The sequence below is a fragment of the Salmo salar genome, chromosome ssa16, assembly GCF_905237065.1.
Source record: "Salmo salar chromosome ssa16, Ssal_v3.1, whole genome shotgun sequence".
NCBI lineage: Eukaryota > Metazoa > Chordata > Actinopteri > Salmoniformes > Salmonidae > Salmo > Salmo salar.
The window spans coordinates 77802966-77875054 of NC_059457.1; the positions used below are offsets into that span (position 1 = coordinate 77802966).

The 72089-nt window shown below is 43.1% G+C and overlaps 4 protein-coding genes and 1 long non-coding RNA gene across 5 annotated transcripts in view; all 5 read left to right on the forward strand.

The window, feature by feature from the left end:
* The first annotated feature begins 4041 nt into the window (after positions 1-4041).
* Positions 4042-18338, forward strand: LOC106592482 (adhesion G-protein coupled receptor G7). Its single transcript, XM_045697972.1, has 16 exons — positions 4042-4188; positions 5242-5952; positions 7450-7554; positions 7669-7778; positions 8255-8398; positions 8517-8602; positions 8725-8849; positions 9245-9358; positions 9633-9802; positions 10772-10924; positions 13797-13909; positions 14167-14498; positions 14765-14846; positions 16867-17025; positions 17330-17489; positions 17735-18338. The coding sequence occupies exons 1-16, from the start codon at positions 4152-4154 to the stop codon at positions 17912-17914; spliced, it is 2781 nt and encodes a 926-aa protein (XP_045553928.1). The 5' UTR covers positions 4042-4151; the 3' UTR covers positions 17915-18338.
* A 3269-nt stretch (positions 18339-21607) lies between these two features.
* On the forward strand, positions 21608-28683 carry LOC106592483 (uncharacterized). The gene is made up of 3 exons (XR_001325650.2): positions 21608-21647; positions 23407-23537; positions 27569-28683. It is a non-coding gene; the product is annotated as an uncharacterized lncRNA (long non-coding RNA).
* Positions 28684-33138: 4455 nt separating this feature from the next.
* LOC106574768 (adhesion G-protein coupled receptor G7) lies at positions 33139-47985 on the forward strand. The gene is made up of 14 exons (XM_045697973.1): positions 33139-33420; positions 33967-34064; positions 34551-34694; positions 34813-34898; positions 35036-35169; positions 35388-35501; positions 36204-36373; positions 36841-36993; positions 40563-40675; positions 41059-41390; positions 45288-45369; positions 46037-46195; positions 46487-46646; positions 46889-47985. Exons 1-14 carry the CDS (start codon positions 33264-33266, stop codon positions 47144-47146), a joined length of 2160 nt encoding a protein of 719 aa, XP_045553929.1. The 5' UTR covers positions 33139-33263; the 3' UTR covers positions 47147-47985.
* A 1351-nt stretch (positions 47986-49336) lies between these two features.
* On the forward strand, positions 49337-52724 carry LOC106574662 (protein jagunal homolog 1-B-like). The gene is made up of 2 exons (XM_014150657.2): positions 49337-49631; positions 52145-52724. Exons 1-2 carry the CDS (start codon positions 49337-49339, stop codon positions 52576-52578), a joined length of 729 nt encoding a protein of 242 aa, XP_014006132.2. The 3' UTR covers positions 52579-52724.
* A 17485-nt stretch (positions 52725-70209) lies between these two features.
* The window catches only part of LOC106574663 (adhesion G-protein coupled receptor G7-like), an 8281-nt gene continuing 6401 nt past the window's right edge, over positions 70210-72089 (forward strand). The window contains exons 1-6 of the mRNA XM_045697974.1: positions 70210-70410; positions 70506-70607; positions 70724-70833; positions 71476-71619; positions 71738-71823; positions 71934-72067. Coding sequence (XP_045553930.1) covers positions 70774-70833; positions 71476-71619; positions 71738-71823; positions 71934-72067 — 424 coding nt within the window. The 5' untranslated portion in view covers positions 70210-70410; positions 70506-70607; positions 70724-70773. The remainder of the gene's footprint in view (positions 70411-70505; positions 70608-70723; positions 70834-71475; positions 71620-71737; positions 71824-71933; positions 72068-72089) is intronic.

Below are 72089 nucleotides of genomic sequence, written 5' to 3' on the forward strand. Positions count from 1 at the left end.
ACTCCTTCAAGACTGTTGGAAAATCATTCCAGGTGAAGCTAGTTGAGAGAATGCCAAGAGTGTGCAAAGCTGTCATCCAGGCAATGGGTGGCTATTTGAAGAATCTCAAATCTCAAATATATTTTGATTTGTTTAACACTTTTTTTGGTTATTACATGATTCCATATGTGTTATTTCATAGTTTTGATGTCTTCAGTATTATAAAAAATAAAGAAAAACCCTTGAATTAGTACTGTATACATACAGTTGAAGTCGGAAGTTTACATGCACTTAGGTTGGAGTCATTAAAACTCGTTTTTCAACCACTCCACAAATTACTTGTTAACAAACTATAGTTTTGGCAAGTTGGTTAGGACATCTACTTTGTGCATGACACAAGTAATGTTTCCAACAAATTGATTGCAGACAGATTATTTCACTTATAATTCACTGTATCACAATTCCAGTGGGTCAGAAGTTTACATACACTAAGTTGAATGTGCCTTTAAACAGCTTTGGCTAATAGATAGGCTAATTGACATCATTTAACCTTTTAAAACTATGCTATAATTAGTACAAACAATTTTACTATTCCTTTCTTACAGATAAAGGGGCCGGCTATATGGTTAGTCCTGACATCCATCCGTTTCCAATTCACCATCGTCAAGACAGGCTCTCTTGCTCGCTAGATATCCCGCACATTCCACGTTCCATAAGTTTTCATTCCATGGCTAGTTCAAACGTCTTGCACTTAGGCTGGCACACAACCGGTTGTGTCTTAGGGATAGAAGAGCCCAGTGGCGTAATTGTTCACGATTTTGGAAAAGATTGTCCAGCTTTTTCATCATGGTTAGGAATATATGATAATCATCCCCACTTAAAGCTAAAGACAGGCACATCCTTGCAGGCTTTGGAAAATACATATGAACTAACTGATTTTGTAGCATTTGAACTATATCTGACATGTTACTCTGGTCTTTGTTTAAGTCAATAAACATGTGTGTAAAGTGTACACTTTTGTTTCACAGTAGATTTCTTTAAGACCACCAAGAAACACCTGATTTAGCCCACTGCATTAATTATTAAGTGGGGTAGAAAATGAATCTGTTTAAGTCATAAGTAAAGGGCCCAACTTTAAGAGTAAAATTACCCTTTCAAAAAGAGGATGGCATGATTGACTGTGACAGCCACCCCCTGGAGAGCAGCTCTCCTTTGGAGTGTAAGGGGTATAAACGTTTTTTTTTAAAACCCCCAACCTAGAAAAATCACCTGTTGTTTGGGTGTCGTTAAGTATATATGCCCTCCTATTGTTGAATTGTTTAGATAAAAAAACATTGTTTCAAACACCCCTGCAGAGACGCGCACACGCACACACACACCAAAAAACATTGTTTTGAAACACAATTGCACACACACACACACACACACACACACACACACACACGCACACGCACGCACACGCACACACACGCACACACACGCACACCCCAGGATAGATCAACTGCAAACACATGCTTTAACATATACAGATGCACTATCTTGTTAAATAAACACTAACTCTAAAGCATGACAGCTTCAAAGGAATAGATGCACTATATGCATAAATTAACTCTCACTCTAAGGCGTGAGAACGGACGACAGGATGTCCTGACAGGATGCCCATATATGGGCACTCTCTAGAGCACGTGATAACTTCCCGCCAGGATGTCCTGACAGGATGCCCATATATGGGCATACACACGTGACCCATGACATAGGGTCATAAATCACACGTTTGACGTGTGCCGCCTACTGTATTCTCTCTCATGTTCATCTGTACAAACAATAGTATGCAAGTATAAACACCATGGGACCATGCAGCCGTCAGGGCGTGGCAGGGGTGTGTTTGGTATGTGTTGTTGGGATTTTGGGGATAGTTGTATGGTTCTTATGTTTATATTTCTACGTTCCCTTCTAGGTGTTGTATTTCTAAGTTTTGGCCTGATATGGCTCTCAATCAGGGACAGCTGTACATCGTTGTCACTGATTGGGAGTCATACTTAGGTAGCCCTTTTTTCCACTGTGTTTGTGGGAAGTTGTTTTTGCACTGCTGTGTGTAGCCTGCAAGACTGTTTGGCTGTCGGGCGTTTTTTCTTGTTTTGTGGTCTCTAAAGTCAAAGATGAGCACTCAACCCGCTGCGCCTTGGTCTACTCAATACGACGGCCGTTACAATATCCACAGTAAAACGAGTCCTATAATCAACATAACCTGAAAAGCTGCTCAGCAAGGAAGAAGTCACTGCTCCAAAACCGCCATAAAAAAGCCAGACTACGGTTTTCAACTGCACATGGGGACAAAGATTGTACTTTTTGGAGAAATGTCCTCTGGTCTGATGAAACAAAAATAGACCTGTTTGGCCATAATGCCCATCGTTATGTTTGGAGGAAAAAGGGGGAGGCTTGCAAGCCGAAGAACACCATCCCAACCGTGAAGCACGGGGGTCATGTTGTGGGGGTGCTTTGCTTCAGGAGGGTCTGGTGCACTTCACAAAATAGATGGCATCGTATGGCAGGAAAATTATGTGGATATATTGAAGCAACATCTCAAGACATCAGTCAGGAAGTTAAAGCTTGGTCGCAAATGGGTCTTCCAAATGGACAATGACCCCCAACTATACTTCCAAAGTTGTGGCAAAATGGCTTAAGGACAACAAAGTCAAGGTATTGGAGTGGCCATCACAAAGCCCTGACCTCAATCCTATAGAAAATTTGTGGGCAGAACTGAAAAAGCGTGTGCGAGCAAGGAGGCCTACAAACCTGACTCAGTTACACCAGCTCTGTCAGGGGGAAGGGGCCAAAATTCACCCAAGTTATTGTGGGAAGCTTGTGGAAGGCTACCTGAAATGTTTGACCCAAGTTAAACAATTTAAAGGCAATGCTACCAGATTCTAATTGAGTGTATGTAAACTTCTGACCCACTGGGAGTGTGATGAAAGTAATAAAATATTAAATAAATCATTCTCTCTACTATTATTCTGACATTTCACATTCTTAAAATAAAGTTGTGATCCTAACTGACCTAAAACAGGGATTTTTTACTTGGATTAAATGGCAGGAATTGTGAAAAACTGAGTTTAAATGTATTTGGCTAAGGTGTATGTAAACTTCCGACTTCAACTGTATATATACATACATAGTCCGTATATATTATGTTTGTGTATGTATATATAGCCCATATATATTCTGTTTGTTCATTGTGTGTCTGTTTATTCTGTTTATTGTAGCAGCTCCATTTCACCCAGTCAAATTCCTGTAAGGTGATTCTGAGTTCCTTGAAGGAGGAAGAAGGAGTAACGATTACAGTGACATCCTGCTCCCAGAAGACACAGGGTGGCGAGTACCTTTCAGGTGAGCCGGCAGTGATGACCCCCATTGTATTTTAAATACTGTACTTCCTCACAGTCAACTTTAGCTAATTGAATATTCCAGGCACTCTGACTGACTCGGTTTTATTTGGCTTTAATCAAGCTGGACAGAGTGAAGAGACTATAATGTAGGTCCATTATAATTTTAACACAGTTTCGATGTGGTTTGATTCAAATAATAACATCTTGATGAGTTGGTTATTGTAATTAACTGTGTAGTGCTAGGGTCAAAAACAAAACATGCTCCAGGAGGGCCCCAGGACTGAGTTTGGGAAACCCTGTTCTAGAGAAGTCCACCCTCTAGTGGCCTCACATTCTAATCCAGACCTCCAAGACACTTCCATTACTTTGTTTTATTCTAGCCCTCAAATCAGGAGATCTAATTACACCTGCTCTAGTGGAAAAAAGTTGTTCTGTTTACCAAAACATGTACTGTACCTTACCAGGTGCAACCAATAATGTTTTGTATAGAGAAGGTTAATGCTATTTGTTGACTGGTCCTCACACTATCCATCCATGTGTATCCATTTTATTCATCCTATGATGTAGCTGATCTACTTGTGTGTGTCTTTAATGATCCTGTTGACAATGTAGGTTGTGCTGGAGCCAATGTACAGTACTTCCCCCTTAATTTCAATAGTAAATCATTAACTGGTACCTGCACGTTACTTCAGTCTCTGTAATAGGTTGAGAGCAGCACGGCATAAGACCAACAGACGTCCTAATAATGTGTAGTCTGCTGACACTGCATGCCTGTAAACAGCAGAGATGAAGGAGCTATGGATTATGGTTGTCTTTGCGACAGGTAAGACTTGATCTATATTTGATTCATTCAGGGTGATTTAAGATGTTCAGACATGCACTGAGTGTAGAAAACATTAAGAACACCTGCTTTTTCCATGAAATAAACTGGCCAGGTGATTCCAGGTGAAAGCTATGATCCCTTATTGATGACACTTGTTAAATCCACTTCAATCAGTGTAGCTAAAGGGGAGGAGACAGGTTAAAGAAGGATTTTAAAACCTTGAGACATGGATTGTGTTTGTGTGCCATTCGGAGGGTGAATGAGAAAGACAAAATGTATAAGTGCCTTTGAACGGGGTAGGTGCTAGGCGCACCAGTTTGTGTCAAGAACTGCAACACTCCTGGGTTTTTCACGCTCAACAGTTTGTATCAAGAATGGTCCACCACTCAACGGACATCCAGCCAACTTGACACAACTGTGGGAAGCATTGGAGTCAACATGGGCCAGCATCCCTGTGGAATGCTTTTGACACCTTGTAGTGTCCATGCCCTGATGAGCTGAGGCTGTTCTGAGGGCTAAGGGGGGGTGGGGGGTGTTCCTAATGTTTGGTATGCTCAGTGTATGATGCTGGTGTTAAGTTTCTTCTATGATTGAGAAGTGTGTAGGAAATTTGCTTTCACTTCAGATGTGCAAAAAAGTATGATTCATTTATCTATTGATTATTACCAATATGTGAATTCAGTTTGGTTTAAGTATTTAAAAGTTTGGTTTATGATTGATCAATGTTTTGTCTGTTTGCTGTGAAGAATACATCAGTGTCTATTAAGACATTGTTTCAGACATTATTTTATGCAGACACTATTGACGGTGAATAGACTACTGTCAGGTCTCAGATACAGTTGATAACAGAGTAGCCTTTGCTATCAACTGTCAACCATTTATTGGCAGTGATAATTACTTCTTTCTGTTATAAAGTACAGTAGAAAAGATTTCTATACTGATGCAGACACAATGAAACTGGAACAGCATGGATCATCTCCTATGATTATAGGAACTGCCACTATGTATCCTTGTTTATGTGGTTTACAGAGTTCTTAACATTTTTTGGGGCAGTTTCTTTGTCACAGGTGGATCGAACCACATCCTTTTCCATTCCAACCGCCACTGACTTAACTATCCCAACTACTGATTCCCCTTTAACCCCTGACCCTACATCTACCGATTCTCCTATAGCCACTGCCCCTACAACTACTGATTCCCCTATAACCCCTGCCCCTACATCTACTGATTCCCCTATAACCCCTGACCCTACATCTGATTCCCCTATAACCCCTGACCCTACACATTCCCTCATAACCCCTGACCTTACAACCCCTGAGACTCCAACCCCTGAGACTGCAACCCCTGAGACTGCAACTCCCGATTACCTAACTACTACTGGCATTCAAACTACTGACACTCCTACTCCCGAATACCTAACTACTACTGGTCTTCCAACTACTGACACTCCAACTCCCGAATACCTAACTACTACTGGCATTCAAACTACTGACACTCCAACTCCCGAATACCTAACTACTACTGGTCTTCCAACTACTGGTTACCCTACCTCTATCCCTATTACCAGTACCAGTCTCCCAACCACCTCTACCACCACCTCTACCATCACCACCACCACCTCTCCTACCACCTCTACCACCCCCACCATCTCCACCACCACCTCTACCACCACAATCCCTCCTCTGGACTGTATCAACGGTGGTGAGCTGCAGAGTGGAGTCTGTATCTGTCCTGATGAGTGGACAGGAGAGACCTGTTCAGAAGGTACGTAAACACTCACTTACACTATACTTAACCCTGGATCTACCATTCAGACTCCTCCACAATACTACACCACTATACTTAACCCTGGATCTACCATTCAGACTCCTCCACAATACTACACTACTATACCTAACCCTGGATCTACCATTCAGACTCCTCCACAATACTACACTACTATACCTAACCCTGGATCTACCATTCAGACTCCTCCACAATACTACACTACTATACCTAACCCTGGATCTACCATTCAGACTCCTCCACAATACTACACCTAACCCTGGATCTACCATTCAGACTCCTCCACAATACTACACCTAACCCTGGATCTACCATTCCGACTCCTCCACAATACTACACCTAACCCTGGATCTACCATTGACTCCTCCACAATACTACACTACTATACCTAACCCTGGATCTACCATTCAGACTCCACTCCACAATACTACACTACTATACCTAACACTGGATCTACCATTCAGACTCCACTCCACAATACTACACTACTATACCTAACCCTGGATCTACCATTCAGACTCCACTCCACAATACTACACTACTATACCTAACCCTGGATCTACCATTCAGACTCCTCCACAATACTACACTACTATACCTAACACTGGATCTACCATTCAGACTCCACTCCACAATACTACACTACTATACCTAACCCTGGATCTACCATTCAGACTCCACTCCACAATACTACACTACTATACTTAACCCTGGATCTACCATTCAGACTCCTCCACAATACTACACTACTATACCTAACCCTGGATCTACCATTCAGACTCCACCACAATACTACACTACTATACCTAACCCTGGATCTACCATTCAGACTCCTCCACAATACTACACTACTATACCTAACCCTGGATATACCATTTAGACTCCTCCACAATACTACACTACTATACCTAACCCTGGATCTACCATTCAGACTCCTCCACAATACTACACTACTATACCTAACCCTGGATCTACCATTCAGACTCCTCCACAATACTACACTACTATACCTAACCCTGGATCTACCATTCAGACTCCTCCACAATACTACACTACTATACCTAACCCTGGATCTACCATTCAGACTCCTCCACAATACTACACTACTATACCTAACCCTGGATCTACCATTCAGACTCCTCCACAATACTACACTACTATACCTAACCCTGGATCTACCATTCAGACTCCTCCACAATACTACACTACTATACCTAACCCTGGATCTACCATTCACAGTACACACCACTACACTATTATACCTAACCCTGGACCTCACATTCACAGTACACACCACTACACTTGTATACCTAACCCTGGATCTCACATTCATAGTACACACCACTACACTACTATACCTAACCCTGGATCTCACATTGAGTCTACAACACTTTTCCCTGGATCTCTCATTCAGAATGTATATTTCATGTTCAGTCATACATTTGGTCAATGTTGAAATGCATTTTCCTTCGATAGGGAATTTCTGCAATTCCACCATCATTGGTCATTTCTCATACCCAAGAACAACGGTTGGCTGGTCTGCTTATTCAAAAGAGTTGTGTGATGCGAAGACAACCAGTGGTATTACTTTTATTCACCTAAAATGAGAAAAATGTATTCATCTGTTACAGTCCTAATTAATGTTGTATTAGGTAACACAAAATCTTGACTATCTTTTTATCTTGGTTCCTCCAGCCGGTTTACCAAGATCATCAGCAAGATGTTTGAATAACACTGGATCTCCAATGTTTGGTACTCCTCATGAACTGCAGTGTGAATTTACCCTCAGTGAAATTCAAGGAAATGTAAGTCAATAAGCATATTTTTTATGATCCTGATATACGACAAGTCTCGATGTTGCGTTACTTAGGTTATCATTACGAGGAGTGGATCTTACAGTTTGAAGATCAGTAACAACAGGCTTTTACCTTCAGCACATGTATTCTGTTCCTTTATTCTGCTTAACAGTTGATGAAGAACATTCTTTTTTTATTTGTTGTGTTTTACATTACGGTATTTGGGGCATTTTAGTAATTTAGCAGACTCTCTTATCCAGAGCAACTTAGAGTAGCAAGTGCATACATTTTCATACTGGTCCCCCGTGGGAATGAAACCCACAACCCTGGCGTTGCAAGTGGCGTTGCAAGTGCCTGATCCACATAGTTAGTACTGCCAATTTTAATATTGAAATGTACTCACAGTTCAACATGTTGCTGTCACTTATAAAATGTTCTGTTGAAAAACAACACTAAAATATAAATCATTCTCTCTCCCTATTCAGATCTCCAGCAGTCCAGGTGATTTACTAAAGTTAGCCTTCAGTACTCAGATCCTGACCTCCCAACCAGAGCAGCTGTCAGCTGACAACATCACCACAGCAGCTCAGATAGCTAACACACTGCTTCAGTCTGCAAATATCACAGAGGTATTGGATGTTTTGAAATCAAGTCGTGACTATGACATGTTCTGGAGAGATACGTGAGGTTGTTACTGCAGTGATATGAACACTTGAGGGTCATCCCCTGGTTTTGATCATGTTGCAGGACATCGCAGTGGCAGCTGTAACTACCATCAGTCAGCTGCTGAATGCCAGTGAGGAGAGTACACAGGAGAGAGACGCTGTCCAAAAGTACTGGACTGTGTGTGTGTGTGTGTGTGTGTGTGTGTGTGTTTCTGCATATATTTGAGTTTATGTTTGTACGTGTATCTGTATGGGTGCATGTAAACTAATGTTTTGTGTTTCTCTCCCAGCCTCACAGAGACCTTGGGGAACTTTTCCCTGGACCAGCACAGTAATGTGGTTCAGCCCAACCTGGCAGTCCAGTCGGTCCAAGTACAAAGTGACTCAGTAGGGATCCAGTTTACTGCTCTGACTGGTGGGTGGGACTGCTAGTGAACCTACATACTGGCATTTAAAGTGATAGTTACCTCTTTAAGGAATACCTAGGATAGGATAAAGTAATCCTTCTAACCCCCCCCTTAAAAGATTTAGATGCACTATTGTAAAGTGGTTGTTCCACTGGATATCATAAGGTGAATGCACCAATTTGTAAGTCGCTCTGGATAAGAGCGTCTGCTAAATGACTTAAATGTAAATGTAATAGTTTATATCTGTGTTGACAGACTGGGTTAAACTTCTCATTTTTTGAAATGTTTCCTCTGTTGGTCAATAAGGTTTGTAATGGATTGTATCTGTTCTACAGACAAGTACAGAAGTAACACTATATTGTTCTGCCTTAAATGTCTAAATCAAATGAATCTCCTTCTCCAGGAAGATCTGGTAATTTTGTGGCCAACAGAATTCATCTCAACACCAACACCTCTGAACTGATAGCTGACAAAGGAGGTTCTACCGATATCCAGATTGTTATCAAATTCCCACCAGGTGAATCAATGTTGGTATGCAAACATAATTTATCCTTCCTTATACCGCTTTCATCGAGAGAACTTAACTGCTCTTTGTGGTCGTCAAAATCAGGTAAGCAGTGCCACAAATATTGATTGTTAAATAAAGTTGAGTCACATGAGAAATGGATAAGTAAACTATCGAGATAAGCCTACAAGGCAAGGTCAAGTTACTCATGGATATTAAATCCTGAGATAATAAACAATCTCTCTCTCCCCCCTCTCTCTTTCTCCCCCTCTCTCACTACACTCAGTTTTACGTAGTAAAAACACAAACAACTCCATTGGTTTTGTACTCTACCAAAACGACCGGTTCTTCAGGTCCAGGGCTTTCAGTGCTTCTTCAGGGACCAGCAGAAGGGTCATCTCTGCTAACCTGGGACAGGTGTCTGGGTTACATGTTGAGATGCTCTTCAAGCCCACAGTAAGATTTATCTTAGAATCAATAAATGCATAGCGGTCCAAATTCTCTGGGATACATAATGGGAAGTTAACCATTATCTAAGTCACATGTGTCAAACTCATTCCACGGAAGGTTGAGTTGCTGTGGGTTTTCCGCTTCTCCCTTGTACTTGATTGATGAATTAAGGTCACTATTTAGTAAGGACCTCCCCTCATCTGATTGTCTAGGTCTTAATTGAAAGGAAAAAACTAAAACCAGCAGACACTAGGCCCTGTGTCACGGTTGTCATTGGTAAAGGAGGACCAAAACGCAGCAGGTATGTGTATGCTCATCTTGACGTTTTAATAAATTCAAAATGAACACCAAAATAACAAAAAGAACGAACGATCAGCAAAACAGTCTGGCAAGGCACAAGGCTAAACACAGAACAATCTCCCACAAACACACCCAACTAATATAGGACTTCCAATCAAAGGCAACACCACACAGCTGCCTTCAATTGGAAGTCCACCCCAATTAACTCAACATAGAAACAGACTACCTAGACTAAACATAGAATACATGAATCACAAACAGTGCCCAAAAACCCCGGAATACTAAATCAAATGCCCTTTCTACAAAAACACCACCCTGAACCACATAAAACAAATACCCTCTGCCACGTCCTAACCAAACTACAATAACAATTAACCCTTATACTGGCCAGGACGTGACACCCTGCATGGAATGAGTTTGACAACCCTGATCGAAGTTTTCCATTGACGCTTATATTTTGGCCAGTGAACAAGGAAGCACATTTTTGAAAGTGAACCAGGAAGCATATGTTGTCTTGTATATCATATGATCTATAATAATTATTTCCCACATATGCTTAATGACCTGTTATATTTTACAATTTACTTTATGATTATTTTTTAAATGAGGAATACTGTGAATGCACGTGTTTGCTGAAGGATTTACAGTGAGTTTGTTTCTGTTCTCACTTCTCAGGCTGTTCCCAACGCCTCTCTCTATGACTTTGCCTGCGTGTCATGGAACTACACGTTGAAAGACTGGAGCACCTATGGCTGCTCCAAAGTCAACCACTCAGAAGACAGCCTGCAATGTTTCTGTAACCACACCACTAACTTTGCTGTGCTTATGGTGAGTACTGTAGCTAGCTGCCCTAATCTCCCTTTTACTGACCACACTCTGACCTATGATCAAACGTTTTTGGCCCATGACCCAATTTTGATATCTGATAATTCTCGACCCCAACCATGTGAATTTTTTTGTAGTAATTAAGATGGCAGTCAGTTGCAAAACATTCGAACAGTTTTTCTGATTGTCTTCTCAACTCACCATCACATACTTTTAATGTGGGACTATGACAGTCAATTGCAAATGAGTCTGACATAATGTCTTTTATCTCACCACCACTAATGAGATGGTTATATAGGAGACATACTTGATGCATGTTGCTTTGGATCTTCTCAAAATCAGGGGGTGTGGTTGACAATGCTCCCCTCATCTCTGCTGTCACTTCTAACTTGGATCGATATTTGGTTTTAATGCAGACTAGTACACTAAATCCAGCTTCACACCGATATGAGCTGTCAAAGAGTACCATGACTTTTAATTCTCAGAGGGAGACGGCAGGGTATTTATTCACTTTGGGTCAGGAACCAAAATGCTTTATCTGCAGCATTCGGTCATAAGGGCGAGACCCAGATGCAGACACGGGAGGCAGATGGTTTGAGTCGCTGATATTTATTAGTATCCAAGGGGCAGACAAGAGTATGGTCGTGGACAGGCAAAAGATCATAAGGTCAGAGTCCAGGAGGTACAGAGTGGCAGGTAGGCTCGAGGTCAGGGTAGGCAGTATGGTCAGGCAGGTGGGTTCAGAGTCAACGCAGGCAAGGATCAAAACCGGGAGGACTAGCAAAAAACAGAGAAGGAAAAAGTAGGAGCACGGCATAACATGCTTGTTGACTTGACAAAACAAGACAAACTGGCACAGACAAACAGAAAACACAGGTATAAATACCCAGGGGATAATGAGGAAGATGGGTGACACCTGGAGTGGGTGGAGACAATCACAAGGACAGGTGAAACAGATCAGGGTGTGACAATAATGGCTCTTGAAGCTTTTGATTTCACTTACTGGCATGTCAACAAAGGCAGGATAACAGTCGAACAGATTTCTCTCCAGTAATAAATATTTCCTCTGAATCCACTGATTCGGTCACTCATCTGTAGAATGTTTTTGTATTTCCCCTGCATGCTTGCGTTCAGTTCGTTCAGTTTCCCAAATATGTCATTTACATAGGCAACGAGACGTATTTTCTTTTCATTATAAAGAAAGTCAACAAAGGCTGTTTGTTTTTTTGCCCATCAGTCAATCCCATGGAATCAGTTTTTTTTGTCAATATAGTCACGCATCCTCTGGGCAGTTTCATGTTCAAGAATCGTTTGACAGAACAATATGTCATCGTGAATAACATCCCCGACATGTAGCGAACAAAAGTAAATGAACGGGCATCTCGGCCCTCACAACTAACATCCATTTGGAAAGCTGGGGCGTTTTTTAGTGGTTCAGTCAGTTTCCTATTGATTGCTAGCTATAGCATCAATTCTTAGATTCAGTGTTAGCTGACAAAGGTATTGATGTGAGTTTTTGTTCCTGCCCATTCACCTGGGAATAGGGTGACCACGTGTATCCATAAATTCAAACACCACCATCAGTCAGACATTCCAACCTGTCTCTTGCAGTCACAGAGTGAGTGAGTGAGTGAGTGAGTGAGTGAGTGAGTGAGTGAGTGAGTGAGTGAGTGAGTGAGTGAGTGAGTGAGTGAGTGAGTGAGATTTTTTTCTAAAACCTGTACATTATATACCTTTTTCAATTGACATTTCTTTGTATATATCCATAAAAAATTATGCCAGCTGAATCACGATTTCGACTGGCTGAGAAACACTGCCTCCCTGTCAAATCTCCAAGTGTTGAAAACGAAATGTTAGTCTAAAAGAAATGTGAGATAATGTCTAGATGCTTTTTATAGTGGAGTTAAAGTTTATACATTTCTTGGCTAGGCTGATGACAGTGGACAGCACAGTCAGATGGAACAGAGTAAATAGGCATTTTAACATCATAGATTTAGCCGGTGGTAATTCATTCAGGATTAGACACACATTGTATAAAAAAGCTGAATCAATTTCTTGGAAGATCACTTAATGATTAACTAGTATTCTGCATAACAGAATCAAATATAATAGCATAGTATAACGTTACTGTTACACTAAAAACACCACCTCATGAGATTTAGGATGGTTAGCTGAATAGTCCCAAAAAATGATAATGCAGCCAAACCTCAACAGCGCACATGCCACTAGGCAGAATGTGCTTTGATTGAAAAAATTCAGGAAGGCTATATAGTTTAACACCATATGCTCTAATTTGTGCATGAAACAGTTACTCAATAAGATCTAAATGCATATTCTCATGAATCTGATTGAGATCAAACGATTGGCAATCAGACGCAGTTTGGACATTTCACTGGCAAAACATGAAGAATTATAATTTGTGATTGACAGCGATGATGCATTGGCCTATTTTGAAGTTAGGTACAGGGTAGGTTACACTGTCCCGCAAATCCTTTTGTTGTCTCGCATTTGTGTATTTTAAATGTGGTCCCATTAACTGGGAATGATTCAAGTGCACCGGTCAAGTGCTGCCTTTTGCCACAATTTAAGGGTGCTCTCTGGTTTAATTTCATATTTAATATTTGAATAATTTTCATTTAAATTAAGGTTAACCACATTACAGGGATTTTGAGATCACTGAGATTTTATTTTATTTTTATTTATTTTTTTGCAGGATTTTGGAAATTCTCATTTTCATATCAAGTGACCCCTTGTGTGGGAACCGCTGACCGATGGTTTACCGCTGCATATCCAGACACACGAGGGGCGAGGACTTTATACAGTATGACTGTGACAGAAACAGTGTTGAAATGTCTTTTTTTCTTTTTTTCTACAGTTGTTCAGGAGGGATTTTAAATACGCTGAAGCGCTAAACTGGATCACCATATTGGGATGCTCCATGTCCATCATAGGGTTGAGTTTAACAATAACGTTCCAGATCGTGACCCGGTAAGATACTACAGGGTTCCAGAACCAATTCAAAATATACAATAACATTCCAGATCGTTACCCAGTAAGATCCTAGAGGGTTCCAGAACCAATTAAAAAAATAATGGGTGATTCTCAATAGTGTAAAGAAGCCCTTTGTCTGATCCAACAGGACTTGATAGGTGAAACCATTATGAAACCCACTATTAATGAACCAACAAATCCATAGCTGCACATATAACTTCCCTAACATAGTGTTGTCTATCACCTATCCCCAGGAAATTGCGCAAATCCAACCCAACGATCCTCTTAGTGAGCGTCTGCGTGTGTCTCCTGATCTTCACCCTCCTCTTCATGTTGGGAGTGGACAACCCTCATAAACAGCTGGACAAACCTGAAATACAGAAGGACAACATTCTCCCCCCGTCCGACACACACACAGAGCGGGACAGAGGGCCCTGTACTGTAGTGGCGGTCCTGCTGCAGTACTTCCTATTAGGGACATTCACCTGGAACACGCTGTACGCAACACATGTCTTCCTGGTGATCAGAAACAGCTTGGCCACCAGCCCGTCAGACTTCACAGCCTATACCGTGGCCATCGGATGGGGTAGGACAGCATGGAGAAAAATACATTATTTTGTTGTTTCAGAAGCTATGGCTGGCATTATCCCTGGGCTCCTTTAACCAAAACTAATGCTAGGTGATATTTTCAGGCTCTAATAAGCCTGAAATAGAACTTAAAAGCAACTTGTATAGTGATGTTATGTCTTTAGAGGATGTATGTGTAGTATATTGTGTATATACTGTATATACTCTGTATATGGCTGCATGCAAAACTACCAGGAAATAACAACATCATTCTCTGTCTTTTAGGACTGCCTGCGGTTGTGGTGGCTCTCACCTTAGGAATTAGTTACAGAGTGGATGATCCACTGGGTTACAGGCAGGAGGAATTGTTAGTCATTACTGTACTATACTACTACTGTACTGTTCTGTACTGTTCTATACTCTACTGTACTACCACTACTATACCCGAGTACTGTGCTGTACTACAATTTAGTTCCTCTTCTGTGGTTATTTTATAATAGGTTCAATTTAATTTAAAGTGGAGCAATTGCATTATAAAATTACATAACTCATGCTGTTAAAGGTTATCCCTATCAATGTTCGTATGCATGTTTGTAATGCATGCTAATAATTGTCCAAAAGCAATGTAAATATACAGTGGGGGAAAAAAGTATTTGATCCCCTGCTGATTTTGTACGTTTTTCCACTTACAAAGAAATGATCTATAATTTTAATGGTAGGTTTATTTGAACAGTGAGAGACAGAATAACAACAAAAAAATCCAGAAAAACGCATGTCAAAAATGTTATAAAATTATTTGCATTTTAATGAGGGAAATAAGTATTTGACCCCTCTGCAAAACATGACTTAGTGCTTGGTGGCAAAACCCTTGTTGGCAATCACATAGGTCAGACGTTTCTTGTAATTGGCCACCAGGTTTGCACACATCTCAGGAGGGCTTTTGTACCAATCCTCTTTGCAGATCTTCTCCAAGTCATTAAGGTTTTGAGGCTGACGTTTGGCAACTCAAACCTTCAGCTCCCTCCACAGATTTCTATGGGATTAAAGTCTGGAGACTGGCTAGGCCACTCCAGGACCTTAATGTGCTTCTTCTTGAGCCACTCCTTTGTTGCCTTGGCCGTGTGTTTTGGGTCATTGTCATGCTGGAATACCCATCCACGACCCACTATCAATGCCCTGGCTGAGGGCAGGAGGTTCTCACCCAAGATTTGACGGTACATGGCCCTGTCCATCGTCCCTTTGATGCGGTGAAGTTGTCCTGTCCCCTTAGCAGAAAACACCCCCAAAGCATAATGTTTCCACCTCCATGTTTGACGGTGGAGATGGTGTTCTTGGGGTCATAGGCAGCATTCGTCCTCCTCCAAACACGGCGAGTTGAGTTGATGCCAAAGAGCTCCATTTTGGTCTCATCTGACCACAACACTTTCACCAGTTGTCCTCTGAATCATTCAGATGTTCATTGGCAAACTTTAGACGGGCATGTATATGTATTCTTGAGCAGGCGGACCTTGCGGGCGCTGCAGGATTTCAGTCCTTCACGGTGTAGTGTGTTACAAATTGTTTTCTTGGTGACTATGGTCCCAGCTGCCTTGAGATCATTGACAAGATCCTCCCGTGTAGTTCTGGGCTGATTCCTCACCGTTCTCATGATCATTGCAACCCCACGAGGTGAGATCTTGCATGGAGCCCCAGGCTGAGGGATATTGACAGTTATTTTGTGTTTCTTCCATTTGCGAATAATCGCACAAAATGGTGTCACCTTCTCACCAAGCCGCTTGGCGATGGTCTTGTAGCCCATTCCAGCCTTGTGTAGGTCTACAATCTTGTCCCTGACATCCTTGGAGAGCTCTTTGGTCTTGGCCATGGTGGAGAGTTTGGAATCTGATTGATTGCTTCTGTGGACAGGTGTCTTTTTTACAGGTAACAAGCTGCGGTTAGGAGCACTCCCTTTAAGAGTGTGCTCCTAATCTCAGCTCGTTACCTGTATAAAAGACACCTGGGAGCCAGAAATCTTTCTGATTGAGAGGGGGTCAAATACTTATTTCCCTCATTAAAATGCAAATCAATTTATAACATTTTTGACATGCGTTTTTCTGGATATTTTTGTTGTTATTCTGTCTCTCACTGTTCAAATAAACCTACCATTAAAATTATAGACTGATAATTTCTTTGTCAGTGGGCAAACGTACAAAATCAGCAGGGGATCAAATACATTTTCCCCCCATTGTATATATTATTTTCTTTCTTTTTTTTATGATCAGTTTTGTTCAAAGGTTTCTTGTTTACTTATGCCACCCACCATGTTTACTTCATACCACATTATTCAAATCACTGGTGTCCTGTTTTGTCACTGTCCCACTCTCTAACTCATTCATTTGACCTCTCAGTTGCTGGCTTGCTGCCCTCGATCCAAAGGGGAACTTTGACTTCAAGCTACCAATGTTTTGGGGGTTCCTGATACCTGTGGCGTTCATGCTTATCTTCAACACAGTGGTGTTGATATATTTTGCAGTTACAACATGCAAGACCAACCCACATTTAACTAGGTAACATTAATGGGGGCATTTTGGGGACACAAAGTAGAACGTTGTAGTCATAAAGATCAGTCTTGATTTGAAATGCCTACTAACGAGCTTGTTATTTTTTTTTATTGTATTTCAATGAAAAGCTTGTTATAAATAAAATGTATTGTTATTTTGTCATTATGAATTCAGCCATTAGTAATCAAATTATCCAATTTAATGAGCACCTTGCACTAACCCACTCAGTCAATGGAAGAATACTGTTATTATATCACAGCATTACAGCAGTCTATTACAGCAATCTAAGTATTTTGGTTATGTTTCCCAGTACAAGACACACATCGATGAAGAAGAAGTTCCTCAGTAGCTTTTCTCTGGCTATGGTGCTTGGTCTCTCCTGGATCCTGGGCTATCTGTTGCTCATTACACAGAACCAGACCATGTACACCATACTGAACATCTCCTTCTGTGTACTCACCACCACTCAGGTAGTAAATGTATGCACTCACTGCTGGAAGTCACTCTGGATAAGAGCGGCTGCTAAATGACTAAAATGTAAACTATAAATACTAGTGTACTATTGTACCACAGAATTCAGACATGATTTGAAAATTAGACACCGAGTAAACATAAATATATTGAGCTGGTCTTTATGGAAACGCTACCTTTTGTTTGTCCTTGTGTGTTCCTGAAAATACTTTATAATGTCTGTGTTTTTGCTTTCGCTCCACAGGGCTTGCAGATTTTCATTCTGTTCACAGCAAGAACAGCAATTTTCAAGAAAATTATGGCAGATGCTTTGAAATCTGTTTCTAGTGTTGAGATCCCGCTTCACACCGGGAGGTTCAGTCTATGGCGAGGCAAGCACAGAGAAAATGTGGAATCATACACACAGCTGGACACTATTCTGTGAACCTATTAACCATTTAACTGCCACAGAAAAGTATTTTCCTGAAAAATGTGTATTTAGCCTTAATATAGGCCATAAATAATTTGTATTTGATCGCAAACATCTCAACCCGCCTACTGAGTTTCCCGATTAGGTTAAACTAATGTTGTATTGGATTTTACATATGCTTTTTAAATCATCTGAAAAATGGTACATTAATTAACGTCATGTCTGCTTCAGTTACTTACAATGGAAGACAGGCCAAGATAAATGACGACTGATATCAAATATGATACATTTGTGTGTCAATATGAGTATTCATATATATGTAATTTCATGTTTACTGTTTATATGCACATAATACCTGTAAACTGACATGTCCCGAAAACATTTGTGAAACAAATTGAAGATAACAGGCTGATATCAATATGAAAATATTTTTGTATTTGCATAGAGAAAAAATCCCATAATAGTATTTCTCCAATGTCCATAGTAGCTAGCTTCGTCTAAATAGCATTCCTTTAATGGGCAACTCAACCACCTGGTAGAGCATATTTTTCAAGAGTTCCTCAAATTAATAAATAACAACATATTAGTAATTAAATGATACCAAAATTATGTTTGAGGCAAAAACATTTTACAGTCATGTCATATCCCATTTTATACACAATTAGTACTGAAAGTGTGTGATTAATCAGGATCAATTTTGCTCACGTTAACGTCTTCTCTCACCTTCACATCTTTGAATGTTTGTGTAAATAGATAGGAGTCCAATAATGAAAACCACATGATCATTTTAATAAATGGCATGATAAAATTTCATTTCATTTAATTTGGTTGTCAACTGCTCAGTTGAGCTGCCTCTTAAAAGGGTTAATTTTCACCTTGTTACTCACAGATTGTATAAAATAATATATATATATTATTTTTTATTTCACCTTTATTTAACCAGGTAGGCCAGTTGAGAACAAGTTCTCATTTACAACTGTGACCTGGCCAAGATAAAGCAAAGCAGTGCGACAAAAACAACACAGAGTTACACATGGAATAAACAAACATACAGTCAATAACACAATAGAAAAATCTGTATACAGTGTGTGCAAATGAAGTAAGGAGGTAAGGCAATAAATTGGCCAATAGTGGCGAAGTAATTACAATTTAGCAATTAAACACTGGAGTGACATATGTGCAGATGAGGATGTACAAGTAGAAATACTGGTGTGCAAAAGAACAGAAAAACAAAAAACAAATATGGGGATGAGGTAGGTAGTTGGTTGGATGGGCTATTTACAGATGGGCTGTGTACAGCTGCAGCGATCGGTAAGCTTCTCTGACAGCTGACGCTTAAAGTTAGTGAGGGAGATATAAGTCTCCAACTTCAGTGATTTTTGCAATTCGTTCCAGTCATTGGCAGCAGAGAACTGGAAGGAAAGGCGGCCAACCGAGGTGTTGGCTTTGGGGGTGACCAGTGAAATATACCATTAAAAAAATCAGACATCTTTGTCTTTGTCGTGTCCCTTGTATATATCTTTTTACATCTTTTTCTTTGCATATCTTTAAAAAATATTTCCTAAACCTCAACTTCTAAATACTCTCCTGCAACCCGTCTCACCCAATGTGGCGTGGATCTGCTTTTTTATCTCTAAAGTATTTCTATTTACTTCGGATCTGGAATCCCTCAATTGAAGCTAGCCAGCTAACTACCTACCAACTATCAGTCAGCAAACCATTGCTAGCGGTCATCAGCTAACCTTTAGCTCGGAAAGCTCTCGCCAGTTCGAACAACGTGACTCAAACCAGAGCATAACGGACCTATGCTGACCAGTGAGCTGAGATAAGGCAAAGCTTTACCTAGCAAATACTTATAGATGACCTGGAGCCAGTGGGTTTGGTGAAGAATATGTAGCGAGGACCAGCCAATGAGAGCATACAGGTCGCAGTGGTGGGTAGTATACCATATATCATTTTTATGATTATTTATTTGAATTGCGCGCCCTCCAGTTTCACCGGAAGTTGTCCTGCTAGCGGGACACCTAGCCTTATTACGTTTTTTCAACAACAGGTTATGGTCAATAATATTAAAGGCAGCACTGAAATCTAACAGTACAGCTCCCACAATCTTCTTATTATCAATTTCTTTCAACCAATCATCAATCATTTGTGTCAGTGCAGTACATGTTGAGTGCCCTTCTCTATAAGCATGCTGAAAGTCTGTTGTTAATTTGTTTACAGAGAAATAGCATTGTATTTGGTCAAACACAACAGTTTGCTAAGAGCTGGCAGCAAGCTTATAGGTCTGCTGTTAGAACCAATAAAGGCCGCTTTACCACTCTTGGGTAGCGGAATTACTTTGGTTTACCTCCAGGCCTGAGGACAAAGACTTTCCTCTAGGCTCAGATTAAAAATATGACAGATAGGAGTGGCTATAGAGTCAGCCACCATCCTTAGTAGCTTTCCATCTAAGTTGTCAATGCCAGGAGGTTTGTCATTATTGACCGTTAACGATCATTTTTCCACCTCTCCCACACTAACTTTACAAAATTCAAACTTGCACTGCTTTTATTTCATTATTTGTTTTTTATGCATGAATATAATTGCTCACTGTTTGTCGTGGTCATTTCCTGCCTAAGTTTGCCCACTTTGCCAATGAAATAATCATTAAAATAATTGGCAACATCAAATGGTTTTGTGATGAATAAAGCCATCTGATTCGATGAAATATGGAGATGAATTTGTCTTTCTGCCCATAATTTTATTTAAAGTACTCCATATTCCTTTATATCATTGATTTTGGCTTCGTAATAAAGTTTATTCTTCTTTTTGTTGAGTTTAGTCACATAATTTCTCAATTTGCAGTAAGTAAACCAGTCAAAATGTACAGCCAGATTTATTAGCCACTCCTTTTCCCCCATCCCTTTCAACCATACAGTTTTTCAATTCCTCATCAATCCATGGAGCCTTAACAGTTCTAACAGTCAGTTTCTTAACAAGTGGATGTTTATCAATAATTGGAAGAAGCAATTTCATAAATTCAGATGAAACTGGCAAAACTGAAAGGTATTATTTTATGTCAGATTTGTTCAAGCCTAAAATGTTAGTCTGTAATCGTAATGTGGTGTTCATATGTTCACAGATTAAATTTCATGTTTACGCTTCACACATTTCTTATGAGCCTAACAATTTACATATGGATTTTCTTACTATCCTAACGATGCGTACGTTAAACCTTTTGGCAGCTATCTGGCTCCATACTGACTCACCAAAAAAAAAGTGTCAAGGAAAGCAAGCTTGGATTTTGGCGTCACTCCTTTCAAGTCCCATTGAGAGCACACGTCATTGACAGATAAACTTGAATTGTTGCTTCTCGTTGTGTTGTTGTCCTCCGGTGGCTAGCTAGCAAAAAAAAAAAGCCCTTTCCTAAATTAGCCATGGATGGAGATAGGGATTTTGACTTGTGGTTTTATTTATCTTCCGTAATGGCGATTCTGATCCAACCATTAATTCATACATTGTTGTGCCACTGGCCTGAGAGGATGGAAGTTCAATATGTAGCTACAGTAACGTTAAATGTAGAAGGCTAATGTTTTAACTCGCTAATGTTGCCTCGAATTGAAGTTAGGCTAGCGAACAAGCATTTTAGCTAGGTAGCCTAGGACAACAAACAAATAAAAGCGTGTACTGCTGTATGACAGAGTGATAGACCGTGTCCTCAACATGAAAGCGAGGAGGATGGCATTGGCGTTTCTCTACAAGTAGTGTAGGTTAACATGTTTTTCTACTTGCACACAGAAATCAGAACCAGGACAGCCACATCATATTTAGCTTACGTTGATTGGACTAAATTGTTTTTGGTATCTTTTTGTTGTGACTGTATTAGACAAAGCAGAGGTGATTTAATGATCAAATGTTTAAGTTGAAATGGTGCTGGAATAGTGGAGGCAGCTCCTGTTTTCTTTGCGACTTGCGGTAACACTGGTTCTAATTCAATAGTAGTTTAGTGGTCATAAAATTTCGAAACATTAACTTGCTTGACAATGCTGTAGGTCATGTAACTGTCTTACTGTACACGTAATATGCTCTGTGGACTTCATTGGACAGAGCTATACGGTTTTGTGATAAAACAAAGGTGTGGTTGAATTTATTCTGCCGCTTTGTCTTCTTATTGTCTCGGCCTTTAGACCTATATCACGGTCGCAAAGATTACGAATTAACAGGTTATAGCACAATTATCACAGGACAGGTTGTAATATGGCTTTTTTGTTGTTGTTGGGGGGGGCTTGGTATTCCCGAGTGATTTTACCCAGGCACCGCTGCTGATAGTCTACACCTGTTGATTACGAAGCATGTGACAATTCCATTTGATTTTTGACGCAACCTCTGTGTCTACCTTCAACTGCCATGCGGTGGCGCCAAACTCTTCCTCTAAAGGATGTCCAAACTGTTCACCAGTCTTCCTCATTAATGTGCAGATAAATAGAGATGTTTATGAAAACACTTTGAGCATATTCACTGTCACTGATGTATGTCTAATTTCAAGAATTCAAGGTTCATTTAGGGGTACATTCTTAGAGAACTGCTATACATTTTACTCACTATTTTATGGAAAAAAGTGACAGTTCAATAAAGTGATACAAAAGCCTTTGAGCCTTCATTAGGGCCAATAGGCTGTCCTGTCATCTACCTGGTAAACCCTCGCCTCATTATCTCATCTCCTGGCTCTGGAGTCTCTGGACAGATTAAGACTTGAGTTGTCTATCTGAGACTTCAGGGTTTACTGTTGACCTGTCCTGCTGCCTTTAGAAACCCATCCTCTTCATATCTCATCCTGGTCTATGGAGCTGGCTGCCATAATCTGTCCTGCAAGGGATAGTACGCTAGCTACCTCCAGTCTTAGCCATATGTTCCAAGTTTCGCTCTTTCCTCCCCAAGTTTGAATTTGTTCACCTTCACTGATTTGAAAGGAAATTACTGGAATAATAAATATGGTAGAAACTCCCACTAGAACAGTGATGGACAACTTTGAAGGAAGTGTCTCCCACACATGCAGTCAGAGCCAGCCCTAACGTTTTGGGGGCCTTAAGTGGAATTTTCTACCCCCACCCAGTTTAGGAAACTCACTTCCTACCCCAGGACCGAATTTGGAAAACCCTGTTCTAGAGAAGTATACCCTCTAGTGTCCTCAAATTCTAATCCAGACCTCCAAGACACTTCCATAATTTTTTTTACACCTGCTCTAGTGCCAAAAAGGTCTGCTGTGCTGTACCTTCCCAGCTGCAACTAAGAATGTTTTGCATAGAGAAGGGTAATGCTATTGGTTGACTGGTCATCACAGTATCCATCCATGTGTATCTAATTTATTCATCCAGTCATGTCTGTTCTATTTTCAAAGAATTTTCTTCTTTGTCTTTACTGATCCTGTTAACAACATTGGTTGTGTTGGAGCCAATGTACAGTAACGTTACTTTCCCCTTAATTTCATCACTAAATCATTAACTGGTACCTGCATGTTACTGCAGTCTCTGTGACAGGTGGAGAGAAGCACAGCATAAGACCAACAGACGTCCTAATAATGTGTAGTCTGCTGACACTGCATGCCTGTAAACAGCAGAGATGAAGGAGCTATGGATTATGGCTGTCTTTGCTACAGGTAAGACTTGCTCTATATTTGATTCATTCAGGGTGATTTAAGATGTTCAGACATGCACTGAGTGTACAAAACATTAAGAACACCTGCTCTTTTCCCTTATTGATGTCTCTTGTTAAATCCACCCCGATCAGTGTAGATGAAGGGGAGGAGACGGGTTAAAGAATGATTTTTAAGCCTTGAGACAATTGAGACATGGACTGTGTTTGTGTGCTGTTTACAGGGTGAATGAGCAAGACAAAAGATTTAAGTGCCTTTGAACGGGGTATGGTAGTAGGTGCCAAGCGCACCGGTTTGTGTCAAGAACTGCAACGCTGCTGGGGTTTTCACGCTCAACTGTTTCTGTGTGTATCAGAAATGGTCCACCACTCAACGGACATCCAGCCAACTTGACAAAACTGTGGAAAGCATTGGAGTCAACATGGGCCAGCATCCCTGTGGAATGCTTTTGACACCTTGTAGTGTCCATGCCCTGATGAGCTGAGGCTGTTCTGAGGGCTAAGGGGGGGTGGGGGGTGTTCCTAATGTTTGGTATACTCAGTGTATGATGCTGGTGTTAAGTTTCTTGTATGATGGAGAACTGGATCGGAAAATTGCTTTCACTTCCGATGTGCAAAGATGTATGATACATTTAACTTATCAATTGATTATAACCAATATATAACCTTACTGTTTTTACAGTTTGGTTTATGAATTTTGAAGTTGAGTTTTTCTTAAATGATTGATTTATGTTATATCCTTTTCTTGTGAAGGATGTACAGTTGAAGTCAGAAGTTTACATACACCTTAGCCAAATACATTTAAACTCAGTTTTTCACAATTCCTGACACTTAATCCTAGTAAAAATTCCCTGTTTTCGGTCAGTTAGGATCACCACTTTATTTTAAGAATGTGAAATGTCAGAATAATAGTGATTTCTTTCTTTCATCACATTCTAGAGGTCGACCGATTAATCGGAATGGCCGATTAATTAGGGCCGATTTCAGGTTTTCATAACAATCGGAAATCGGTATTTTTGGATGCCGATTTGGCCGATTTTTCATTCTTATTTTCAATGACGGCTTAGGAACGGTGGATTAACTGCCTTGTTCAGGGGCAGAACGACAGATTTTTACCTTGTCAGCTCGGGGATTCAATCCAAGGTAAGTTGGTAAGTTGCGAGCTAGCATTAAACTTACCTTATAAAAAACAATCAATCAATCATAATCACTAGTTAACTACATGGTTGCTCCAACCATAAACATCAATGCCTTTCTTAAAATCAATACACAAGTATATATTTTTAAACCTGCATATTTAGTTAATATTGCCTGCTAACATGAATTTCTTTTAACTAGGGAAAATGTGTCACTTCTCTTGCAAACAGAGTCAGGGTATATGCAGTAGTTTGGCTCGTTGCGAACTGTGAAGACTATTTCTTCCTAACAAAGACAGCCAACTTCGCCAAACGGGGGATGATTTAACAAAAGCGCATTTGCGAAAAAAGCACAATCGTTGCACGACTGTACCTAACCATAAACATCAATGCCTTTCTTAAAATATATACTTCTGTGTATTGATTTTTTTTAAACCTGCATATTTAGCTAAAAGAAATCCAGGTTAGCAGGCAATATTAACCAGGTGAAATTGTGTCATTTTGCGTTCATTGCACGCGGAGTCAGGGTATATGCAACAGTTTGGGCTGCCTGGCTCGTTGCGAACTAATTTGCCAGAATTGTACGTAATTATGACATTGAAGGTTGTGCAATGTAACAGGAATATTTAGACTTAGGGATGCCACCCGTTAGATAAAATACGGAACGGTTCCATAATTCACTGACAGGAAAACCTTTTGTTTTCGAGGTTATAGTTTCCGGATTTGACCATATTAATGACCTAAGGCTCGTATTTCTGTGTGTTACTATGTTATAATTAAGTCTATGATTTGATAGAGCTGTCTGACTGAGCGATGGTAGGCAGTAGCAGGCTCGTAAGCGTTCATTCAAACAGCACTTTCGTGCGTTTGCCAGCAGCCCTTCGCAATGCATTGCATTGTTTATGACTTCAAGCCTGTCAACTCCCAAGATTAGGCTGGTGTAACCGATGTGAAATGGCTAGGTAGTTAGCCGGGTGCGTGCTAATAGCGTTTCAAACGTCACTCGCTCTGAGACTTGGAGTAGTTTTTCCCCTTGCTCTACATGGGGAACGCTGCTTCGAGGGTGGCTGTTGTCGATGTGTTCCTGGTTCGAGCCCAGGTAGTAGCGAGGAGAGGGACGGAAGCTATACTGTTACACTGGCAATACTAAAGTGCCTATAAGAACATCCAATAGTCAAAGGTATGTGAAATACAAATCGTATAGAGAGAAATTGTCATTATTACAAATAAAGACATTTTAAAAAATTGTCCGATTTAATCGGTATCGGCTTTTTTTTTTGGTCCTCCAATAATCGGTATCAGCGTTGATAAATCATAATCAGTCGACCTCTATCACATTCCCAGTGGGTGTGATGAAGCAGCAAACTTAGTATTTGGTAGCATTGCCTTTAAATTGTTTAACTCGGGTCAAACGTTTCGGGTAGCCTTCCACAAGCTTCCCACAATAAGTTAGGTGAATTTTGGCCAATTGTTCCTGACAGAGCTGGTGTAACTGAGTCAGGTTTGTAGGCCTCCTTGCTCGCACACGCCTTTTCAGTTCTGCCCACAAATTTTCTATGGGATTGAGGTCAGGACTATGTGATGGCCACTCCAATACCTTGACTTTGTTGTCCTTAAGCCATTTTGCCACAACTTTGTAAGTATAGTTGGGGTCATTGTCCATTTGGAAGACCCATTTGCGACCAAGCTTTAACTTCCTGACTGATGTCTTGATGTTGCTTCAATATATCCACATAATTTTCCTCATGATGCCATCTATTTTGTGAAGTGCGCCAGTCCCTCCTGCAGCAAAGTACCCCCACAACATGATGCTGCCACCCCCGTGCTTCACGGTTGGGATGTTGTTCTTCGGCTTGCAAGCCTCCCCCTTTTTCCTCCAAACGTAACGATGGTCATTATGGCCAAACAGGTCTATTTTTGTTTCATCAGACCAGAGGACATTTCTCCAAAAAGTACAATCTTTGTCCCCATGTGCAGTTGCAAACCGTAGTCTGGCTTTTTTATGGCGGTTTTGGAGCAGTGGCTTCTTCCTTGCTGAGCTGCCTTTCAGGTTATGTCGATTATAGGACTCGTTTTACTGTGGCTATCGATACTTTTGTACCTGTTTCCTCCAGGATCTTCACAAGGTCCTTTGCTGTTGTTCTGGGATTGATTTGCACTTTTTGCACCGTCTCCTTCCTGAGCGGTATGACGGCTGCGTGGTCCCATGGTGTTTATACTTGCGTACTATTGTTTGTACAGATGAACGTTGTACCTTCATGCGTTTAGAAATTGCTCCCAAGGATGAACCAGACTTGTAGTCTACAATTTTCTTTCTGAGGTCTTGGCTGATTTATTTTGATTTTCCCATGATGTCAAGCAAAGAGGCACTGCGTTTGAAGGTAGGCCTTGAAATACAGCCACAGAAAACCCCTCCAAATTAACTAAAATTATGTAATTTAGCCTATCAGAAGCTTCTAAAGCCATGACATAATTCTCTGGAATTTTCCAAGCTGTTTACAGGCTCAGTCAACTTAGTGTATGTAAACATCTGACCCACTGGAATTGTGATACAGCGAAATAATCTGTCTGTAAACAATTGTTGGAAAAATTACTTGTCATGCACAAAGTAGATGTCCTAACCGACTTGCCAAAACTATAGTTTGTTAACAAAACATTTGTGGAGTGGTTGAAAAACGAGTTTTAATGACTCCAACCTAAGTGTATGTAAACTTCCGACTTCAACTGTATTAGTGTCTATGAAGACATTGTTTTTTTTTTTTTTATGCAGACACTTGATTGTAAATTGGCTACTGTCAGGTCTTATATGGAACAGCATGGATTACCTCCTATGATTATAGAAACTGACACTATGTATCCTTGTTTATGTGGTTTACTGAGTTAATTATCTTTTTTAAAGTCTCTTTTCCACAGGGGGATCTCACCACATCCTCTGCCATTCCAACCACCATTGACATAACTACCCCAACTACTGATGACCCTTTAACCCCTGAACCTCCAACTACTGGTTACCTAAATACTACTGGTTACCCTACCTCTATCACCAGTATCAGTCTCCCCTATCCCACCACAACCCCTCTGGACTGTATCAACGGTGGTGAGCTGCAGAGTGGAGTCTGTATCTGTCCTGATGAGTGGACCGGAGAGACCTGTTCAGAGGGTACATCCACACACTTACACTATACCTAACCCTGGATCTACCATTCAGACTCCTCCACAATACTACACTACTATACCTAACCCTGGATCTACCATTCAGACTCCTCCACAATACTACACTACTATACCTAACCCTGGATCTACCATTCAGACTCCACTCCATAATACTACACTACTATACCTAACCCTGGATCTACCATTCAGACTCCACTCCATAATACTACACTACTATACCTAACCCTGGATTTACCATTCAGACTCCTCCACAATACTACACTACTATAGCTAATCTTGGATCTACCATTCAGACTCCACTCCATAATACTACACTACTATACCTAACCCTGGATCTACCATTCAGACTCCACTCCATAATACTACACTACTATACCTAACCCTGGATCTACCATTCAGACTTCTCCACAATACTACACTACTATACCTAACCCTGGATCTACCATTCAGACTCCTCCACAATACTACACTACTATACCTAACCCTGGATCTACCATTCAGACTCCACTCCATAATACTACACTACTATACCTAACCCTGGATCTACCATTCAGACTCCACTCCATAATACTACACTACTATACCTAACCCTGGATCTACCATTCAGACTCCTCCACAATACTACACTACTATACCTAACCCTGGATCTACCATTCAGACTCCTCCACAATACTACACTACTATACCTAACCCTGGATCTACCATTCCGACTTCACTCCATAATACTACACTACTATACCTAATAGAGGTCTACCAATTTATCGGAATGGCCGATTAATTCGGGACGATTTCAAGTTTTCATAACAATCGGTAATCAGCATTTTTGGACACCGATTATGGCCGATTGCATTCCACGGGGAGACTGCGTGGCAGGCTGACTACCTGTTACGCGAATGCAGCAAGGAGCCAAGGTAAGTTGCTAGCTAGCATTAAACGTATCTTATAAAAAACTATCAATCTTAACATAATCACTAGTTAACTACACATGGTTGATGATATTACTAGTTTATCTAGCTTGTCCTACGTTGCATATAATCGATGCGGTGCCTGTTAATTTATTATTGAATCACAGCCTACTTCGCCAAACGGGTGATTTAACAAGCGCATTTGTGAAAAAAATCCCTGTCGTTGCACCAATGTGTACCTAACCATAAACATCAATGCCTTTCTTAAAATCAATACACTAGTATATATTTTTAAACCTGCATATTTAGTTAATATTGCTTGCTAACATTAATTTATTTTAACTAGGGACATTTTGTCACTTCTCTTGCGTTCTGTGCAAGCAGAGTCTGGGTATATGCTGCAGTTTGGGCTGCCTGGCTCGTTGCGAACTGTGTGAAGACCATTTCTTCCTAACAAAGACCGTAATTAATTTGCCAGAATTGTACATAATTACTACATAACATTGAAGGTTGTGCAATGTAACAGCAATATTTAGACTTAGGGATGCCACCCGTTAGATAAAATATGGAACGTTCCGTATTTCACTGAAAGAATAAATGTTTTGTTTTCGAAATGATCGTTTCCGGATTTCACCATATGAATGACCCAAGGCTCGTATTTCTGTGTTAATTATATTATAATTAAGTCTATGATTTGATAGAGCAGTCTGACTGGGCGGTGGTAGGCAGCAGCAGGCTCGTTAGCATTCATTCAAACAGCACTTTCCTGCATTTGCCAGCAGCTCTTCGCTGTGCTTCAAGCATTGCACTGTTTATGACTTCTAGCCTATCAACTCCCGAGATTAGGCTGGCAATACTATAGTGCCTATAAAAACATCCAATAGTCAAAGGTATATGAAATACAAATGGTATAGAGAGAAATATTCCTATAATAACTACAACCTAAAACTTCTTACCTGGGAATATTGAAGACTCATGTTAAAAGGAACCACCAGCTTTCATATGTTCTGAGCAAGGAACTTAAACGTTAGCTTTTTTACATGGCAAATTTTGCTCTTTTACTTTCTTTTCCAACACTGTTTTTGCATTATTTAAACTAAATTGAACATGTTTATTATTTATTTGAGACTAAATTGATTTTATTGATGTATTATATTAAGTTAAAATAAGTGTTCATTCAGTATTGTTGAAATTGTCATTATTTTATTTATATATACTGCTCAAAAAAATAAAGGGAACACTAAAATAACACATCCTAGATCTGAATGAATGAAATCTTATTAAATACTTTTTTCTTTACATAGTTGAATGTGCTGACAACAAAATCACACAAAAATAATCAATGGAAATCCAATTTATCAACCCATGGAGGTCTGGATTTGGAGTCGCACTCTAAATTAAAGTGGAAAACCACACTACAGGCTGATCTAACTTTGATGTAATGTCCTTAAAACAAGTCAAAATGAGGCTCAGTAGTGTGTGTGGCCTCCACGTGCCTGTATGACCTCCCTACAACGCCTGGGCATGCTCCTGATGAGGTGGCGGATGTTCTCCTGAGGGATCTCCTCCCAGACCTGGACTAAAGCATCTGCCAACTCCTGGACAGTCTGTGGTGCAACGTGGCGTTGGTGGATGGAGCGAGACATGATGTCCCAGATGTGCTCAATTGGATTCAGGTCTGGGGAACGGGCGGGCCAGTCCATAGCATCAATGCCTTCCTCTTGCAGGAACTGCTGACACACTCCAGCCACATGAGGTCTAGCATTGTGTTGCATTAGGAGGAACCCAGGGACAATTGCACCAGCATATGGTCTCACAAGGGGTCTGAGTATCTCATCTCGGTACCTAATGGCAGTCAGGCTACCTCTGGCGAGCACATGGAGGGCTGTGCGGCCCCCCAAAGAAATGCCACCCCACACCATGACTGACCCACCGCCAAACCGGTCATGCTGGAGGATGTTGCAGGCAGCAGAATGTTCTCCACGGCGTCTCCAGACTCTGTCACGTCTGTCACATGCTCAGTGTGAACCTGCTTTCATCTGTGAAGAGCACAGGGCGCCAGTGGCGAATTTGCCAATCTTGGTGTTCTCTGGCAAATGCCAAACGTCCTGCACGGTGTTGGGCTGTAAGCACAACCCCCACCTGTGGACGTCGGGCCCTCATATCACCCTCATGGAGTCTGTTTCTGACCGTTTGAGCAGACACATGCACATTTGTGGCCTGCTGGAGGTCATTTTGCAGGGCTCTGGCAGTGCTCTTCCTGCTCCTCCTTGCACAAAGGCGGAGGTAGCGGTCCTGCTGCTGGGTTGTTGCCCTCCTACGGCCTCCTCCACATCTCCTGATGTACTGGCCTGTCTCCTGGTAGCGCCTCCATGCTCTGGACAGTACGCTGACAGACACAGCAAACCTTCTTGCCACAGCTCGCATTGATGTGCCATCCTGGATGAGCTGCACTACCTGAGCCACTTGTGTGGGTTGTAGACTCCGTCTCATGCTACCACTAGAGTGAAAGCACCGCCAGCATTCAAAAGTGACCAAAACATCAGCCAGGAAGCATAGGAACTGAGAAGTGGTCTGTGGTCTCCACCTGCAGAACCACTCCTTTATTGGGGGTGTCTTGCTTATTGCCTATAATTTCCACCTGTTGTCTATTCCATTTGCACAACAGCATGTGAAATTTATTGTCAATCAGTGTTGCTTCCTAAGTGGACAGTTTGATTTCACAGAAGTGTGATTGACTTGGAGTTACATTGTGTTGTTTAAGTGTTCCCTTTATTCTTTTGAGCCGTGTATATAAAAAAAAAATCAGCTGATTAATCGGTATCGGCTTTTTTGTCCTCGAATAATCGGTACCGGCGTTGAAAAATTATTATCGGTCGACCTCTAATACCTAACCCTGGATCTACCATTGACTCCACTCCACACCACTACTATACTGTACAGTCGTGGCCAAAAGTTTTGAGAATGACACAGATATACATTTTCATAAAGTTTGCTATTCAGTGTCTTTAGATATTTTTGTCAGATGTTACTATGGAATACTGAAGTATAATTACAAGCATTTCATAAGTGTTAAAGGCTTTTATTGACAATTACATGAAGTTGATGCAAAGAGTCAATATTTGCAGTGTTGACCCCTCTTTTTCAAGACCTCTGCAATTCGCCCTGGCATGCTGTCAATTAACTTCTGGAACACATCCTGACTGATGGCAGTTTGTCAGAATTTGTGGATTTTTGTTTGTCCACCTGCCTCTTGAGGATTGACCACAAGTTCTCAATGGGATTAAGATCTGGGGAGTTTCCTGGCCATGGACCCAAAATATCGATGTTTTGTTCCCCGAGCCACTTAGTTATCACTTTTGCCTTATGGCAAGGTGCTCCATCATGCTGGAAAAGGCATTGTTTGTCACCAAACTGTTCCTGGATGGTTGGGAGAAGTTGCTCTCGGAGGATGTGTTGGTACCATTCTTGGCTGTGTTCTTAGGAAAAATTGTGAGTGAGCCCACTCCCATGGCTGAGAAGCAACCCCACACATGAATGGTCTCAGGATGCTTTACTGTTGGCATGACATAGGACTGATGGCAGCGCTCACCTAGTCTTCTCCGGACAAGCTTTTTTCCGGATGCCCCAAACAATCGGAAAGGGGATTCATCAGAGAAAATGACTTTACCGTAGTCCAATCCCTGTACCTTTTGCAGAATATCAGTCTGTCCCTGATGTTTTTCCTGGAAAGAAGTGGTTTCTTTGCTGCCCTTCTTGACACTAGGCCATCCTCCAAAAGTCTTCGCCTCACTGTGCGTGCAGATGCACTCACACCTGCCTGCTGCCATTCCTGAGCAAGCTCTGTACTGGTGGTGCCCCGATCCCGCAGCTGAATCAACTTCAGGAGACGGTCCTGGCGCTTGCTGGACTTTCTTGGGCGCCCTGAAGCCTTCTTCACAACAATTGAACCGTTCTCCTTGAAGTTCTTGATGCTCCGATAAATGGTTGATTTAGGTGTAATCTTACTGGCAGCAATATCCTTGCCTGTGAAGCCCTTTTTGTGCAAAGCAATGATGACGGCACATGTTTCCTTGCAGGTAACCATGGTTGACAGTGGAAGAACAATGATTCCAAGCACCACCCTCCTTTTGAGGCTTCCAGTTTGTTAATTGAACTCAATCAGCATGACGGAGTGACCTCCAGCAAGGTCCTCGTCAACACTCACACCTGTGTTAACGAGAGAATCACTGACATGATGTCAGCTGTGGCAGGGCAGAAATGCAGTGGAAATGTTTTTGGGGGATTCAGTTCATTTGCATGGCAAAAAGGGACTTTGCAATTCATCTGATCACTCTTCATAACATTCTGGAGTATATGCAAATTGCCATCATACAAACTGAGGCAGCAGACTTTGTGAAAATTAATATTTGTGTCATTCTCAAAACTTTTGGCCACAACTGTACATAACCCTGGATCTCACGTTCACAATCCACAACACTATTCCTTGGATCTTACATTCAGAATGTATATTTCATGTTTGCAGTCACACATTTGGTCCATGTTGAAATATATTTTATTTTGATAGAGAATTTCTGCAATTCAACCATCAAGGATGGATTCTCCTTCCCAAGAACAATGGTTGGCTGGTCTGCTTATTCAGAAGAGTTATGTGATGAGAAGACAACCAGTGGTATGTTACTTTTATTCACCTAAAATGAAACTTTTATTTATTTGTTACAATCCTAATTAATGTTGTATTCGGTAACACAAATCATGATTATATTTTTTTCTTTTCTTTTTTTTTTATCATCCAATTTTGTGGTATCCAATTGGTAGTTAGTCTCATCCCATCGCTGCAACTCCCGTACGGACTCGGGAGATGCGAAGGTCGAGAGCCATGCGTCCTCCGAGAAACAGCCCAGCCAAACCGCACTGCTTCTTGACACAATGCCCGCTTAACCCGGAAGCCAGCCGCACCAATGTGTCGGAGGAAACAGCGTGCACTGCGCCCGGCCCACCAGTATGCGATGGGACAAGGCAAACCCTCCCCTAACCCGAACGACGCTGGGCCAATTGTGCGCCGCCCCATGGGTCTTGCGGTCGCGGCTGGCTGCGACAGAGCCTGGACTCGAACCAGGATCACTAGTGGCACAGCGATGCAGTGCCTCAGACCACTGCACCACTCTGGAAGCCCTTGATTACCTTTTTGTCTTGTTTCCTCCTGCCGGTTTACCAGAAGCCTCAGCAAGATGTTTGAATGACACTGGATCTCTGATGTTCGGTTCTCCTCACAAGCTGCAGTGTGAATTTACCCTCATTGACATTCAAGAAAATGTACGTCAATAGGTATATTTTTTTTATTATCTTGATTTCATGACCAGTCTTGATTTAGCTTTCTTCAGGTCAGTTAGTTATCATTACGAGGAGTGGATCTTACAGTTTGAAGATCAGTAACAACTGGCTTTTACCTTCAGCTCATGTATTCTGTTCTTTTACTCTGCTTGACAGTTGATGAGGAACGTTCTTTTTTTATTTGTGTTTTACTTTACTTTTTATTTAGTAATTTAGCAGATGCTCTTATCCACAGCGACTTACAGTAGTGAGTGCATACATTTTCATACTGGTCCCCTGTGGGAATTGAACCCACAACCCTGGTGTTGCAAGTGCCATTCTCTACCAACTGAGCCACATAGTTAGTACTGGCAATTATAATATCCAAATGTACTCACAGTTCAACATGTTGCTGTCACTTATAAAATGTTCTGTTGAAAAACAATACTAAAATACAATTTATAAAAATCCTTCTCTCTCCCTGTTCAGATCTCCAGCAGTCCAGGTGATTTACTACAGTTAGCCGTCAGTACTCAGATCCTGACCTCCCAACCAGAGCAGCTGTCAGCTGACAACATCACCACAGCAGCTCAGATAGCTAACACACTGCTTCAGTCTGCAAATATCACAGAGGTATTAGATGTTTTGAAATCAAGTCGTGACTATGACATGTTCTGGAGAGAAACGTGAGGTTGTTACTGCAGTGATATGAACACTTGAGGGTCATCCCCTGGTTTTGATCATGTTGCAGGACATCGCAGTGGCAGCTGTAACTACCATCAGTCAGCTGCTGAATGCCAGTGAGGAGAGTACACAGGAGAGAGACGCTGTCCAAAAGTACTGGACTGTGTGTGTGTGTGTGCATGGGTGGTGGTGTGTATTTCTGCATACATTTTGAGTTTGTGTTAACGTGTGCCTCTGTGCGTGTCTGCATGGTGCATGTAAACTAATGTTTTTCTGTGTTTCTCTCCCAGCCTCACAGAGACCCTGGAGATGTTTTCCCTGGACCAGCACAATAATGTGTCCTTGGTGGTTCAGCCCAACCTGGTAGTCCAGTCTGTCCAAGTACCAAGTGACTCAGTAGGGATCCAGTTTACTGCTCTGACTGGTGGGTGGGACTGCTAGTGAACCTACATACTGGCATTTAAAGTGATAGTTTATGTCTGTGTTGACAGACTGGGTTAAACTTCTCATTTTTTGAAATGTTTCCTCTGTTGGTCAATAAGGTTTGTAATGGATTGTATCTGTTGTTCTACAGACAAGTGCAGAAGTAACACTATATTGTTTTGCTTTAAATTGCTAAATCAAATGAATCTCCTTCTCCAGGAAGTTCTGGCAATTTTGTGGCTAACGGAATTAACGTCAACACTAATACCTCTGAACTGATAGCTGACAAAGGAGGTTCTACCGATGTCCAGATTGTTATGAAATTCCCACCAGGTGAGTCAATGTTGGTATACAAACATAGTGTATAAACTCAATCTTCAATTTCCTTAAATCGATATCACAGAGAGAGCTTAACTGCTCTTTGTGGTCTCAGAAATCAGGTCAGCAGAGACTTAAATTTTGTTGAGTCACATGATATTTATGGTTGTTTGTAATTTTGTTTTGCCTTTTAATCATTATATATATATATATATATATATTTATATATTTTTTTTTAAATGTAACCTTTATTTATCTAGGCAAGTCAGTTAAGAACAAATTCCTATTTACAATGACGGCCTATTAAAAAAAAAATACAGTAAAAATATGTTTGATGTCTTCTGTGCCCATATGAAAAACCCCTATGATGTAACTGGAATGATGAGATCATGTTCTTCTTCTCTGTTTCTGTTGTATTATGTCACTGCCATACTGTGTTCGATCTTGTCTAGCCATCTTGTCTCAAGAGGACCACAATGGAAATAAGTCCCAGACTTTATTGTGTGTTATCCACGATGATTTTATTCATGTGCATGTATGGCTTTTTCAAGTTTTATGTGTGCTTGTTTTTCTAAAAGGTCAAATGAATAAACTAAACGAAAAGGGGAAAAAAAGGAACAGTGGGTTAACTGCCTTGTTCCCACTCGCTTTCTCTCGCTCTTTCTCTTCACCCCTTCTCTCTCCCTCTCCCCTCTCTTTCAATTTCACTCCACTCAGTTTTGCATAGTAACAACACAAACCACTCCATTGGTTTTGTGCTCTACCAAAACGACCGGTTCTTCAGGTCCAGGGCTTTCAGTGCTTCTTCAGGGACCAGCAGAACGGTCATCTCTGCTAACCTGGGACAAGTGTCTGGGTTACATGTTGAGATGCTCTTCAAGCCTACAGTAAGATTTCTCTTGGACTCAATAAACACAGTGGTCCAAATTCTCTGGAAACGTGTTGGGAAGTTATTCATTATCTAAGTCACGTGTCAAACTCATTCCCCGGAGGGTCGAGTGACTGTGGGTTTTTGTTCCTCCCATGTATGTGATTGATAATTAAGGTCACTGACTAGTAAGGAACTCCCCTCGTCGGATTGTCTTAATTGAAAGGAAAAAACTAAAACCAGCAGACACTAGGCCCTGCATGGAATGAGTTTGACACTCCTGATCTAAGTTATCCATTGACGCATATGCGCCACAAGGAACAAGGAAGCATATTTTGTATTGGGTATATAATATGATCTATAATTGTAACTACTTCTTTCCCACATGTACTTAATGACCTGTTATGCTTCATAATTGACTTGCATACTGTGCATGTCTTTTGCTGAAGGATTTACAGTGAGTTTGTTTCTGTTCTCACTTCTCAGGCTGTTCCCAACGCCTCCCTCTATGACTTTGCCTGCGTGTCATGGAACTACACGTTGAAAGACTGGAGCACCTATGGCTGCTCCAAAGTCAACCACTCAGAAGACGGCCTGCGATGTTTCTGTAATCACACCACTAACTTCGCTGTGCTGATGGTGAGTAGCTAGCTGCCTTCTTCTCCCTTTTACTGACCACACTCTGACCTATGGAGGGGTTCATGACCCCATTTTGATATCTGACAATTCTCGACCCCAACCATGTGAATTTTTTTGTAGTAATTAAGATGGCAGTCAGTTGCAAAACATTCGAACAGTATTTCTGATTGTCTTCTCAACTCACCATCACATCATTTTAATGTGGGGCTATGATAGTCAGGAGACATTATGTCAGACCAATTTGCTACTATCTCACCACCACTATTGAGATAGGAGACATGATGCATGTCACGTCGGAGGTTCTCAAAGTCAGGGGGTGTGGTTGACAATGCGCACCTCATCTCTGCTGTCACTTCCAACCTGGATCGATATGCACTAAATCCAGCCTCACACAGATATGATCTGTCATGGGGTACCATGAGTTTTAATACTCAGAGGGAGACGGCAGGGTATTTATTCACTTTGGGTAAGGAACCAAAATGCTTTATCTGCAGCATTCGGTCATATGACGGCACAATCTGATTTCGATTTCACTTACCGGCATATCAACTGAGGCAGTATCACAGTCAAACAGATTTTTCTCCAATAAGAAATCTTTTCTCTGAATCCACTGAATCGGTCACTCATCTGTAGAATGTTTTTGTATTTCCCTGCATGCTTGCGTTCAGTTTCCCAAATATGTCATTTACATAGGCAACGAGATGTATTTTCTTTTCATTACAAAGAAAGTCAACAAAGTTTTGTTTTTTTGCACGCTATTCGATCCCATGGATTCTGTTTTTGTCAATATAGTCACGCAGCGTGTCCTTAGTGCAGTTTCATACTCGAGAATTGTGAGAGAACAATTTGTCTTCATGAATAACATCCCCCGGCATGTAGCGAACAAAAAAAGTAAATGAACGGGCATCTTGGCCCTCACAACTAACATCCATTTGGAAAGCTGGGGAGTTTTTTAGTGGTTCAGTCAGTTTCCTATTGATTGCTAGCTATAGCATAAATGCTTAGTTTGATTTTGTTATTATTTTGTGTACTTTTTACCCCTTTTTCTCCCCAATTGGTAGTTACTGTCTTGTCCCATCGCTGCAACTTCCGTACGGACTCGGGAGAGGGGAAGGTCAAGAGCCATGCGTTCTCCGAAACACAACCCCGTCAAGCCGCACTGCTTACTGCTTCTTGACACACTGCTCGCTTAACCCGAAGCCAGCCGCACCAATGTGTCGGAGGAAACACTGTACAGCTGGCGACTGAAGTCGGTGTGCGTGCGCCCGGCCCACCACAAGGAGTCGCTAGAGCACGATGGGACAAGGACATCCCAGCCAGCCAAACCCTCCCCTAACCCACAGACGACGCTGAGCCAATTGTGCGCCGCCTCATGGGTCTCCTGTCTCTGGCGGCTGCAACACAGCCTGGGATCGAACCCGGGTCTGTAGTGATGCCTCTAGCACTGCGATGCAGTGCCTTAAACCGCTGCGCCACTCGGTAGGCCAATGAATTCTTATTTTTACTGTGTTATCTGACAAAGGTATTAATGTGAGTTTCTGTGCCTCGGCCTCCACATACCTTGTGTTCACCATATCGATTGTGGCGGTAATACCTCTGAACTAGTGTGTGGTTTCATGCAGTAGTGGGCCTTGCCATTCACCTGAGAATAGGGTGACCGCAAGTCCCGGATTTTATTCGGACAATCCTGAATTTTGGCCCTTTACTCCGCAACCAAACAGTCATGTCCCGCATTTTATCAAGAAGTTAAAACACTACCAATTTTTGCCGAAAAAATAGATTTGTCTAGTATTTGTCAGGCATTCCAACCTGTCTCTTGCAGTCACGTTGCGCTTATGAACGAATATACACTACCATTCAAATGTTTGGGGTCACTTACAAATTTCCTTGTTTTTGAAAGAAAAGCACTTTTTTTTTGTCAATTAATATATCATCAAATTGAACATAGGCATACAGGCCCATTATCAAAAAGCATCACTCCTGTGTTCCAATGGTACATTGTGTTAGCTAATACAAGTTTATCATTTTAAAAGGCTAATTGATCATTAGAAAACCCCTTTGCAATTGTTAGCACAGCTGAAAACTGTTGTGCTGATTGATTAAATTCAGCAATAAAACTGTCCTTCTTTAGACTAATTGAGTATCTGGAGCATCAGCATTTGTGGGTTCGATTACATGGTCAAAATGGCCTGAAACAAAGAACTAACTTCTGAAACTCATCAGTCTATTCTTGTTCTGAGAAATGAAGGCTATTCCGTGCGAGAAATTGCCAAGAAACTGAAGATCTCGTACAACGCTGTGTACTACCCCTTCACAGAACAGCGCAAACTGGTTCTAACCAGAATAGAAAGAGTGGGAAGCCCCTGTGCACAACTGAGCAAGAGGACAAGTACGTTAGTGTCTAGTTTGAGAAACAGACGCCTCACAAGTCCTCAACTGGCAGCTTCATTAAATAGTACCCTCAAAACACCAGTCTCAATATCAACAGTGAAGAGGTGACTCCGGGATGCTGCAAAGAGAAGGCCATATCTCGGACTGGCCAATAAAAAGAAAAGATTAAGATTGGCAAAAGAACACACAATGGACAGAGATACGGCTTTTTCTTTGCAACTCTGCCTAGAAGGCCAGGATCCTGGAGTTACTTTTTCACTGTTGACATTGAGACTATTGAGACTATCATTATTGATATCTGATATTTTTGCAGCATAAGACATAGGCCTATGTCATAGGCCTTTCGTCAACAAATTATTTCTCAAATCCTTTCAGCCTAAATTCCTGCTAAACTTGGAGAGGATCGTCAGGCCTCCTAACTACTAGAAAACATGCTTCTGATGAAGAGCTATAAAAGTAAGTAAATAGCCATATTAGACTGAAAGATATAAGCATAGCCGTGGGAAGTAGGGTGCTGAGAGTGCTGCACCCCCTGAAAAATCAGAAATACAAAATAATATTAATTCATATTTTCACAAAAGTAGTGCATTGGGCCTTTACTAGTCCTGTATTAGCAGACTGATATAGCCGTTTGTAGTACAGACCAAAAAAATTGTTTCAGCAAAAAAATGTGAAATTATCGTTCACAAATTGACAGCAACGATGCATTGGCCTATTTTGAAGTTAGGTACAGGGTAGGTTACACTGCCCCGCAAATCCTTCTGTTGTACCGCATTTTTGTATTTTAAATGTGGTCACCTTAAGTGGGAATGATTCAAGTGCAACGGTCAAGTGCGGCCTTTTCCCACGGTCTAAGGGCGCTTTTTGGTTGAATTTTAATAATTTTCATTTAGTTTTTTAAGGTTAACCACATTACAATGATTTTGAGATACAAAGACAATATTATAATATTTTATACAAATTAGTTTTATTATTTAAATGTTTAGCAGGATTTTGGAAATTCTCCTGCGATCCCATTTTCATATCAGGCGACCCCACATGGGGTCGTGACCCCTATTTTGGGAACCGCTGACCTGTGGTTTATCGCAGCATATCCAGACACGAGGGGGATGATTTTATACAGTATGACTGTGACAGAAAGTTAGTGTTGAAATGTCTTTTTTTTTTTTTTTCTACAGTCGTTCAGGAGGGATTTTAAATACGCTGAAGCGCTAAACTGGATCACCATATTGGGATGCTCCATGTCCATCATAGGGTTGAGTTTAACAATAACATTCCAGATCGCAACCAGGTAAGATCCTACAGGGTTCCAGAACCAATTCTAAATATACAATAACATTCCAGATCGTTACCCAGTAAGATCCTAGAGGGTTCCAGAACCAATTCAAAATATACAATAACATTCCAGATCGTTACCCAGTAAGATGCTAGAGGGTTCCAGAACCAATTCAAAATATACAATAACATTCCAGATCGTTACCCAGTAAGATCCTAGAGGGTTCCAGAACCATTTAAAAAGATTGGGTGATTCTCAATAGTGTAAAGAAGCCTTTTGTCTGATCCAACAGGACTTGATAGGTGAAACCAATATAAAACCCACTATTAATGAACCAACAAATCCATAGCTGCACATCTAACTTCCCTAACATAGTGTTGTCTATCACCTATCCCCAGGAAATCACGCAAAACCAACCCAACGGTCCTCTTAGTGAGCGTCTGCGTGTGTCTCCTGATCTTCACCCTCCTCTTCATGTTGGGAGTGGACAACCCTCATAAACAGCTGGACAAACCTGAAATACTCGAGGACAACGTTCTCCCCCTGTCCGACACACACACAGAGCGGGACAGAGGGCCCTGTACTGTAGTGGCGGTCCTGCTGCAGTACTTCCTGTTGGGGACGTTCACCTGGAACACGCTGTACGCCACACATGTCTTCCTGATGATCAGAAACAGCCTGGCCACCAGCCCGTCAGACTTCACAGCCTATACCGTGGCCATCGGATGGGGTAGGACAGCATGGAGAAAAATACATTATTTTGTTGTTTCAGAAGCTATGGCTGGCATTATCCCTGGGCTCCTTGAACCAAAACTAATGCTAGGTGATATTTTCAGGCTCTAATAAGCCTGAACTATAACAAGCTACTTGTATAGTGATGTTATGTCTTTAGATGATGTATGTGTAGTATATTACTCTGTACAGTGCATTCGGAAAGTATTCAGACCCCTTGACCTTTCAACATTTTGTTACGTTACAGCCTTATTCTAAAATGGATTCAATAGTTTTTTCCCCCTCATCAATCTACACACACTACCCCATAATGACAAAGCAAAAACAGGTTTTTCAATTTTTTTGAATATTTATTAAAAATAAGAAAGTTATCACATTTACACAGGTTGAAAATGTCAGTGAAGGCACTTGGAGTATACGTCCTGGTAATACATCTGTCACTGGGCACTGGGCAGCTCCTGGCTGGGCTTCCTTTTGTATTCCGTAATAGTTTGCAAGCCCTGCCACATCCGACAAGCGTCGAAGCCGGTGTAGCAGGATTCAATCTTAGCCCTGTATTTACTCTTTGCCTGTTTGATGGTTTGTCTGAGGTTATAGCGGGAGTTCTTACGTCCTGGTTAGAGTCCCGTTCCTTGAAAGCGGCAGCTCTAGCCTTTAGCTCAGTGCGGATGTTGCCTGTAATCCATGGCTTCTGGTTGGGGTATGTACATATGGTCACTGTGGGGACAACGTCATCGATGCACTTATTGATAAAGCTGGTGACTGATGTGGTATACTCCTCAATGCCATCGGATGAATCCCGTAACATATTAGTCTGTGCTAGCAAAACAGTCCTGTAGCTTAGCATATGCGTCGTCTGACCACTTCCGTATTGAGCGAGTCACTGGTACTTACTGCTTTCGGTAATGCTTGTAAGCAGGAATCAGGAGAATAGAATTATGGTCAGATTTGCCAAATGGAGGGTGAGGGAGAGCTTTGTACGCACCTCTGTGTGTGGAGTAAAGGTGGTCTAGAGTTTGTTTTTTTCCTCTGGTTGCACATGTAACATGCTGGTAGAAAATAGGTAAACGGTTTGAAATTTCCCTGCATTAAGGTCTCTGGCCACTAGGAGCGCAATTTATTGTTTGCTTATGGCTTTATACAGCTCGTTGAGCGCGGTCTTAGTGCCAGCATCGGTTTGTGGTGGTAAATAGACAGCTACGAGAAGTATAGATAAACTCTCTAGGTAAATAGTGTGGTCTACAGCTTATCATGAGATACTCAATGTCAGGCGAGCAAAACCTCAAGACTTCCTTTTGGGGCTAGGGGGCAGTATTGAGAATCTTGAAAAAAATATGTGCCCATTTTTAACTGCCTCCTACACCAACTCAGAAGCTAGAATATGCATATTATTGTTCAGGTTTGGATAGAAAACACTCTGACTTTTCTAAAACTGTTTGAATGGTGTCTGTAAGTATAACAGAACTCATATGGCAGTCAAAACCCTGAGACAAATTCTGACAGGAAGTGGATACCTGATGTGTTGAATTACCTTTAAGCCTATGCCATTGAAACACACAGGGGCTTATTAATTGTTGAGCACTTCCTATGGCTTCCACTAGATGTCACCAGTCTTTAGAAAGTGTTTTGAGTCTTATACTGTGAGAACTGAACGAACAAGAGCCTTGGAACGGTGGTGGCCGATTAGACTCTGGCGCGCGAGTTCATGTTTGGTACTCTCGTTCCAAAACGTTTTAAAAGAGAATGCAAACGTCCGCCTTGAATATTATTCATGTTCTGGTTAAAAAAGGCACTAATGATTTATGCTATACAACGTTTGACATGTTTGAACGAACGTAAATATTTTTTTTCCCCTCGTTCATGACGAGAAGTCCGGCTGGCATAGATCATGTGCTAACAACACGGAGCTTTTTGGAACAAAACTACATTTGTTATGGACCTGGGATTCCTGGAAGTGACATCTGATGAAGAGAATCAAAGGTAATAGATTATTTACATAGTATTTTCGATTTTAGATCTCTCCAACATGGCGGTTAGTCTGTATCGCAAAGCGTATTTTTCTGGGCGCAGTGCTCAGATTATTGCAAAGTGTGATTTCCCAGTAAGGTTATTTTTAAATCTGGCAATCCGGTTGCGTTCAAGAGATGTAAATCTATAATTCTTTGAATGACAATATAATATTTTACCGATGTTTTCGAATAGTAATTATTTAATTTGTTGTGCTGCTTGACTGGCGGTTATTGGAGGGAAACGATTTCCTCAACATCAACGCCATAGTAAAACGCTGTTTTTGGATATATATATGAACTTGATAGAACAAAAAATGCATGCATTGTCTAACATAATGTCCTAGGAGTGTCATCTGATGGAGATTGTCAAAGGTTAGTGCATCATTTTAGCTGGTTTTCTGCTTTTGGTGACGCCTGTCTTTGAATTGACAAAACATTACACACAGCTATTGTCAATGTACTCTCCTAACATAATCTAACTTTATGCTTTTGCCGTAAAGCCTTTTTGAAATCGGACAACGTGGTTAGATTAAGGAGATGTTTATCTTTCAAAGGGTGTAAGATAGTTGTATGTTTGAGAAATTTGAATTATGACATTTAATTGTTTTCAAATTTGGCGCTCTTGATATTTCACCTGTTGTTGATTGGGTGTACCAGGGGTGGGACGCTTGCGTCCCACATAGCCCATAGAGGTTAATATTTGATTTCTCACACCAGCTGTTTTTGACAAATAGACACAGACCACCACCCTTGTCTTACTGGAGACAGCTGTTCTGTCTTGCCGATGCACGGGAAAACCGGTCAACTGTATATTATCCATGTCGTTCAGCCACGACTCGGTGAAACATAAGATAATACAGTTTTTAATGTCTCGTTGGTAGGATAGTCTTGAACAGAGCTCATCCAAGTTAATCCTCAAAGTCCGGCTGGGCTACTCAAGGACATTCAGAGATTGTTCCCAAGCCACTCCTGTGCTTAGGGTTGTTGTCCTGTTGGAAGGTGAACCTTTGCCCCAGTCTGAGGTCCTGAGCGCTCTGGAGCAGGTTTTCATCTCTGTTCCTCTTTCCCTTGTTACTGACTAGTCTCCCAATCCCTGACGCTGAAAAACATCTCCACAGCATGATGCTGCCACCACCATGATTCACCGTAGAGATTGTGCCAGGTTTCCTCCAGACGTGACACTTGGCATTCAGGCCAAATAGTTCAATCTTGGTTTCATTTTGGCACACTCCAAGTGGGCTGTAATGTGCCTTTTACTGAAGAGTGACTTACGTCTGGCCACTCAACTATAAAGGCCTGATTGGTGGAGTGCTGCAGAGACCGTTGTCCTTCTAGAAGGTTCTCCCATCTCCAAAGAGGAACTCTGGAGCTCTGTCAGAGTGACCATCGGGTTCTTGGTCACCTCCCTGACCAAGGCCCTTCTCCACCGATTGCTCGATTTGGCCAGGAGGCCAGCTCTAGGAAGAGTCTTGGTGGCTCCGAACTTATTCCGTTTAAGAATGATGGAGGCCACTGTTCTTGGACATTCAATGCTGCAGCATTGTTTTTGTACCCTTCCCAAGAGCTGTGCCTCGACACAATCCTGTCTCAGAACGCTACGGACAATTATTTTGACCTCATGGCTTGGATTTTGCTAAGGTATAAGGTATTTCTGTTTTTTGATTTCAATAAATTTGCAACAATTTCTCAACCTGTTTTCACTTTGTCATTATGGGGTACTGTGTGTAGAGTGATGAGGAAAACATTTGTTTAATCCATTTCAGAATAAGGCTGTAACGTAATAAAATGTGGAAAAAGTAAAGGGGTATGAATGCTTTTCAGAATACTCTGTATATGGCTGCATGCAAAACTACCAGGAAATAACAACATCATTCTCTGTCTTTTAGGACTGCCTGCGGTTGTGGTGGCTCTCACCTTAGGAATTAGTTACAGAGTGGATGATCCACTGGGTTACAGGCAGGAGGAATTGTTAGTCATTACTGTACTATACTACTACTGTACTGAATTGTACTATACTACTTCTCTATACTGTTCTGAGAGTGACCCGGCTCAACGTATTTACCAGTCTATGACCCACTGACACCGCCCCCGGTTAGAGAGGATTAAGGCAATCCAAGAGTTAACCCACACATGAACTTTATTCACACACAGGAGAAGATGCACATGGGGATGATTTTTGTAATCACGCATCCCATACACGTATGTTTACCCACGCTCTAACCCTGGAAACAACACAGTTCAGGCCCAGCTAATACTGACAAACTTGAGAGAGCATGCAATGGACCTGACGGGCCAGTGTTGGGCTAGCTAGGAGCGTCTGACCAATCACAGGATGCATGGTCAGAGCATTGGCAGAGTGTAGGGTGCATGGGGACAGTGATTGGCTGAAGCCACGAGTTTGAGGTGATCTATCATAACTAATACTGTAAAAGCTTTTCCCTATCAATGATTGTATTACATGCTTTTAACGATGGTAAAGACCAATTTTAAAAGTTATAAAAAACTAAAAGAATGATCCATTGTGTTGAAAGGTTTCTTGTTTACTTATGCCACCATGTTTACTTTGTACCACATTATTCAAATCACTGCCTGTTTTGTCTGTCACATTGTCCCACTCATTCATTTGACCTCTCAGTTGCTGGCTTGCTGCCCTCGATCCAAAGGGGAACTTTGACTTCAAGCTGCCAATGTTTTGGGGGTTTCTGATCCCTGTGGCGTTCATGCTTATCTTCAACACGGTGATGTTGATATATTTTGCAGTTACAACATGCAAGACCAACCCACATTTAACCAGGTAACATTAATGGGGGCATTTTGGAGGCACAAAGTAGAACGTTGTAGTCATAAAGATCAGTCTTGATTTGAAATGCCTACTAACGAGCTTGTTATTTGTCTTTCAATGAAAAGCTTGTTATAAATACAATTTATTATTTTATTATTATTAATTGCCATTAATAAGCAAGTCATCAAATTGTAATGAGCACCATGCTTTAACCCACTCACCCATTGGAAGCCAAATGTTATTTTACAACAGCTTTACAGCAGTCTATTACAGCAATCTAATTATGTTGGTTATGTTTCCCAGTACAAGACACACATCGATGAAGAAGAAGTTCCTCAGTAGCTTTTCTCTGGCTGTTGTGCTTGGTCTCTCCTGGATCCTGGGCTATCTGTTGCTCATTACACAGAACGAGACCATGTACACCATACTCAACATCTCCTTCTGTGTACTCACCACCACTCAGGTAGTAAATGTATGCACTCACTGCTGTAAGTCACTCTGGATAAGAGTGTCTGCTAAATTACTAAAATGTAAACTATAAATACTAGTGTACCACAGAATCCAGACATGATTTGACAATTAGACACCTACTAAACATAAATATATTGAGCTGGTCTTTATTGGAAACGCTACCTTTTTGTTTGTATTTGTGTGTTCCTGAAAATACTTGATAACGTCTTTTGTGTTTTTGCTTTCGCTCCACAGGGCTTGCAGATTTTCATTCTGTTCACAGCAAGAACAGCAATTGTCAAGAAAAAGATGTCAAGTGCTATGAATTCTGTCTCTAGCGCTGGGATCCCTCTTCACACTAGGAAGTTCAGTCTATGGCGAGGAAAGCACAGTGATCAAGTAGAATCATACACACAGCAGGACACTGTGTCATTTCCACCTTGTTCCTCACAGACATCTAACTCATGGGCTGCAGGTTCAACCTGTTGTAAAACTTCTCCTCTTGTACTATAATATACAATATACTGCACACAATTTTGTATCCACGTAGAGTACATTTACTGTGAAGACTAGTCCCTCAGAAGTTGTCCAATGTTTTTTTGAATAAAAGTGTTCAATAATTATGTGATTGTCTTTTAAGCTAATGTTTGTTTTAGTTTTCTTAGTGAGAAAAACACAATTTTACACAATATCTCAGAAAATAGCTTAAGACAGTGTATCCCAGGGGTGTCAAAATAATTTCCCCTGCCGGCCACATTTGGTCATTACCAAGGTCAGATGGGACGCACTTAAAATTGATTAAGAAGCTTCTGCTCCATCTGCCTGTTCAGCACAGGCTGCAGCTGCCAATTACAGGTATGAAAGGCTGAGGAAGAAAACAGGCATGTAAGATGGAGGTATGAAAGGCTGAAGACGGAAGCAGGCATGTCATAACCATGAAAAAAAACAGGGCAGCTGGACATTCTGGGGCAGCTTGAGAGCAAGGGCACTCACCTGGCAAGACATCTGCATCATGGCAGGGCAGCGGATTAAGCTTCTGCATTGTACACAGAGCAATGTTTTTTCCATACCAACAAACCTTCACACGTGGGGGTTGGCAGTGTCATGACATGGACCTCTTTGGGTATAGCGAGCACCATCCCCCTCTCTCTCTCTCTCTTACCACCTCTCTCTCTTTCCCCTACACCCAGGCTCTGTTAGGCAGGTCATAAATTCCTAGAGGAGTTTCTCTCCTCATGGCCAGAGTATAGAGAGAGTGAGTTTCAAAGGAGAACAAAGGAACCTCTTCCACATCACAGAACTTGACAACTGAAGAATGTCCATGTTTTGGAGAATGTGTACACGGTTGGGGAAGAATCCAGCTACGAACTGGTCCATTTTGTACAATTTTGTGAAACTCATGAGAGACAATACAGCCACATTACCATAACTCTGTTTAAACAAGAGTCTCCATTGTGAGGCTTGCATCTAATTGTTGTATTAAATGAATGAGGAAAGATGAAACTATTTGTGAAATTGTCATGTGATTTTTAAACTGTTTAATGAACGAATCAAATTCCCTTTAAAGTTGAACTAAATCAGACATTGATCTGGCGTCATGGGACAGCCCCTTTCTACTGTTACGAATATGACCCCCACCTGGAGGAATTCCCTTCAGACCAGCTTACATCAATTACCACAAGAGGGCTAAGGTTTGAGACCAGACCAGTACCTCATCACAGAGGGAGCTAAGGTTTGAGTAGATTGCTGAATCTTTTAACCATAGCACGTGGTTAAACTCTTGAGACTATCGATCCGACAAAATAAGAGCTACTCTTCGATACTAATTACTAGTCTGCAGCTAGAAATTATGTACCCGTGAATGCGAAGGCCAACAACCGCCGAAACAGCTATTCTATAACATTTCTGAATGGGATTCTGAACTATCCATTCTAACCACGTAAGAGAGAGAAAGTGAGGACAAACTCTCCAACAGAAACAAACTTTCCAACAGCGATCACGACGACACACTGAGCGTAAATATATATTTTGATTGCAATTATTCCCGAATGAGTGAGCGTTCATGTGCAAAGGATTAGCATTTCAGTTGTTAGACTTATCAACTGTGTAGTGTATTTTATCTTTTGTGCCCTTCTCAGTCCCTTTGTCTACCAAGCCGCGATGCCGGTTTAGCCCACTAGGGCACATCCCCTATCATTTCCTTGTAACCATATCTACTTTGTTTGTTTGTGTGTGCATTTCTGTGATTATTTAGTTAGTTAATAAATAAATGATTAAGACAATTGATGTATGGATCATTCTTAGTGAAGACTGGGTTCGTGCAGATAACCAACAATTTACGACGTTTGGAATGAGACTAACGTGAGGTAAATAATAATTCATTAATTAGAAGACTAATTGATCAGATATTAAAATATCTGAAAGTTATATTAGGAAAATTATAACTTTGTAATCTGAATATTTTCCTTGGTGCCCTGACTTCCTAGTTAATTACAGTTACATGATTTGAATAATCACATAATAATTACAGAGAATTGATTTGATAAACTAACAGTCTTCAGTTTTAATGATGCCAAAGCCACGACAGCAGACATCCCAGGCAGCTGCACACGATGTGGACGACCAGCCAATCTGGAGCATGTGCTCTCCTCCTGCCACGCAGGTCTGACTGATAGAAAATTAAAGTGGTAGCATGACCAAATAATGAATCAATTGGCCACGGGACTGGAGCAAGCAAGGAGAAAGCTGAAACATCTCACCCAGGGCTCCTGTTTCATCCACTTCCTCAGGTCAGGAGAGAGTGAAGAGAACAGGGAGCAAAGGGATCTTTACCACAGCAGGGGACTGGGAGATGCAGGCAGACCTCAAGAAGCAGCTCAGATTTCCAGAGATAGCCAGCACAAGCCTCAGACCACATATCGTTCTCTGGTGTGGAGACACCAGCAGGTGGTCCTCATCGAGCTCACAGTGCCCTGGGAGGAAATGTTAGATGAGGCAGGCACATGAGGGTAAGTTCAAGAAATAACAGTCCCTCATCCTTGAGTCAGCAGAATGGATGGAGAGCCTGGAATCTACCAACTGAGGTTGGCTGCAGGAGCTTCGCAGGCAAATTGTTCTGGTGAGCCCTGGGGCTGCTCGGCATTGAAGGAGTAGCAAGGAAGAAGCTAGTGGCTGCCGTCAGCAAGGTGGCAGACGTGGAATCTCGTTAGATCAGACAGAAGAGGAATGAGCAGTAGCAGAGCCAAGCAGGCAGTAGGGAGTCGGGGCTGAGTTGAGTGGTGGACCGAGGGATAGTTCCAGGATGCTGGTTCTACCAACAACCCCCCCTGAGGTGTTGTGGGCTTATCAACGATACACTGGTGAAGGGGGGTGACCCCATGAGAACCCGATGAAGTCCCACTTCGCTCTGGCCCAGTTAGCTGTGGAGCTTATCGTGTTTATAGTGTAGTGTGTAGTTTTTTACTTTGCTTGAAGAAGGAGTAGCGATTGCATTCGGCTCACAGAAGGCACAGGGTGACAAGTACCTTTTCAGGGGAGCCGACAGCGATGATCCCAATTGTATTTTAGATATTCTACTTAGCAATCAACATTTGCTCAAAATTGTCATCTATCCAACGCTTACAGAATTTTCGATGCTCCCTGACTGTCTACCAATTGTTTGACTTTTATCAAGCTGGACAGAGTGAAGAGACTGAATGTAGGCCCATTATCATTTCAAGACAGTTTATATTTGGTTTGAGTCATTTCAATGTCGTTTCTTTTCTCCAGAAGATAAAAATAAATATATTTGTATTAGGGATCCCCATTAGCCTCTTCCTGAGATCCTAACACATTAAGACACTTACATTACACAAAACAAAATATAAAACAGTACATCATATAACATTATTACACCACTACATATCTACAATGCAAAATGTATAATACCACCATACAACAATATTACAATGTACGTGTGTGTAGAGTGCGTGAGCTAGAGTTTGTGTGCATGTCCGTTTGTCTGTACCTGTGTGTGTGATTCTGTACGGTCCCTGCTGTTCCATAAGGTGTATTTGTATCTGGGGTTTTTTCAATCTTATTCTATTGCTTGAATTAGTTACCTGATGTGGAATAGAGTTCCATATAGTCATGGCTCTATGTAGTACTGTGCGCATCCCATAGTCTGTTATGGAATAGGTGATTGTGAAGAGACCTCTGGCATTGTGGGGTATGCATCTGGGCCGGATTGAATGGGCTCGCTGGGTGGATCCGGCCGTGATGTATCCAATCGCTTCTAGCCTAAACTAGACATAGGAAAAATAAGATTACAATAGATGTATTTCAATACATTTTGCATAAAGCATGACTGTGGTATTATATTATGGAAAGTTGATGTTGATGGTAATGTAGCTGTGACCTGAAGGTGTGATGTTGTCACCAGGAATGATGATGCTCACATTGTACTGTATATCTGCATTGTGCTGCTCAAACAAAGTCTGATGTACAGTTTATACTAATTCTTATTACATATGATTTGGTTTTTCTCTACCTCAACAGGCACTGATATTGTCACTATATATGACAGTTAGTATATCTCCCTGGTAGGGTTGCAAAATTCCAGGAATTGTCAATTATTTACATGGTTTTCCCAAAATTGTGGTTGGAGGAATCAGGAAGGAATAAGCAGGAAATCCAGAATCCTCCAAACATGATTTCTGGAAAAACAGAGAATTTATTGAAAGTTCCCAGAATTTTGCAACCCTACTCCTTAAGTACCCAGTGGTGTAGCACATTCACACTATTAGTACGTCTCAATGCATTGAAGTATGCATGACACTGTGTATTTATTCATTCTGTCACTATTTATATTATTGATCTTTAACTCTGCATTGTTGGAGAAGGACCCATAAGTAAGCATTTCACTGTTAGTCTACACCTGTTGTTTACAAGCATGTGACAATTAACATTTTATTTTATTTTAACACCAACTTCTCTGTCTACCTTCAATTGCCATGAGGTGGCGCCAAACTCTTCCTCTAAAGGATCATTTCTTATGGCAGTGGAACGTCCATCCAAACTGTTCATCAGTCTTACTCATTATTGTGCAGATAAATAGAGATGTTTATGAAAACACTTTGAGCATATTCACTGTCATTTATGTATGTCTAATTTAAAGAATTCAAGGTTCATTTGTTTCATAAGGTTCATGTAGGGGTACATTCTTATTGAACTGCTATCCAATATGCCCACTATTACAGGGAAAAAGTGACAGTTCAATAAAAAGTGTTTATTTTTTATTAAAAACAATGAGTTCATCCTTTGAGCCTTCAATAGGGCCATGCACATTTGTTGGACTGCAAATAGCAACAGACTGTATACTTTTATTTTGCATGTTGTTTAGTGTCAGAGTAAGTCATCACATCTCAGTGAGCTGTTGCGTGTGAACCATCCCTCATGTTTGGCATTAGTGGAGGGTTCTCAGGATGTACACTGACTGGAAACAGTGAGAGAAGGGCTGACATGGCACGTCAGCCCTTTTTGATGTGCACATGATCTGTCTCCTCTTAGCTGCCCAGGTGATGGTGAACCAGCTGAACCTGGTGTCCCACAGTGTGGTGGCTGCTCCCTACCAGTGGGAGTACCCCTACCTGCTCAGTATCATCCCCTCCCTCTTCAGCTTCATGGCCCTGCCCAAAAACAACATCAGCTACCTGGTGATCTCCATGATCAGTGCCGGTCTCTTCTGCATAGCGCCGCTCATCTATGGGGGTATGGAGATGTTCCCGGTGGCCCAGCAGCTGTACCGTCACGGCAAGGCCTACCGCTTCATCTTCGGCTTCTCTGCCGTGTCTGTCATGTACCTGGTGATGGTGATCGCGGTGCAGGTGCATGGCTGGCAGATCTACTACAGCAAGAAGCTGCTGGACGCCTGGTTCACCTCCACACAAGACAAGAAGAAGAAATGAGGACAGAGGAGGACTTCATTATTTAAACAACTGACAAAGAACAACTATTTCTGTCTGCCACTGTCTGACACCACTTCTAGGACTATCTTCCATCTATATTTGGGTTCTACATCCCCCCCTCGCCATCCCTAATTGATAGTTGTAGGACTAATTGGAATGTTTTATACCACTCAGGAAGTTGTCCTGTCATCTTCCCGGTAAACCCTCTCACCTCCGTTATCTCATCTCCTGGCTCTGGACAGATTAAGACTTGAGTTGTCTATCTGAGACTCCAGGGTTTAATGTTGACCTGTCCTGCTGCCTTTATAAACCCATCCTCTTTATATCTCATCCTGGTCTATGGAGCTGGCTGCCATAATCTGTCCTGCAAGGGATAGTACGCTAGCTACCTCCAGTCTTAGCCATATGTTCCAAGTTTCGCTCTTTCCTCCCCAAGTTTGAATTTGTTCACCTTCACTGATTTGAAAGGAAATTACTGGAATAATAAATATGGTAGAAACTCCCACAAGACCAGGGATAGGCAACTTTGATGGGGGTGGGGACCACAAAACATCTGAACTCATCACAAGGGGGCTGCAGTGCCTCGCGGGTCTATGTAACCTCATCCATACCCACACATGCAGTCAGAGCCGGCCCAGCCTTTTGGGGGCCCTAAGTGGAATTTTGTGTGTGTGTCCCTGATGTTCTACACATTTTGCCATGGGACAGAGAGAAATTTGCAGTTTTCCAGCTAACTTCATGAAATGTTACACTTTACTATTGGATGGAGAAAAATGTTTGCCGTTTTTAAAATGATATCTGAGTGAGAGTGTCGACCATGATTACTACAAGTTTAGATCGCTGGCTAGCAGGGGCGGAAATCCCGGGGGGGACGGGGGGGGACACGACCCCCCCATCCTGGGAAAAATATGATTTGTCCCCCCCAATATATCACTGAAACATAACTATGTAATTTAAATAATATTAATAATACGCAATGAAAGCAATTGTGCTGATTATAGACACTTAATAGCGCGTTTTTTAAGTTTCAAAAGATTGCGACCCCCCCGCCCTTTGCCTCACAATGGTTTGATCCACTGCCAGTTCCTTAGCTTGCTACGTAACTGCCGTGAGGTTCATCCAGTCAATCGCGCACACACACACTAGCTGAATATGCAGAGCTAGCGCGCAAATATTAACTATTATGCTAGCTAGTACCTATTCCATTTATGTGGCGTCGTCAAAGATGGAATCAGCATGCAGATGATGTAAGTTAGTGCTTCAAAGTCCCTGTGATAAGGTTAGCGATAAACTGAAGTCCAAACTGAACAGAACTACACTCTCTTCTACCATTGTCTTAAATATATTTAATGGTCTCGTTGCAAAAGCTAAATTGTCGCAAGGGAACTTTTATTTATTTATTTTATTTAACCTTTATTTAACCTGGGTAGCAAAGATTATAGCAAACACCACTGAAACTGAATTGGTGATCGCTAGCTTTACAAATTCAGCTATTGTTGGAAGCCAGCCAATATGAAACAAACTATTAAAATTACAAAAGGTTGCAGCATATGTTGTGTAAATGGTGAACTCATACAGCTGTCAACTCTTGTCATTTTAATCCGTTTCACATTTGCTAGCTACCTTTTAGATCGAAGCCCAAATAGAATGATAGAAGATGATAGAAGCCCAACTCCTACTGTAAATAACCTACACACTGTGTGTGGAGCCAGCCAGCCAGCCAGGTAGAAAATGGCAGAAAAATAAAAGACGGACATCAGAGTATTTTTCAATACACCAAAACGCATAGTAAGAACCCTAGTAGCCTAATATCTCAAAGACTAGTTGATAAAATGTTCATAAGAAAGAAATGAAATTCTAATGGAAATGTTTCACAATGATGTCATTAGGCAGAGCAGGCAACAGATGGCACACAGACAGCAGAGTTGGGGACAGATATGCAGGGACAGACTGGCAGAGACAGGGAGTCTCAGGTAAGTTTGTTGAGTCTTTGTTTGGCAACATTATGAAAGGTTCTCAATTTGTTTTACTTGTAAAATAGGAACATAATTGGAAAATGCCATGGAAACCCCCACTCTCAACTTAAACTGGTGACTGAACTAAGATTTGTTAAAGGCAATGGTATTGCTGTTGTGATTAGTTGTGTAGTTTTGGTTACCGGTAGTTAGGAGTACGGCAAACACCTTATTTCTTTGGTTCCTCAATATACATTTACCATATTACAATGTAGGCTATGTGTTACAGCACTACTTTTGGTGTCCCCCTCAGGAATTGCTCTTGAGAAAATTTCATGTAATTGTCCCCTCCAAAGTGGATATCAGATTTTCGCCCCTGCTGGGGACTATCTTACCAGTCTAGACAAATGTTAGCTGACATGGGCTAATTGAGTGACTGTCAAGTGACTGACATTACAAGAGAGAAACTGCTGATACACAACCAAACATTGAAATTGTACCTTGTGTTTTCTACTATTCTAACTCTCAACAGTAAGTTGAGAACCCGACTGAGTTCCTAATTTTTTTCTTTCATTTTTTAAAATGTATCGGCAGGTCTACACTGGGCCTGCAGTTGCCCATCTCTGCGTTGGACAATGCCTCTGCGAATCCAATGTTTTTAGATTTGTGGGTGAAGTAGTGAACGAGTGTACACTTCAGGATGAAGGAGATATTATTGTGACATACCCATGACTAGGTCAGGGCATGATGTGGCCTTAATAAGAGGAGCCATCCAGAACTGAGGGGCAGGACTGAGTTTAGGAAACCCTGTTCTAGAGAAGTCCACCCTCTAGTGGCCTCACATTCTAATCCAGACCTCCAAGACACTTCCATTACCTTGTTTTATTCTAACCCTCGAATCAGGAGATCTAATTACACCTGCTCTAGTGGAAAAACGTTGTTCTGTTTACCAAAACATGTACTGTACCTTCCCAGGTGCAACCAAGAATGTTTTGCATAGAGAAGGGTAATGCTATTGGTTGACTGGTCCTCACAGATTTCATCCATGTGTATCCTTTTTATTTATCCTGTCATGTCTGATCTATTTTCAAAGAATTTGCGTCATTGTCTTTACTCATCCTGTTGACAATGTGAGTTGTGTTGAAACCAATGTACGGTACTTTCCCCTTAATTGCAATACTAAATCATTAACTGGTACCTGAACGTTACTGCAGTCTCTGTAGTAGGTGGAGCGCAGCACAGCATAAGACCAACAGACGTCCTAATAATATGTAGTCTGCTGACACTGCATGCCTGTAAACAGCAGAGATGAAGGAGCTATGGATTATGGCTGTCTTTGCTACAGGTAAGACTTGATCTATATTTGATTCATTCAGGGTGATTTAAGATGCTCAGATGTATAATGCTGTTAAGTTTGTTGTATGATTGAGAATTGCGTAAGAAAATTGCTGTCACTGTCCAGATGTTCAAAAATGTATGATTAATTTAACTTGTCAATGGATTATTACCAATATATAACCTTACTGTTTTTACGGTGTGGTTAATGAATGTTAAAGTTTGTTTTATAGTCAATGATTGATTTATGTTTTGTCTGTTTGCTGCGAGGGCTACAATAGCATCAATAAAGACATGGTGTCAGACTTTATTTTTATGCAAACAGTATTTAGATGTATCGCTAAGCCGTTGTTTACAGACTGTAAATAGACTACTGTCAGGTCTCAGATACAGTTGATAACAGAGTAGCCTTTGCTATCAACTGTCTACTGTTTATTGGCAGTGATAATGACTTATTTTTTTCATAAAGTACAGTAGAAAACATTTCTTCACTGGTGAAAACACAATGAAACTGGAACATGGATCATCTCTTATGTTTATAGCAACTGACACTATGTACCCTTGTTAATGTGGTTTACTGAGTTAATCATCTTTTTGAAAGTCTCTTTATCACAGGGGAATCTCACGACATCCTCTGCCATTCCAACCACCATTGACATAACTACCCCAACTACTACTGCTCCTATAACCCCTGACCCTCCAACTACTACTGCTCCTATAACCCCTGACCCTCCAACTACTACTGCCCCTATAACCCCTGACCCTCCAACTACTACTGCCCCTATAACCCCTGACCCTCCAACTACTACTGCCCCTATAACCCCTGACCCTCCAACTACTACTGCTCCTATAACCCCGGTCACTCCAACTACTACTGCCCCTATAACCCCTGACACTCCAACTACTACTGCCCCTATAACCCCTGACACTCCAACTACTACTGCCCCTATAACCCCTGACACTCCAACTACTACTGCCCCTATAACCCCTGACACTCCAACTACTACTGCCCCTATAACCCCTGACCCTCCAACTACTACTGCCCCTATAACCCCTGACACTCCAACTACTACTGCCCCTATAACCCTTAACACTCCAACTACTACTGCCCCTATAACCCCTGACACTCCAACTACTACTGCCCCTATAACCCCTGACCCTCCAACTACTACTGCTCCTATAACCCCTGACACTCCAACTACTACTGCTCCTATAACCCCTGACACTCCAACTACTACTGCTCCTATAACCCCTGACCCTCCAACTACTACTGCCCCTATAACCCCTGACCCTCCAACTACTACTGCTCCTATAACCCCTGACCCTCCAACTACTACTGCCCCTATAACGCCTGACACTCCAACTACTACTGCTCCTATAACCCCTGACACTCCAACTACTACTGCCCCTATAACCCCTGACACTCCAACTACTACTGCCCCTATAACCCCCGACACTCCAACTACTACTGCCCTTATAACCCCTGACACTCCAACTACTACTGCCCCTATAACCCCTGACACTCCAACTACTACTGCTCCTATAACCCTTAACACTCCAACTACTACTGCCTCTATAACCCCTGACCCTCCAACTACTATTGCTCCTATAACCCCTGACACTCCAACTACTACTGCCCCTATAACCACCGACACTCCAACTACTACTGCCCCTATAACCCCTGACCCTCCAACTACTACTGCCCCTATAACCCCCGACACTCCAACTACTACTGTCCCTATAACCCCTGACACTCCAACTACTACTGCTCCTATAACCCTTAACACTCCAACTACTACTGCCTCTATAACCCCTGACACTCCAACTACTACTGCCCCTATAACCCCTGACCCTCCAACTACTACTGCTCCTATAACCCCTGACACTCCAACTACTACTGCCCCTATAACCCCCGACACTCCAACTACTACTGCCCCTATAACCCCTGACCCTCCAACTACTACTGCCTCTATAACCCCTGACACTCCAACTACTACTGCCTCTATAACCCCTGACCCTCCAACTACTACTGCCCCTATAACCCCTGACCCTCCAACTACTACTGCTCCTATAACCCCTGACACTCCAACTACTACTGCCCCTATAACCCCTGACCCTCCAACTACTACTGCCCCTATAACCCCTGACACTCCAACTACTACTGCCCCTATAACCCCTGACCCTCCAACTACTGCTGCTCCTATAACCCCTGACACTCCAGCTACTACTGCTCCTATACCCCTTAACACTCCAACTACTACTGCCTCTATAACCCCTGACACTCCAACTACTACTGCCCCTATAACCCCTGACCCTCCAACTACTATTGCTCCTATAACCCCTGACACTCCAACTACTACTGCCCCTATAACCACCGACACTCCAACTACTACTGCCCCTATAACCCCTGACCCTCCAACTACTACTGCCCCTATAACCCCCGACACTCCAACTACTACTGTCCCTATAACCCCTGACACTCCAACTACTACTGCTCCTATAACCCTTAACACTCCAACTACTACTGCCTCTATAACCCCTGACACTCCAACTACTACTGCCCCTATAACCCCTGACCCTCCAACTACTACTGCTCCTATAACCCCTGACACTCCAACTACTACTGCCCCTATAACCCCCGACACTCCAACTACTACTGCCCCTATAACCCCTGACCCTCCAACTACTACTGCCTCTATAACCCCTGACACTCCAACTACTACTGCCTCTATAACATCTGACACCCTAACTACTACTGCTCCTATAACCCTTAACACTCCAACTACTACTGCCTCTATAACCCCTGACACTCCAACTACTACTGCCTCTATAACCCCTGACCCTCCAACTACTACTGCTCCTATAACCCCTGACACTCCAACTACTACTGCCCCTATAACCCCCGACACTCCAACTACTACTGCCCCTATAACCCCTGACCCTCCAACTACTACTGCCCCTATAACCCCTGACACTCCAACTACTACTGCCCCTATAACCCCTGACACTCCAACTACTACTGCCCCTATAACCCCTGACACTCCAACTACTACTGCCCCTATAACCCCTGACCCTCCAACAACTACTGCCCCTATAACCCCCGACACTCCAACTACTACTGCTCCTATAACCCCTGACACTCCAACTACTACTGCCCCTATAACCCCTGACACTCCAACTACTACTGCTCCTATAACCCCTGACACTCCAACTACTACTGCCCCTATAACCCCCTGACACTCCAACTACTACTGCTCCTATAACCCCTGACACTCCAACTACTACTGCTCCTATAACCCCTGACACTCCAACTACTACTGCTCCTATAACCCCTGACACTCCAACTACTACTGCTCCTATAACCCCTGACACTCCAACTTATACTGCCCCTTTAACCCCTGACCCTCCAACTACTACTGCCTCTATAACCCCTGACCCTCCAACTACTACTGCCCCTATAACCCCTGACCCTCCAACTACTACTGCCCCTATAACCCCTGACACTCCAACTACTACTGCCCCTATAACCCCTGACACTCCAACTACTACTGCTCCTATAACCCCTGACACTCCAACTACTACTGCCTCTATAACCCCTGACACCCTAACTACTACTGCTCCTATAACCCTTAACACTCCAACTACTACTGCCTCTATAACCCCTGACACTCCAACTACTACTGCCCCTATAACCCCTGACCCTCCAACTACTACTGCTTCTATAACCCCTGACACTCCAACTACTACTGCCCCTATAACCCCCAACACTCCAACTACTACTGCCCCTATAACCCCTGACCCTCCATCTACTACTGCCCCTATAACCCCTGACACTCCAACTACTACTGCCCCTATAACCCCTGACACTCCAACTACTACTGCCCCTATAACCCCTGACACTCCAACTACTACTGCCCCTATAACCCCTGACACTCCAACTACTACTGCCCCTATAACCCCCGACACTCCAACTACTACTGCTCCTATAACCCCTGACACTCCAACTACTACTGCCCCTATAACCCCTGACACTCCAACTACTACTGCTCCTATAACCCCTGACACTCCAACTACTACTGCTCCTATAACCCCTGACACTCCAACTACTACTGCTCCTATAACCCCTGACACTCCAACTTCTACTGCTCCTATAACCCCTGACACTCCAACCTCTACTGCCCCTTTAACCCCTGACCCTCCAACTACTACTGCCCCTATAACCCCTGACCCTCCAACTACTACTGCCTCTATAACCCCTGACCCTCCAACTACTACTGCCCCTATAACCCCTGACCCTCCAACTACTACTGCCCCTATAACCTCTGACACTCCAACTACTACTGCTCCTATAACCCCTGACACTCCAACTACTACTGCCCCTATAACCCCTGACACTCCAACTACTACTGCCCCTATAACCCCTGACACTCCAACTACTACTGCCCCTATAACCCCTGACACTCCAACTACTACTGCCTCTATAACCCCTGACACTCCAACTACTACTGCCCCTATAACCCCTGACACTCCAACTACTACTGCTCCTATAACCCCTGACACTCCAACTACTACTGCTCCTATAACCCCTGACACTCCAACTACTACTGCCCCTATAACACATGACACTCCAACTACTACTGCTCCTATAACCCCTGACCCTCCAACTACTACTGCCCCTATAACCCCCGACACTCCAACTACTCCTGCCCCTATAACCCCTGACACTCCAACTACTACTGCCTCTATAACCCCTGACACTCCAACTACTACTGCTCCTATAACCCTGACACTCCAACTACTACTGTTCCTATAACCCCTGACACTCCAACTACTACTGCCCCTATAACTGCCGGCACTCCAACTACTACTGCCCCTATAACCCCTGACACTCCAACTACTACTGCCTCTATAACCCCTGACACTCCAACTACTACTGCCTCTATAACCCTGACACTCCAACTACTACTGCCCCTATAACCCCTGACACTCCAACTACTACTGCCCCTATAACCCCTGACCCTCCAACTACTACTGCTCCTATAACCCCTGACACTCCAACTACTACTGCCCCTATAACCCCTGACCCTCCAACTAATACTGCTCCTATAACCCCTGACCCTCCAACTACTACTGCTCCTATAACCCTGACACTCCAACTACTACTGCCCCTATAACCCCTGACACTCCAACTACTACTGCCCCTATAACCCCTGACCCTCCAACTACTACTGCCCCTATAACCCCTGACACTCCAACTACTACTGCTCCTATAACCCCTGACCCTCCAACTACTACTGCTCCTATAACCCCTGACACTCCAACTACTACTGCCCCTATAACCCCTGACCCTCCAACTACTACTGCTCCTATAACCCCTGACACTCCAACTACTACTGCCACTATAACCCCTGACCCTCCAACTACTACTGCTCCTATAACCCTTAACACTCCAACTACTACTGCCCCTATAACCCCTGACACTCCAACTACTACTGCCCCTATAACCCCTGACCCTCCAACTACTACTGCCCCTATAACCCCTGACACTCCAACTACTACTGCCACTATAACCCCTGACCCTCCAACTACTACTGCCCCTATAACCCCGATACTCCAACTACTACTGCCCCTATAACCCCTGACACTCCAACTACTACTGCTCCTATAACCCTTAACACTCCAACTACTACTGCCTCTATAACCCCTGACACTCCAACTACTACTGCCCCTATAACCCCTGACCCTCCAACTACTACTGCTCCTATAACCCTGACACTCCAACTACTACTGCCTCTATAACCCCTGACACCCTAACTACTACTGCTCCTATAACCCTTAACACTCCAACTACTACTGCCTCTATAACCCCTGACACTCCAACTACTACTGCCCCTATAACCCCTGACCCTCCAACTACTACTGCCCCTATAACCCCTGACACTCCAACTACTACTGCTCCTATAACCCCTGACACTCCAACTACTACTGCTCCTATAACCCCTGACACTCCAACTACTACTGCCCCTATAACACATGACACTCCAACTACTACTGCTCCTATAACCCCTGACCCTCCAACTACTACTGCCCCTATAACCCCGACACTCCAACTACTCCTGCCCCTATAACCCCTGACACTCCAACTACTACTGCCTCTATAACCCCTGACACTCCAACTACTACTGCTCCTATAACCCCTGACACTCCAACTACTACTGTTCCTATAACCCCTGACACTCCAACTACTACTGCCCCTATAACTGCCGGCACTCCAACTACTACTGCCCCTATAACCCCTGACACTCCAACTACTACTGCCTCTATAACCCCTGACACTCCAACTACTACTGCCTCTATAACCCCTGACACTCCAACTACTACTGCCCCTATAACCCCTGACACTCCAACTACTACTGCCCCTATAACCCCTGACCCTCCAACTACTACTGCTCCTATAACCCCTGACACTCCAACTACTACTGCCCCTATAACCCCTGACCCTCCAACTAATACTGCTCCTATAACCCCTGACCCTCCAACTACTACTGCTCCTATAACCCCTGACACTCCAACTACTACTGCCCCTATAACCCCTGACACTCCAACTACTACTGCCCCTATAACCCCTGACCCTCCAACTACTACTGCCCCTATAACCCCTGACACTCCAACTACTACTGCTCCTATAACCCCTGACCCTCCAACTACTACTGCTCCTATAACCCCTGACACTCCAACTACTACTGCCCCTATAACCCCTGACCCTCCAACTACTACTGCTCCTATAACCCCTGACACTCCAACTACTACTGCCACTATAACCCCTGACCCTCCAACTACTACTGCTCCTATAACCCTTAACACTCCAACTACTACTGCCCCTATAACCCCTGACACTCCAACTACTACTGCCCCTATAACCCCTGACCCTCCAACTACTACTGCCCCTATAACCCCTGACACTCCAACTACTACTGCCCCTATAACCCCTGACCCTCCAACTACTACTGCCCCTATAACCCCGATACTCCAACTACTACTGCCCCTATAACCCCTGACACTCCAACTACTACTGCTCCTATAACCCTTAACACTCCAACTACTACTGCCTCTATAACCCTGACACTCCAACTACTACTGCCCCTATAACCCCTGACCCTCCAACTACTACTGCTCCTATAACCCCTGACACTCCAATTACTACTGCCCCTATAACCCCTGACCCTCCAACTACTACTGCCCCTATAACCCCTGACCCTCCAACTACTACTGCCCCTATAACCCCTGACACTCCAACTACTACTGCTCCTATAACCCCTGACACTCCAACTACTACTGCCCCTATAACCCTGACACTCCAACTACTACTGCCCCTATAACCCATGACACTCCAACTACTACTGCCCCTATAACCCCTGACACTCCAACTACTACTGCCTCTATAACCCTGACACTCCAACTACTACTGCCCCTATAACCCCTGACACTCCAGCTACTACTGCTCCTATACCCCTGACACTCCAACTACTACTGTTCCTATAACCCCTGACACTCCAACTACTACTGCCCCTATAACCCCTGACCCTCCAACTACTACTGCTCCTATAACCCCTGACCCTCCAACTACTACTGCCCCTATAACCCCGACACTCCAACTACTACTGCCCCTATAACCCCTGACACTCCAACTACTACTGCCTCTATAACCCCTGACACTCCAACTACTACTGCCCCTATAACCCCTGACACTCCAACTACTACTGCCTCTATAACCCCTGACACTCCAACTACTACTGCCTCTATAACCCCTGACACTCCAACTACTACTGCCCCTATAACCCCTGACACTCCAACTACTACTGCCCCTATAACCCCTGACCCTCCAACTACTACTGCTCCTATAACCCCTGACACTCCAACTACTACTGCCCCTATAACCCCTGACCCTCCAACTAATACTGCTCCTATAACCCCTGACCCTCCAACTACTACTGCTCCTATAACCCCTGACACTCCAACTACTACTGCCCCTATAACCCCTGACACTCCAACTACTACTGCCCCTATAACCCCTGACCCTCCAACTACTACTGCCCCTATAACCCCTGACACTCCAACTACTACTGCTCCTATAACCCCTGACCCTCCAACTACTACTGCTCCTATAACCCTGACACTCCAACTACTACTGCCCCTATAACCCCTGACCCTCCAACTACTACTGCTCCTATAACCCCTGACACTCCAACTACTACTGCCACTATAACCCCTGACCCTCCAACTACTACTGCTCCTATAACCCTTAACACTCCAACTACTACTGCCCCTATAACCCCTGACACTCCAACTACTACTGCCCCTATAACCCCTGACCCTCCAACTACTACTGCCCCTATAACCCCTGACACTCCAACTACTACTGCCCCTATAACCCCTGACCCTCCAACTACTACTGCCCCTATAACCCCGATACTCCAACTACTACTGCCCCTATAACCCCTGACACTCCAACTACTACTGCTCCTATAACCCTTAACACTCCAACTACTACTGCCTCTATAACCCCTGACACTCCAACTACTACTGCCCCTATAACCCCTGACCCTCCAACTACTACTGCTCCTATAACCCCTGACACTCCAACTACTACTGCCTCTATAACCCCTGACACCCTAACTACTACTGCTCCTATAACCCTTAACACTCCAACTACTACTGCCTCTATAACCCCTGACACTCCAACTACTACTGCCCCTATAACCCCTGACCCTCCAACTACTACTGCCCCTATAACCCCTGACACTCCAACTACTACTGCTCCTATAACCCCTGACACTCCAACTACTACTGCTCCTATAACCCCTGACACTCCAACTACTACTGCCCCTATAACACATGACACTCCAACTACTACTGCTCCTATAACCCCTGACCCTCCAACTACTACTGCCCCTATAACCCCCGACACTCCAACTACTCCTGCCCCTATAACCCCTGACACTCCAACTACTACTGCCTCTATAACCCCTGACACTCCAACTACTACTGCTCCTATAACCCCTGACACTCCAACTACTACTGTTCCTATAACCCCTGACACTCCAACTACTACTGCCCCTATAACTGCCGGCACTCCAACTACTACTGCCCCTATAACCCCTGACACTCCAACTACTACTGCCTCTATAACCCCTGACACTCCAACTACTACTGCCTCTATAACCCCTGACACTCCAACTACTACTGCCCCTATAACCCCTGACACTCCAACTACTACTGCCCCTATAACCCTGACCCTCCAACTACTACTGCTCCTATAACCCCTGACACTCCAACTACTACTGCCCCTATAACCCCTGACCCTCCAACTAATACTGCTCCTATAACCCTGACCCTCCAACTACTACTGCTCCTATAACCCCTGACACTCCAACTACTACTGCCCCTATAACCCCTGACACTCCAACTACTACTGCCCCTATAACCCCTGACCCTCCAACTACTACTGCCCCTATAACCCCTGACACTCCAACTACTACTGCTCCTATAACCCCTGACCCTCCAACTACTACTGCTCCTATAACCCCTGACACTCCAACTACTACTGCCCCTATAACCCTGACCCTCCAACTACTACTGCTCCTATAACCCCTGACACTCCAACTACTACTGCCACTATAACCCCTGACCCTCCAACTACTACTGCTCCTATAACCCTTAACACTCCAACTACTACTGCCCCTATAACCCCTGACACTCCAACTACTACTGCCCCTATAACCCCTGACCCTCCAACTACTACTGCCCCTATAACCCCTGACACTCCAACTACTACTGCCCCTATAACCCCTGACCCTCCAACTACTACTGCCCCTATAACCCCGATACTCCAACTACTACTGCCCCTATAACCCCTGACACTCCAACTACTACTGCTCCTATAACCCTTAACACTCCAACTACTACTGCCTCTATAACCCCTGACACTCCAACTACTACTGCCCCTATAACCCCTGACCCTCCAACTACTACTGCTCCTATAACCCCTGACACTCCAATTACTACTGCCCCTATAACCCCTGACCCTCCAACTACTACTGCCCCTATAACCCCTGACCCTCCAACTACTACTGCCCCTATAACCCCTGACACTCCAACTACTACTGCTCCTATAACCCCTGACACTCCAACTACTACTGCCCCTATAACCCCTGACACTCCAACTACTACTGCCCCTATAACCCATGACACTCCAACTACTACTGCCCCTATAACCCCTGACACTCCAACTACTACTGCCTCTATAACCCCTGACACTCCAACTACTACTGCCCCTATAACCCCTGACACTCCAGCTACTACTGCTCCTATACCCCTGACACTCCAACTACTACTGTTCCTATAACCCCTGACACTCCAACTACTACTGCCCCTATAACCCCTGACCCTCCAACTACTACTGCTCCTATAACCCCTGACCCTCCAACTACTACTGCCCCTATAACCCCCGACACTCCAACTACTACTGCCCCTATAACCCCTGACACTCCAACTACTACTGCCTCTATAACCCCTGACACTCCAACTACTACTGCCTCTATAACCCCTGACACTCCAACTACTACTGCCCCTATAACCCCTGACACTCCAACTACTACTGCCCCTATAACCACTGACACTCCAACTACTACTGCCCCTATAACCCCTGACCCTCCAACTACTACTGCCCCTATAACCCCTGACCCTCCAACTACTACTGCTCCTATAACCCCTGACACTCCAACTACTACTGCCCCTATAACCCCTGACCCTCTAACTACTACTGCTCCTATAACCCCTGACCCTCCAACTACTACTGCTCCTATAACCCCTGACACTCCAACTACTACTGCCCCTATAACCCCTGACACTCCAACTACTACTGCCCCTATAACCCCTGACCCTCCAACTACTACTGCCCCTATAACCCCTGACACTCCAACTACTACTGCTCCTATAACCCCTGACCCTCCAACTACTACTGCTCCTATAACCCCTGACACTCCAACTACTACTGCCCCTATAACCCCTGATCCTCCAACTACTACTGCTCCTATAACCCCTGACACTCCAACTACTACTGCCCCTATAACCCCTGACCCTCCAACTACTACTGCCCCTATAACCCCTGACACTCCAACTACTACTGCCCCTATAACCCCTGACTCTCCAACTACTACTGCCCCTATAACCCCTGACACCCCAACTACTACTGCCTCTATAACCCCTGACACTCCAACTACTACTGCCCCTATAACCCCTGACACTCCAACTACTACTGCTCCTATAACCCCTGACACTCCAACTACTACTGCCCCTATAACCCCTGACACTCCAACTACTACTGCTCCTATAACCCCTGACACTCCAACTACTACTGCTCCTATAACCCCCGACACTCCACCTACTACTGCCCCTATAACCCCTGACACTCCAACTACTACTGCTCCTATAACCCCCGACACTCCAACTACTACTGCTCCTATAACCCCTGACACTCCAACTACTACTGCTCCTATAACCCCTGACACTCCAACTACTACTGCTCCTATAACCCCTGACACTCCAACTACTACTGCTCCTATAACCCCTGACACTCCAACTACTACTGCCCCTATAACCCCTGACTCTCCAACTACTACTGCCCCTATAACCCCTGACACTCCAGCTTGTCCCCCTCCAAATACTGACACTCCAATTGCCGACACTCCAACAACTGACACTCCAGCAACCGACACACAAGCTACCGATCTTCCAGCAACAAACTTTCCAACTTCCGATACTACAGCTACCGACACTCCAGCAACTGACACTCCAACTACCGAAACGCCAACTACCGACACTCCAACTACCGACTGTCCAACTACTTACACTCCAACTACTGCTGCCCCTTTAACACCTGACCCTCCAACTACTGACTTTCCAGCTACCGACACTCCAGCAACCCACAATCCAGCAACCGACAGTCCAGCAACCGGCACTCCAATTACATACACTCCAACTACCGGCACTCCAACAACTGACACTCCAGCAACCGACACACAAGCAACCGATCTTTCAGCAACAAACTTTCCAACTTCCGACACTCCAGCAACCAACACTCCAACTACCGAAACGCCAACTACTTACACTCCAACTACCGACTGTCCAACTACTTACACTCCAACTACCGACTGTCCAACTATTTACACTCCAACTACCGACACTCCAACTACTGCTGCCCCTTTAACACCTGACCCTCCAACTACTGACTCTCCAGCTACCGACACTCCAGCAACCCACAATCCAGCAACCGACAGTCCAGCAACCGGCACTCCAATTACATACACTCCAACTACCGACAATCCAACTACTGACACTCCACCAACCGACCGTAAAACTAATGATCTTCCAACAACTGACACTCCAGCAACCGACACACAAGCAACCGACACTCCAACTACCGAAACGCCAACTACCGACACTCCAACTACCGACTGTCCAACTACTTACTCTCCAACTACCGACTGTCCAACTACTTACACTCCAACTACCGACACTCCAACTACTGCTGCCCCTTTAACATCTGATCCTCCAACTACCAACTCTCCAACTACCAACACTCCAGCAACCCACAATCCAGCAACCGACAGTCCAGCAACCGGCACTCCACCAACCGACTTTCCAACTACAGACACTCCAATTACCGACTTTCCAAATACCGACATTCCAACTATCGATACTCCAACTACCGACTCTCCAACTACCGACTCTCCAACTACCGACTGTCCAACTACTGACACTCCAATTACCGACTTTCCAAATACCGACATTCCAACTATCGATACTCCAACTACCGACTCTCCAACTACCGACTCTCCAACTACCGACTGTCCAACTACTGACACTCCAATTACTGACTTTCCAACTACCAACTCTCCAACAACCGACGCGCCAACTACCGACTGTCCAACTACTGACACTCCAATTACTGACTTTCCAACTACCGACTCTCCAACTACCGACTGTCCAACTACTGACACTCCAATTACTGACTTTCCAACTACCGACTCTCCAACAACCGACGCGCCAACTACCGGCACGCCAACTACCGACACTCCAGCTACAGTCACTAAAACTACCGACTGTCCAACTACCGACTGTCCAACTAAAGACTCTCCAACTACTGACTGTCCAACTAAAGACTCTCCAACTACTGACTGTCCAACTACCGACACTCCATTTACCGACAATCCAACAACCGGCACGCCAACAACCGACATGTCAACATCTGACACTACAGCTACCGACACTCCAGCAACCAAAACCCCAGCAACCGACACTCCAACTACCGACACTCCAACTACCGACACTCCAACTACTGGCTGTCCAGCTACTGACTGTCCAACTACCTACTTTACAACTACCGACACTCCAAATACCGGCACGCTATCAACCGGCACGCCAACATCTGACACGCCAACAACCGACATGCCAACATCTGACACGCCAACATCTGACACGCCAACAACCGACATGCCAACATCTGACACGCCAACAACCGACATGCCAACATCTGACACGCCAACAACCGACATGCCAACAACAGACATGCCAACAACCGACATGCCAACAACCGAGACGCCAACAACTGACATGCCAACAACTGACATGCCAACAACTGACATTTCAACTACTAAACATTCTTCACTTCCATACACAATAGTGTGTGGAACCACTGCCACTCTCCCCATCCCCTCTCCCACCACCACCTCTCCCACAACCTCTACCACCACCCCCACCCCCACCACCACCTCTCCCACCACCAGCACTCCCACCACTTCTACCACTCCCACCACTTCTACCACTTCTACCACTCCAGCTACAGTCACTAAAACTACCGACTGTCCAACTACCGACTGTCCCACCATCCCCTCTCCCACCACCACCTCTCCCACCACCACCTCTCCCACAACCTCTACCACCACCACCAACTCTCCCACCACCACCTCTCCCACCACCAGCACTCCCACCACCTCTACCACCACCCCCACCATCCCCTCTCCCACCACCACCTCTCTCACCAGCTCTCCCACCACCACCTCTCCCACAACCTCTACCACCACCACCAACTCTCCCACCACCACCTCTCCCACCACCAGCACTCCCACCACCTCTACCACCACCCCCACCATCCCCTCTCCCACCACCACCTCTCTCACTACCACCTCTACCACCACCCCCACCACCACCTCTCCCACCACCAGCTCGCCCACCACCACCTCTCCCATAATCCCCACCACCACCTCTCCCACCACCTCTCCCACCACCACCTCTCCCACAATCCCCACCACCACCTCTCCTACAATCCCCACCACCACCTCTCCCACCACCATCTCTCCCACCACCTCTCCCACCACCACCTCGACCACAACCCCTCCTCTGGTCTGTATCAACAGTGGTAAGCTGCAGAGTCGAGTTTGTATCAGTCCTGATGAGTGGACAGGAGAGACCTGTTCAGATGGTACGTAAACACAAGTACACAATATCTAACCCTGGATCTCACATTCAGAATGTATATTTCATGTTTGCATGTTGAAATGTATTTTAATTCAATAGGGAATTTCTGCAATTCCACCAGCAAGGATGGATTCTCCTTCCGAAGAACAACGGTTGGCTGGTCTGCTTATTCAAATGAGTTATGTAATAAGACAACCAGTGGTATGTTACTTTTATTCACCTAAAATGCAACCATTTTATTAATCTGTTACAGTCCTAATTAATGTTGTATTAGGTAACACAAAATCTTGACTATCTTTTTATCTTGGTTCCTCCAGCCGGTTTACCAAGAGCATCAGCAAGATGTTTGAATGACACTGGATCTCCAATGTTTGGTTCTCCTCACAAGCTGCAGTGTGAATTGCTCCTCAGGGACATTCAAGGAAATGTAAGTCAATAGGCATATTGACATATATCCTGATTTATGACCGGTCTCGGTTTTGCATTCTTCTTTCTAAGGGTCAATTACCTCAACCAACTCATTGCATTGACTCGATACCGGTACTCCTTGTATATAGTTTCGTTATTGTTATTTTATTGTTTTACTATTTCCTCAGGTGCTAATTTTCATACTTTTTACCTCTGCATTGTTGTGAAGGAGCTCGTAAGTGAGCATTTCACAGTAAAGTCTACATCTGTTGTATTTGGCACCTGTGACAAATCAAATTTGATTTACAGTTATTATCATGAGGAGTCCATTTTACAGTTTGAACAACTGGCTCTTACCTTCAGCTCATGCATTCTGTTCCTTTATTCTGCTTAACAGTTGATGATGAACATAATTGTTTTATTTCTTGTGTTTTACATTACATTTGCATATATTTTTGTACTTTTTTGTACTGTTCCTTGTTTGGAATTGAACCCACAACCCTGGCATTGCAAGTACCATTCTCTACCGACTGAGCCACATAGTTAGTACTGGCAATTATAATATCCAAATGTACTCACAGTTCAACATGTTGCTGTCACTTATAAAATGTTCTGTTGAAAAACAATACTAAAATATAAATCGTTCTCTCTCCCTGTTCAGATCTCCAGCAGTCCAGGTGATTTACTAAAGTTAGCCGTCAGTACTCAGATCCTGACCTCCCAACCAGAGCAGCTGTCAGCTGACAACATCACCACAGCAGCTCAGATAGCTAACACACTGCTTCAGTCTGCAAATATCACAGAGGTATTAGATGTTTTGAAATCAAGTCGTGAACTATGACATGTTCTGGAGAGAAACGTGAGGTTGTTACTGCAGTGATTTGAACACTTGAGGGTCATCCCTGGTTTTGATTATGTTGCAGGACATCGCAGTGGCAGCTGTAACTACCATCAGTCAGCTGCTGAATGCCAGTGAGGAGAGTACACAGGAGAGAGACGCTGTCCAGAGGTGTGTGTATTTGTGTTTCTATATATGTTTGAGTATATGTGTGTACGTGTGCCTCTGTGCGTGTCTGTATGGTGCATGTAAACTAATGTTTTTCTGTGTTTCTCTCCCAGCCTCACAGAGACCCTGGAGAAGTTTTCCATGGACCAGCACAATAATGTGTCCTTGATTGTTCAGCCCAAACTGGCAGTCCAGTCTGTCCAAGTACCAAGTGACTCAGTAGGGATCCAGTTTACTGCTCTAACTGGTGGGTGGGACTGCTAGTGAAC

Excerpts from the sequence above, each read along its gene's own strand:
- LOC106574662 (XM_014150657.2), top strand. The coding sequence starts at position 49,337 with ATGAATCAATTGGCCACGGGACTGGAGCAAGCAAGGAGAAAGCTGAAA. Across the intron at positions 49,632-52,144 it reads GGAAATGTTAGATGAGGCAG|CCCTTTTTGATGTGCACATG; the intron begins GCACATGAGGGT and ends ATGGCACGTCAG.
- LOC106592482 (XM_045697972.1), top strand. The coding sequence starts at position 4,152 with ATGAAGGAGCTATGGATTATGGTTGTCTTTGCGACAG. Across the intron at positions 8,603-8,724 it reads GAGAGAGACGCTGTCCAAAA|CCTCACAGAGACCTTGGGGA; the intron begins GTACTGGACTGT and ends TTTCTCTCCCAG. Across the intron at positions 17,026-17,329 it reads ACCAACCCACATTTAACTAG|TACAAGACACACATCGATGA; the intron begins GTAACATTAATG and ends TATGTTTCCCAG.
- LOC106574768 (XM_045697973.1), top strand. The coding sequence starts at position 33,264 with ATGTTTGCAGTCACACATTTGGTCCATGTTGAAATATATTTTATTTTG. Across the intron at positions 35,502-36,203 it reads TGTTATGAAATTCCCACCAG|TTTTGCATAGTAACAACACA; the intron begins GTGAGTCAATGT and ends CACTCCACTCAG. Across the intron at positions 40,676-41,058 it reads ACATTCCAGATCGCAACCAG|GAAATCACGCAAAACCAACC; the intron begins GTAAGATCCTAC and ends ACCTATCCCCAG.